At 40.2% G+C, this 72,089-nt stretch overlaps 3 protein-coding genes across 5 annotated transcripts; 1 reads left to right on the top strand and 2 right to left on the bottom strand.

Annotated features, from left to right (window-relative positions):
- Positions 1 to 32,546: 32,546 nt before the first annotated feature.
- On the bottom strand, positions 32,547 to 35,130 carry LOC132624818 (uncharacterized). Of its 2 annotated transcripts, none has more exons than XM_060339540.1 (4): positions 34,960 to 35,130; positions 33,962 to 34,453; positions 33,636 to 33,740; positions 32,547 to 33,556 (listed from the first exon to the last, which is right to left on the bottom strand). In XM_060339540.1, exons 2-4 carry the CDS (start codon positions 34,403 to 34,405, stop codon positions 32,669 to 32,671), a joined length of 1,437 nt encoding a protein of 478 aa, XP_060195523.1. In that variant the 5' UTR covers positions 34,406 to 34,453; positions 34,960 to 35,130; the 3' UTR covers positions 32,547 to 32,668. The 2 variants fall into 2 exon arrangements, with proteins under 2 accessions (XP_060195523.1, XP_060195522.1); XM_060339539.1 differs by having other exon boundaries at positions 34,970 to 35,130.
- Positions 35,131 to 62,091: 26,961 nt separating this feature from the next.
- On the top strand, positions 62,092 to 63,054 carry LOC132624134 (uncharacterized). Its single transcript, XM_060338959.1, has 2 exons — positions 62,092 to 62,253; positions 62,614 to 63,054. Exons 1-2 carry the CDS (start codon positions 62,092 to 62,094, stop codon positions 63,052 to 63,054), a joined length of 603 nt encoding a protein of 200 aa, XP_060194942.1.
- Positions 63,055 to 64,823: 1,769 nt separating this feature from the next.
- On the bottom strand, positions 64,824 to 70,821 carry LOC132622675 (uncharacterized). Of its 2 annotated transcripts, XM_060337326.1 has the most exons (10): positions 70,648 to 70,821; positions 69,954 to 70,241; positions 68,980 to 69,054; positions 68,822 to 68,893; positions 67,034 to 67,864; positions 66,445 to 66,904; positions 66,253 to 66,343; positions 66,036 to 66,159; positions 65,411 to 65,608; positions 64,824 to 65,321 (listed from the first exon to the last, which is right to left on the bottom strand). In XM_060337326.1, the coding sequence occupies exons 7-10, from the start codon at positions 66,306 to 66,308 to the stop codon at positions 65,088 to 65,090; spliced, it is 612 nt and encodes a 203-aa protein (XP_060193309.1). In that variant the 5' UTR covers positions 66,309 to 66,343; positions 66,445 to 66,904; positions 67,034 to 67,864; positions 68,822 to 68,893; positions 68,980 to 69,054; positions 69,954 to 70,241; positions 70,648 to 70,821; the 3' UTR covers positions 64,824 to 65,087. The 2 variants fall into 2 exon arrangements, with proteins under 2 accessions (XP_060193309.1, XP_060193308.1); XM_060337325.1 differs by having other exon boundaries at positions 69,954 to 70,821.
- Positions 70,822 to 72,089: the final 1,268 nt, after the last annotated feature.

The following is a 72,089-nucleotide window of genomic DNA, read 5'->3' as shown; positions in this document are numbered from 1 at the left end:
CCTGAAGATCGATACATTCCGAGAGACCTGGGAAATATAGGTCAGCCTAGTAAACCCCCCCTCCCCCCCCCCCCCCCCTCCCCCATTTTGAGATAGATAAGCGGATAAAGTTCATTTTCTAACTTCCTAAGGCATGCTATGAAATCGTATGTTCGACCTTTAAGGAAGATGAAGAGACCTGTTAAGGTGGCTTGAAGTTAATGTATCCAGATAGCCGTATGAATCTTGCAAGAATAGGAGAGCATCAAATTATTGGAATGTGGAAATTTCTTCGTGAAGAGATTTATGAAGACTCTATGAGAAGTTCTTACTACCCTTACAAATGGTTTCGGGGTGGTGAATTAAGAACAAAATAAATGTAAGCTTGATGAAGGTACTATGAAAGAACGCGGAAGTGAAAAAGATGAATGGGGAAGGAGAAGAAGATATGAAGTCCAAATATCCGCATTTATTTCCACCCCCATGAGAGTTCAAGATGAGACGTCATTGTCCTCAGGTAGGTAATACTTTCTTGATGTTTTTTTGGTCGTATGGGGCCAAATTTTCTTATTGTAGCCCAGTGAAGCGATGTTATTGTGGGTTGTCGTGACAGGATGGTAGTGCCATATTACAACGGAAACTCTGGCGAAATTTTTGTAGAATTCCCGAAAACTTAACATTCGAGGATGAATGTTCCCAAGGGGGGGAGAATTTTACACCTCGGACATTTCGTGATAATGTGATGTGAATAGACTAACGCAAGCCTAAGGAGAGCATGGAGTCCTTATGTCTTTAAGGAGAGTATTTAGTAGCTTTAAAGTGTATACAACAAGATTTTGAAGTTATATAAATCAGTGAAACTAAGTTCGTCGAAGGAAGTGAAGTATAAGTTGTGTTTGGAAAGATTTCGTAAACTATCGAGTTAAGGGTTGTTTAGTAATGTCTTGAGGAGAAGCTATAAGGCTCTTTAGATGGTTGATGAAGTGTTAGACAAGTGCTGAGAAGGTTCCGTAATGACTGGAATTCAAATGAATCGACGAGAATAATTTTGGGAAAATGGAGTTATACGACCACTTATACAGTCCATATAACTTTATACGATCCGTATAAGGGTCCGTATAACAGTTCTAGAGAAGGGTCATCCCTGGTGGTATTAAACGGTCACTTATACGGACCGTACAAAATTATACGGACCGTATAAGTGTCCGTATAATCTCGTCGGGCAGCATTATTGTTTTATATAAATAGAGGACCCTTGTTCATAATTCTCATTCCTCATCTTCTCCACACCTCTTGAGAGTTCTAGAATATTCCTCACACCATATCAACAAAAACCCAAGAGAAATCAAAGATTAAACACCAAGAATCAAGAGAATCAAATGTAGAGAATTTCACTAGGGTTTGTGGTAGGCAAGATTTCCTTTAGAATTGAAGTGGGGGTTTCTCTCAAATAAAGCATATGCATCCAAAGTTCATCCTTATGTGATTCAAGGTGAGTTTTACGTCCATTTTACGTTATTAAGAGTATTTGAGTGATTGAATGACTTGGATGAGAGAAGAAAGTAGAATATGAAGCTTAATATGGAGATAATGATATTTTGAGAGGTAAATTAACTTAAGTCATGATTCTTAGTGTGCTATTAGTATAATTTTGTTATGAATGGTACTAAGGGTGTTGAGGATGTACTATGTGAAAATGAATATGGCATTATGTTGTAGCTATGGTTATGGATGACTTTGAAGAGGAGTTTTGAGGATTGATCAATGCTTAATTTGAAGACGTTTATCGATTACGGTATTATGGGTGTTGTTATTGATATTTGGGAGTTGTTATTTATATGGAGGAAGTTGTCGAAACAAAGAAAATGCTGCCTAATTTTCATTAGCCTTTTTGTCGCTTTAGCTTAAACTTAAGCATGTTTCTAATGATCTAATTTTAGTACGAATCCTCTTGAATGTAGAGTTGTGAGCTTGGAAGGAGAACGTTTAGTCGTTAAGAAGACGTAAAGGTATGTAAGGCTAGTCCCCTTCTTTCAAAAGGCATGACTTCTATATTATGATTTCCTATACATGTTTCCATGATCTTCTTACATTCCAAAGTTGAGAGTTCATGATTCGTAAGAATTTCTCATGAGTTTGAGATAAGATATGTTCTATGATAATGATGATGATGATGATTCTATTTCTTAAGATTCCGAAGCTTATAAATTAATGCTAGTATGAGCTTGATGATCTTACTTAATGATTTCATTGATGTTATTCTTTGTTGTGATCTCACCTTGTGATATTAGTTCCTTCAATGTGAGATATAGCAACGACGATTATTTCATAATGTAATCGGAGGTTTCTGACCTTACGTCACTCCGATAGAGTTATAGCTTTTACTTGAGCTCTCATGCATGCTTTATGTTATGTATGTGTAAGATCATACCAGGCCTAGTTGGCCAGGCAGACACCACTACGGTAGGGGTAGTGGGCGGCTTATGATGATGATTACATCGGGCCTAGTTGGCCGGGCAGTCACCACTAGTGGGCGGCGTGAGACGATTACCCCGAACACGGGCTACTATTGCTATTTGATTCAGACATATTACTTATGTTTATGTATGTGCTATGATGTTGTTTTTAAAGTAAAAGTAGCATGCATGACTCCACCTTAAGAGGCAATCAGTTACAGGTTATCTTTCATCTTATGCTCTCTTATTTCTTTATTATGTTATTGTACATGCCTTACATACTCAGTACCTTGTTCGTGCTGACGTCCTTTCTTTTATAGACGCTGCTGCGTTCATGCCCGCAGGTAGACAGGGAGACGTTCCAGACACCTAGGCGCTCTCTCAGCACATATACAGGAGCACTCCACTACTCTGGAGTTGCCATTTATTGGTATATTCTTTTGTGTACATATTTGTGGCATGACGGGGTCCTGTCCCGTCCTTTTGATTTCAGCACTCCAGTTAGAGGCTCGTAGATACATATGTGTGGGTAGTAGATGTCTTTTGGTCTTCTTAGTGTATATCTTGTATATTATTTTGTAGTCCCATGGGCTTGTATATATACATATATATACATGTTGAGGAGTAATGGAAGATCATTTCATAGTAAGTATTGATGGTTGAGAGTTGTATTTATACGGGATGAGGCGGATGATGAATGAGAAGTGGTGCTCGGTAGACTAGCTTCGGGTACCCGTCGTGGCTCTCTAGTTGGGTCATGACATAAATACTAAAGTTTACGAAAATCGAAGTAACTTCAACCTATCAAAGAAAAACCACAAGGATAAAGCAAGTGTAAAGCTAAAACCACAAAGTATTCAATACATCACGGTCTACCTTTAGCTCCTTTGAATAACCATCCTTATATAGAATAATGTTAAGAAGTTGAGGATAACACAAGATTTTGTAATTTCACCCATTTGATGAGCCAACACTTTTGGGGAAGCAATGTTCTGAGTTGTTTGGTTGTAATTAGCCGCGGAGTTTCATGATGAGAGAGAAGACCAAGATGACACATTTGAAAACTTGACTGTATGTAACAAGCAATCAATAAACCACATTCAGCCTATAGTTGGAAAGGAAATGAACATACACTCACCTCTTCAGAAAATGAGTTTGCGAAAAATGAGCTTGAGCTTTGGGGAAATTTAAGGGAAGGAAGCCAAATCAAATTCTGCAAGAACATATGCAACTTCACCCTATCAAGGCAAAACCATAAGTAGGACAAAGCAGCAAGTGTGAAGCTAATTCAATTCATTCACTACACTATCTAGATCGAAAAAATAGGCTCAATCAGAAGCTGAAGAAATTTTGTAACAGGATCAAGATTTATAACTTGTTCCTTAAGATGACAAGTGCTGCTTCCTGCTAATCAAATTATTAAGTGATCATATGCAATGTTCGGAGCAGAAGCGAAGAAGTATTAGCCATACATAGCAGAGGACTTATAGAGCAATGTTCGGAGTTGTCTATCGCTCAAATACAGGAACTCGATGGAGAATTTGAGGTTCGAGTACTGATTCAGGAGTTTTGAACTCGAGAAGAACAGTTACTAAAAATAGAAATAGGATAGAGTAGAAGAGAGAGTAGAGATTAAAGAAGAAATGTAATGTTGTATATTGATGAATGATTCAACTGTACAATACAATCCATATATCTAATGAATAAAACTATGATTATCTTTAACTAAATAGTGTAATTGATAGCTAACGTTTAACTGGCTGCTTAACAACTCATCAACAAACTCTAACTAACTTTACTGACCTGTCACTAACTAACTAATATCTAGAACTTGACAACTAACTACTAATTCCTCTTCCTTTAGCTGTATTGAATTGTATCTTCCTTAGCTGACTTCTGAATATCCCTTTCAACTATAATTCTGATAACAATACGCCCATCCCAAAAGAGATCCCTGACCTCAAGGATCAAACTGAGGGAACCTAATCTTAAGAGCATTTTAAAACTCCCAAGTAGCTTCATCAGCAGGTAAACCATTCCACTGCACTAGGACCCGAAAAACAACCTTATTGCCTTTTTTGACCATTGTCCTCTGGAGAATAGCTGTAAGAGTAGGACAATTTAAGTGTTATCAGCCTTGTTCTTTTGACAAATGTCATATTTCAAACACAAAATTCCTGACATCAGACATGATGCTCTTCCAATAAAACAATGTTAATAGCCTCTTTAAGGTTGCTTCAACACCAGAATGACCACCATGAGCTGAAGAATGCCACATCCCAATAATCTCATTCCTCAAGGTCAATTTTTTACCCACAACTAGCTTACCCTTCCTTCTGAGTTGTTGCTGATGCCATGTATACTACTTATGAGAGTCTGCATTTATTTGTAACTACTGAATAAGACTCTTGAGTTCAGCAGCTGAATCCCAACTGGCCCTGATAGCTTGTAGGAAATCAATATTAGGAGTAGAGATCACCAAAGACATGATTTCAGCACCAGTTACCCTTGAGAGTGCATCATAACCTTGTTTTCCACCCCTTGCTTGTACTTGAAGTGGCGTGATTTTTACGCCACAATCGATACTTTTCGGCTATAAGTTTTACTTGTTGTTAAGCAAGTCAATGTGATTTTACGTGTTTGTTAGTGTTTTTCAGGTGAAGGAACAGATTTGGCAAGATCACAGTTGAAGTGCAGATCATGGTCGTAAATTGAAGTTTACGGACCGTATTCTACAATACGGGCCGTATTCCATGGTCGTGTTTAAGGATAACAGAACCAGAAAGTCAAACTGAGAAGATGGTGGTTTACGAGCTAGGTTTACGGACCGTATTCCAGTTTACGGTCCGTATTCCATCATGTATTTAGCATTCAAGCGTCTGGCAGAAAGTCTGAGATTAGCGAAGTGAAAGACGACCACGAAGTTTACGGATCGTAAACCCGTTTACGGTCCGTCTTTTGGAAGGTTGAGTTCCACACAGCTGAGAAGACGACGAGGGCGTAAACCATCTTTACGGTCCGTAAAGTGATTTACGGACCGTATTTCATCATGACGGGACTGAAGTGCAAAATCTGTAACTTATGTAATTTCAAAACCTATAAATAGTCATTGTAGGGTTTTAATATTCATCATTCAATATATTTTTGTCTCTTGACTTAGAACATAAAATTTTCTAGTTTTTTGAAGATTCAAACATCAATTCAAGTATTCTCAATTCCCTTTTCATTCCAAAGTAAGCACTTATGAATTTTTCAATTTCTTATTCCTTGTTCTTCGTCATGAGTAACTAAATTCCCTTACTAGGGTTGTGAACCTAATGATGGGTGTTTTGTGATTGGGTTGTGATTGATATACAAATAATGGATTATTAGGGTTTAGTTATTCTTCATTCTTCATTCATAATTAATGGTTGCAAACATTGATTAAAGCCATAAACCCTAAATTTATTTGGAAAAATAATTAGGGTTGGTAAGAATAATTAACAAGAAATCAAAGCTTTAAACTTTGTTTAATAAATTCACTTAGGAATAAGAGGAATTTACTTGGCACGATTAATCGTTCTTCATAATCACTTTCTTATATTTGGGAAAATCATACAAAGATATAATCTTTATTTATTGGGAAATAGTAAAGATTCACATAGAGATTAAATGCATTCATATAATGATCCATTACAAGTATATCAAGATCAATACCCATGATCATACACTCTATTTAACGGGGACACAACCTTAGTTTCTTTTACCATAAGTATTCATCAAAGCAATAATTTAGCAACTAGTCATAGAAAAACCAACTTTTACACAACTTATCGGATAAAGCTATTAGACCTAGAACTTAGCATCTACGATTTTAGTACCCTTTTCACACCATATTCCCTGTGGGATTCGACCCCAACCTCGTTGGGTTACTATATTTGACAACGTCCGCGTTATGCCATTAATAGGTGTAATTTGAGCATATCAAATTTTGGCGCCGTTGCCGGGGAATACGGTTTTGAAATTACTAAATAGTGTTTGCTTTGATTAAAGTCTTTTGCTTATTCCATCACACCTTGTTTGCTACTCTGTGTAAACCAGGTGATCATGAATCAAAATCAGCAGAATCAGCGTGCGGGTAATCAGGTGAATCGGTTGAATAATCAAACGGATGAATCTGATGATGAGAATATTTTTGCTGAACTGGTTCAAGAGGATGACTATGCATCTGCCATTGTTCAACCTCGAGTTGGAGCGGCTACTGTGAAAATTGACTCATCTCTTTATCAGCTGCTGAAACTTGAGGGGTACTTTCGGAACTCTACCGAGAATGACCCTCAACGTCATTTGCAAAATTTTGTGGATGTGTGTGCTAATCACGTCCAGAACAATGTTCCACAAGATGCTATTCAGTTGAGGCTATTCAAGTATTTCTTAGCTGGAGAGGCTAGAACATGGTTCGAGAAGCTGCCCCGAAATTCAATTACTTCATGGGCAGAGATGGTTACTGTGTTTCTTAAAAAGTGGTATCCCCCTAGTAAGAAGGCTGAGATTCGAGACAAGATATATGAATTCAAGCAGCGACCGGGGGAACAACTATATGAAGCCTGGGAGAGGTTCAAAGAATATCTACAGAAGATCCCAAATTATGGTTTTCCGAAAAATATATTGATGGAAAAGTTCTACCGAGGGTTAGATCCAGTGACACAGTCAGTGGCCAACAATGCGGCTGATGGGTGTTTTATGAACAATACCTTCCGACGAGTGACCATAATACTCAACAAGCTGACAACTCATAATCAGGCTTGGCACTCGAACAATGCTGATGTGGTACCATATGGTAGTGCTATGCTCCAGAATATAGTGAAGGAGAATCAGGATACCCAGCAAACATTGGCAGAACTTGCAACAAATATCTCCTTGCTGACGAAGAAGTTTGATGAGTCTCAAATCAAGAAGGTAAATGTTTGTGAGGAAGATGCAGTTTTGCCAAAAGGGATGTACCATGCTCCAGATGGTCAGTTCCCTGAAGGGCCACCTATGCAGGTTGAAGATGCTAACTATGTTAATAACTCTCAAGGGGGTTATCAGCGACAGAATTACCAAGGTGGCTATCAGAATCAGAATCAGAATCAATGGAGACCTCAGCAAGGTCAAGGTGCTTACAACAACTCTGGGAACTACAACAATAACTATGGTGGTGCGAACCAAGGGAGCTATAACAATAGCAACAATTTTGGGAACAAGAGTTCCAATCCATATATACCTCCAAAAGGGCAAACATCAGAGCAGGGTAGTTCGAAAGTTGAAGCAATGCTTGAGAAGATTCTGGCCAATCAATCAAAGTCTGAGAGGACTTTATCCGGGTTGACAGAAACAGTGGGCTCTCATACAGCGGCTATTCAGAAGCTTGAGTCGCAGATGAGGGATATTTCTAGAGAGCAGCACCCTCCGAAAAAGGGAGGACTTCCAAGTGACACCATCCCAAATCCGAAGAATGGGGGAGGCGGTTTAAACAATGTGTTTGCCATTACCACTAGAAGTGGTAAAACAATACAGGGAGCTGCTGAAGAGGTGATTGATCTTGAGCCGATAGATGATGAGAATGAGATGCAGTCTAACGCACCTATTATTGCTGATGAGATCCTTACTGACCAGAAGGTTGCTGATATTCCAGAGATAGTAAGAGAAGCTGATGACACTAGCAAGCAGGCTGTAAAAGGGGCTCTTCGCCCTTTGACACAGCTCTTCAAATCTAAACCTCCTTTTCCTCAGAGGTTGGTAAAGAAGAATGAAGATGCTAAGTTTGAGAAGTTTTATGATCAGCTAAAGCAGTTATCTCTAAATTTTCCCTTCTTAGAAGCTGTTAAGGAGATGCCCGGTTTTCCAAAGTATCTGAAGGAGTTGCTGACCAAGAAGAAGACGGTTCAACATGAAACCATGAGTTTGAATCACACTGTGAGTTCTATTATCTCAACCACAACTGTTCAGAAAAAGGGAGATCCTGGGGCGTTCACCATTCCTTGTTCTATTGGGTACCATGACTTTGCTCGTGCTTTGTGTGATAATGGGGCGAGTATAAATTTGATGCCCCTTGCTATATATAAGCAGTCAGGTTTGGGAATGCCAAGGCCGACTACGATGAGGTTGCAGATGGCTGATAGGTCTATCAAAAGACCTGTTGGGGTGGTTGATGATGTCATTGTGCGGGTTGGTGAGTTTTTGTTGCCCGCTGACTTTGTGATTCTTGACTGTGCTGTTGATCGAGACATTCCTATCATTCTGGGGAGGCATTTCCTTGCTACAGGGAGGGCTCTGATGGATTCTGAGAAAAATGAAATCAAGTTTCGAGTCAACAATGAAGAAGTGACTTTTCAAGCTAGCAAAGGGATGAAGTTACCAAGTGCTTATGAGAGCATTTCGGTAATTGATTCATTTGATATAGTTGATGATGCAGTGGAGTTCAAAATGGAAGAAGAGAGCTTGGGTGAGGCTTTGGCTGGCATTTTGATAAATTTCGATGGTGAAGACATGGAAGGCTATGAGGAGACAGTTAACTCACTTGTTGGGTTGGGCTCATACCCATACCACCCAAAGAAGCTGAGTCTTGATCTGGAAAATAGAACAACTCCTCCAGCAAATCCTTCAATCATTGAGCCACCTAAGTTGGAGCTTAAGCAGCTACCGTCACACCTGAAATATGAGTTCCTTGGTCCCGACGGCACATTACCGGTGATTGTTTCAGCTTCATTGACTGAGGAGCAGATTGTGCAGCTTTTGGAGGTATTGAGGGAGTATAGGCGTGCTATTGGTTGGACCATAGCAGATATTCGAGGTATCCCATCTGGGATCTGGGAGCACAAAATTCAGTTGGAGGAGGGCAGCAAACCAAGTGTAGAGCATCAGAGGCGACTAAATGAGAATATGCAAGAGGTCGTCAAGAAAGAAATCATCAAATGGCTAGATGCAGGCATGGTTTTCCCGATCGCTGATAGTAAATGGGTGAGCCCGGTCCAATGTGTTCCTAAGAAGGGCGGCATCACTGTTGTACCGAATGCTAAGAATGAGTTGATCCCGACCAGAACTGTCACCGGTTGGAGAGTTTGCATGGATTATCGCAAGCTCAACACAGCCACCAGCAAGGACCATTTCCCTATGCCCTTCATTGATCAGATGTTGGATAGACTAGCAGGGCGTTCTTATTATTTTTTCCTTGATGGTTACTTGGGTTACAATCAGATCAACATTGCTCTGGCAGATCAGGAGAAGACCACGTTCACTTGTCCTTATGGGACATTTGCATTCAGCCGGATGCCTTTTGGTTTGTGTAATGTACCAGCGACCTTTCAGAGGTGCATGATGTCAATCTTCTCCGACATGGTGGAGGATTTCTTGGAGGTGTTCATGGATGATTTTGCAGTGGTGGGTGACTCATTTGATGATTGTCTTGGCCATCTGGGTCAAGTGCTAAAAAGGTGTGAAGAGACTAATCTGGTGCTGAACTGGGAGAAATGTCATTTTATGGTGAAGGAAGGAATCGTCCTCGGTCACAAAATCTCTGAAAAGGGAATCCAGGTCGATCAAGCAAAAATTGATGTGATCTCCAAACTTCCTCCACCTATCTCAGTCAAAGGTGTCCGAAGTTTCTTGGGGCATGCTGGGTTCTACAGGCGCTTCATCAAAGATTTCTCTAAAGTTTCCAATCCTTTGTGCAAGCTTCTTGAAAAAGAGGCTAAATTTGTGTTTGATGAGAAGTGCCACAAGGCGTTTGAGGAGTTAAAAGTGCGTCTCACTATTGCTCCTATTATTGTTGCTCCTGACTGGTCCCTACCATTCGAACTGATGTTTGATGCTAGTGGTTTCGCAATAGGTGCTGTGCTTGGGCAGAGGCACAATAAAATTATGCACCCGATCTATTATGCTAGCAGAACGCTGAATGCTGCACAGATGAATTACACAGTGACGGAGCAAGAGTTGCTTGCCATTGTGTTTGCCTTCGCGAAATTTAGGGCCTACTTGTTGGGGTCCAAAGTTGTGGTTTATACTGATCATGCAGCCTTGAGATACCTCATGGCAAAGAAGGAAGCAAAGCCGCGACTGATCAGATGGGTGCTACTGCTGCAAGAGTTCTATTTTGAGGTAAAAGACCGAAAGGGCACTGAAAACCAGGTGGCTGACCATCTCTCTCGGCTTGAAGAAGCTGGGAGACCGTCTGATGAGCTTGATATAGATGATGTTTTTCCAGACGAGAGGGTGTTGGCGGTGTCAAATGAGGTTGCACCATGGTATGCTGATTTTGCCAATTATTTGGTAACAGGTATAGTTCCCGATGATATCAAAACTTACCAAAAGAAGAAATTCTTGCGGGATGCTCGGCAGTACTATTGGGACGAGCCTTATTTGTTCCGCACATGCGCTGATAACATCATTCGGCGTTGTGTTCCGGAAAGTGAAGTAATGGCAATTCTAAAGGCATGCCATGACTCTCCTGTTGGGGGTCATCATAGCGGAAACCGGACTGCAGCCAAGGTACTTGAGTGCGGCTATTACTGGCCGACTATTTTTCATGATGCTAATCTTTTGGTGCGGTCCTGTGATCAATGTCAAAGGCAAAGGAATATCGGCAGAAGGCAAGAGATGCCTATGAATTTTGTTATGGAGGTGGAAGTGTTCGATGTCTGGGGGGTCGACTTTATGGGACCTTTTGTGAGTTCTGGTGGAATGAAATACATCTTGGTAGCTGTGGATTATGTGTCAAAATGGGTTGAGGCGGTGGCTTTACCCAATAATGAGGCCAAAAGTGTTATGGGGTTCCTTAAGAAGAACATATTTACTCGTTTTGGGACTCCGAGGGCGATAATCAGCGATGGTGGATCCCACTTTTGCAATAAAGCGTTCGCGGGACTGATGGAAAAATATGGTGTAAAGCATAGGGTGGCAACGCCGTATCACCCTCAGACAAGTGGACAGGTTGAAGTGTCCAATAGGGAGATTAAAAGTATTCTAGCAAAGACAGTTAATGCCAATAGAACTGATTGGGCCCGCAAGCTCGATGACTCTCCATGGGCATACCGGACTGCTTTCAAGACTCCAATTGGGACTTCACCCTTCAAGCTTGTATTCGGAAAAGCTTGTCACTTGCCGGTTGAACTTGAACACAAAGCTATGTGGGCGCTGAAGAAGCTGAACATGGATTGGGAGGAAGCAACCAAGCTGCGGTTGTTTCAATTGAATGAGATGGATGAATTTCGGTACCAGGCATATGAGAGTGCAGCCCTTTATAAAGAAAGGATGAAGCAATACCATGACAAAAAGATTCTGAAGCGAGAGTTCTACAAGGGCGACTCTGTATTACTGTTTAACTCTCGGCTGAAGTTGCTACCAGGTAAGCTCAAATCCAGGTGGTCTGGTCCGTTTGAGGTGGTAGGTGCCTCACCCCATGGCGCGGTTGAATTGAAGTCCGGAGATGGTACTCGGACATTTAAGGTGAATGGGCAGAGATTGAAGCACTACCACGGAATGGTTTCGGAGGATAGGATTGTTGATCGCTACAGGTTGAAACACCTCGGCACGAACAATGATCTGGTGTACCAAGAGAAGGAGTGATTGGTCACCACCGTCGTGCCGCGACGTTAAATCAAGCGCTTCTTGGGAGGCAACCCAAGTGTAATGTTTATTCTTCTTTGTTGTTCTTCATACATATAGGGTAATGGTTGTTTTGGTGCAGGAATATGTGACAGAAAAATTCTGCTGAGATGCAGGTAAGTTCAGTTATCAGACACTATTCTGCACCATTGCAAAAGACGCCTGAAGTATACGGACCGTATTTCATAATACGGCTCGTACCACAGAGCGTATTTAACAATGCTGCAGAGCAGTGAGCACTGTAATGTAACATGCTGGTTTACGACCACGTAGGACGGACTGTATTTCACAATACGGTCCGTAAACCTGAACGTAAACTAACATGAGACAATATAGTGTACTGCCCACAATAACATCTCTAAATACGGGCCGTAAATCGATATACGGACCGTATTTAGAAATATAAAAAAAAAAAAAGTAACACAGGTTTAAATAACACGCAAATTAAACCAAAGGGTATATACACACCATCTCACCGCATCAACTTCCCTCCATTCTTTCACCTCACCTTCACGTCTCCCTCCATCTTCACGATTTCCCTTTCAATTTCTATTCCATCCCCACGTATACCCACCATTAAACCATCACCTTCCATCTTCCTAACCACCATAAATACGAAAACTCCACCAAAAACAAAGAAAAAATCAAAACCCAGCCCACCAAAAATTCCATCTCACCAAGAATTTGAAATCTCCCTCTGCCCTAGGTTTAATTTCGTGAGTGATTGCAGTGGTGCTCTACAAATCTGTGTTTCTAGTGGTCTGATCCATCATTGAAAGGTATGACTCATGCTCCGCATCCTTCTTTGTTATCTGTGAACTTGAACTTGGTGGTAAGTGATTGTTTAGACTGGGTTGGTGAAATTAAGTGCTTAATTCCCTTGGTTAATGATCTAGTGAGGGGATAAAGGTGTTCAATGTTTTTAATTCTCGTGGGTAACTGTTAATAACACCCAAATGGGTTGGAGGGCATTCCATACTTCAAAATTTGAAGTTTTTGGTCTGCCCACCAATGGCTTGACACTCGCGGGAATTATGAATATTGATAGAAAAATAGGCAAAGTCTGAGTAGCCTAAACCCCAACACAATGTGAAACCGAGATATGATATGAAATTGTGAAATCAAAATAGGTGTGTCTATGGTGCGAATTACGATTGCACATTACGGACCGTATTGCACTTTACGGTCCGTATTTAAGCATGTTAAGTGGACAGAATGACATCCTAAAGGAATCCTAGTTTACGATCTGACTTTACGGACCGTAAACCAGTTTACGGTCCGTATTTAGGATTTCACCAGGGGACAGAATGTTCTGCAGATGATTGCTCAATTTACGATCGCAGTTTACGGACCGTAAACCAGTTTACGGTCCGTCTTTTGTGTTTACGACCACAGACAGAACATGTATTCTGTGCACAGTCATATATTCTTATCTTTGGTTGATTGTTCAATAATAACTGATATGTGGTGTCTTTTGCAGGAATGGGTCAGAAAATAAAAGCAACGAGAGCGGGGGCCCACAGCACGGGCAAGAAACAGAGAGCGCGCTCGGATTCAAGGTTGATAGATGAACCTTCCACTTCGGAAGGGGAACAATCAGGATCCGAGTATGCCGAGGTTATATCGCCACCTAAAGTCCGGGGGGCCCCCACCCAAGACAAAATGGCAACCACATCAACCCTGCCCTCACCCATGACTCCATCAAAATCTGCGTTGGAAGCTTCCCAGTCTGAAGAGGGGGATTCTGACGCGAAAGCATCAAGCAGGGGGGCAGCCACCGAGACTACACCAGAGAGTGACTCAGCAGGGCCTAGTGAGGGCAGTGATCCTGTTGATGGTACGCCACCGAAGGGTCGTAAGCTGGTCGTCAGGACCAAACATTTAGATGATGAGAAGCTGCGGTTCTCGGTAAAGGGGTCAAAGGAGTTGTATGACCAAGGGATGGCCGGGGTCTGAGAATGGTGGGCAGCCGTCGAGGAAAATATTTGAAGAACGACGGTTGATCTTCGATGGTATTTCAGCACACCCACAGCTGGATGATACCATCAAAGGATACAAATTAGATACCTTCACTCATGAGCCGGGAGAATATGCTCCGCATATTGTGCGGGAGTTCTATGCATCCTATGGGGCCGTCTTGAGGTCGATGAAAAAGCCAAGTCTTGCCTGGCATCAGATCCCAATGCTGGAGAATGTGACGGTTTGGAACTCCTTGGTTAATATCTCCGCCAAAGCCATCAAAAGGGTCCTGTTTGGCGATGACTTTGTAGCTCCCACTGATCTGAGCCTGTTCTTAGACAAACGAGACAGGAAGGACAACAAATCCGTCAGGCAATAGACTGCAGCACTCATCACATCCGAGCCACATGAGCAGAAATGGACTAACGATGGGAAGGTTAAGATCGCTAAGAGCTGTTTGTCCACGGAGGCCAAATTTTGGTGGACTTTGCTGCGGTATCGGATCACTCCAACACAGGCAGATAATACCCTGTCCACCAATCAGGCAGTCACTATTGCATCCTTCATGTCGAGATACCCGATGGATATTGGGGAATTGATAGCGGAGGAGCTGCATGTCCGGGCACACAAGCCAAACCAGAACATGGTCTTTCCATGCCTTATCACGTCATTGTGTCGACGGGCAAGAATAATTCCGCTTTCAGAGTGGGACGGCACCATTACAGCCGCACATGTGGGGGATTGGAGAAAAAACAAGCCGGTAAGCAAAAAGGACCGGGAGGCAGATCAGTCCGGTGATGAGGACGACACTCAGTTAGAGTGGAGTCCGAGCCGTGCTTATGGGACTGATCCAGGAGGTTCCGAGTTTGGTGCTGCCGCTACTGGACCGGAGGCTCCCACGACAGGTGCTCCATCTACTGTCGGTACACAGGGTGATGCAGCCACACTAGCTGTTTCGGAGGCAAGGCCTCCACCACCACTTTCGGCCACACCGGATCCTCCTTCGGGGTCTGCCACTGCTGCTGCGACAGCCGAGCCTGTTGATCCAGAGGTGGGGTTGCTACACTTCAGCCCTGCTAACTACAGCCAAATCGCAATCAAAGCGGTGCGGACCGAAAGGCAAGTAGACAAAATCTTGCAACAATTCAGGCTGAAGGTGGCGAGGATAGTGCAGCAACTGGTCACTGAGGCAACCACAGAAATCCGTGCGGAGTTTGAGAAAAATCACGAGGTGTATCAGGCTCGACTAGACAGCTTTGAGGCGAGATTGTTGACTCGAGAGCAGACTGCACTCGGTGGGGAGTCTAGTTCTTTGAGGAGTGAGTTGGAGAAGCTAAAAAAGGAGCTTGACACACTCAAGATGCACGGGATGGTAGCCGCACCAGCACCAGCACCACGGGCCATTTTGCCTAGTACGTTTAAGGTGCTGGATTTGCTGGATTCTGAGGAGGAGACGGAGGATGCGGAACCATTCATTCGCGGTACTGGAAAGAGGGTCAGTGAGTCATCTGAGGACCCGGAGGAGTTGGCCAGAAGATTAAAAAAGACTGAAAAGAAGGATCTGCAGCAGGCGATCTTTCAGTCATTGGTTGAGCCGCAGCGCCAACCTGGAGAGTCCGCAAGTCAGCCGCCGGATGCAGCGGGCCAGCCATGAGATGTTCACAGCATTCAGGTACTTTCTCGCTCCCTTGTTCTTATATTTGAAGCACTGAGACAGTTCTTGATTTTTCGATGGGGGTGGGACTTATTGATAGTAGGGTAGTGTAAATATGTGTTTAGGAACCCCCTCGGCTTTTCTTTGCCAGATTTCTTTTCCTGATGGGGGTTTATTTTGTTGAAACTGGCATGTTTAGGATGTTGCTAGGTTGAGTAGAATAATTTTGACTTAGTCGGTGTTACTTTGTAACTGATGGCATGTGTGTGGTTTGTTGAAAATTTTGGACCCCTCAGAATTTTTGAAAAATGCATACTTAGAACACTTATTGTCTGACATGATTGATTCTTGATATGACATTGTAATTATTGGGGTATTGTGTGTGACGAATGGCTACCTAGGAGGCCACAAGTGTAAAAATGATTATCCTTATGCCGATGTGTGTGTGAGTTGTTAGTTTTATTCTGTTTACACATGTATAATCTAGAACTTGCCCGGTTAGTCTTGCTTGAAATCCAAAAGTTAGTTTGGTTGTGAGATGATCTTAGGCTTTCTTTGTTGAAATAGTCACTTTGCCTAAATAAGCCTTACCAAAAGTGTTAAATACCCCTAGTTTCCCTTTTGAGCCTTTTTGACCTTTTTCTTGGCTAGCCAATTATGAAACCTTACCCTTTGTGCAATTCATCCACCTTTGCACCCGTTTCCTCCTTGATGCTACTAGGTAGACGAGGCAAAAGCCTAAGTTAGGGGTAAATTAAATGTGAAGTAGAGGTTGAGAACAAAGGTTGGGAGATGGTGAAATTTTGTTAGTAGAGAGTCGATGTGGTAGTTGATACAATATAAAAAAAAATAAAAAAAAATAACAATATATATATATAAACCAGGAAATTGAAACACACAAAGAATTGCTAGTTGAATAGGAATAAAACCACATCGAGGTCAAAAACGTTAAAGGAAAGACGGGGCTGGAAAGAAAGGAGGCGAATCAGGGTAAAAGAGATGTTGTAGTGTCAAGGAGGGTGAGCCACTAATACCCAAAAAGTATCCTACCCGTCCCTAAGCCTACATTACAAGCCGAAACAAGTCCTAATGTGATCACAACCGAACGAGCCTAGGATGAGAACACTGAAAATAAGGGCAAGCTTATGGTATTTGCATATGTGAATATGAATTCTTTGTGAGTGTTGAGTGTCTTTCTCTTCTCATTCATTTTCGTCCCATTCTTGTCGTATATATGTGTGTTGGGACATTCTTTGGTCTATGTGAGGGCATAAGGATGAGAATTGAGCAAACTAAAGTGACTGCCGAAAGTAGTGTTTGTATGCATGATAATATGTTCGATAATGTAATGTCATGTTTGGAAGCGTCATGGTTAGTCATAACATTCTTAAAGTGTGTAATATTGCTGTACAATAGACAGTTGGGGTGGTCAGTTGAAAGAAAACATGCATGCTAGAAGTTCCGAGGCAAAACCGATGTAGACATTCTTATTCTGTGATATCTAGGTGTTAGATTGAGTCGTTGCGTGGTATGGCTTGCTTGAGGACAAGCAAATACTTTAAGTTGGGGGTGTTGATGTGGCGTAATTTTTACGCCACAATCGATACTTTTCGGCTATAATTTTTACTTGTTGTTAAGCAAGTCAATGTGATTTTACGTGTTTGTTAGTGTTTTTCAGGTGAAGGAACAGATTTGGCAAGATCACAGTTGAAGTGCAGATCATGGTCGTAAATTGAAGTTTACGGACCGTATTCCATGGTCATGTTTAAGGATAACAGAACCAGAAAGTCAAACTGAGAAGATGGTGGTTTACGAGCTAGGTTTACGGACCGTATTCCAGTTTACGGTCCGTATTCCATCACATATTTAGCATTCAAGCGTCTGGCAGAAAGTCTGAGATTAGCGAAGTGAAAGACGACCATGAAGTTTACGGACCGTAAACCAGTTTACGGTCCGTCTTTTGGAAGGTTGAGTTCCACACAGCTGAGAAGACGACAGTTACATCCGGCATTTTTGTATATTCGAAAAATTTCGAGATAACTTGACTTGTAATGAATAAGGCCATGTTTGGACCTTACTTGGTATGAATGTGTCGGTTAGGAATACGTTGGTGTGGAATTACGAAAGGAGGCCAAGGACAAAATTGGAATTTCGGAAACTTGTTTCATGAATTACAAAATGTAACCAATTGAACCCCCAAAAAAAAATAAGAGGAATAAGGCCCAACAAAGGGAAGGCCCAACCGGCCATGTACACTTAGCCCAAGCCCATGGGATTAATTTCCATGTGATGATATATTCATCCATATCCTAAGAACATTCAAGAGAAAACAAGAAAAAAAAACCAAGAGGAAAAAGAGAGAGGCAATTCGGCTAGAGGAGAGAAAGAAAGAAAGAAAAGAAAAAAAAATTCTAGCCCTTCAATCTTGGTCCAAAAATTGAAATTGTTGTGTATTCATACTAAGCTCAAGATTCTCTTCAAAGTGGCATAATTATTTTGGCAAGAAAGTAGCTTGGGTGACAAGTGAAGGAGTTGAGAAAGGTAAGAATTTTACCATTTTTATACCATGGGATATATGTATATATGTTGTAGTGTGTGGGAATGAATGAAAAAGCATGAAAGTCTTGTGAGTTGTGAATGTGTGTGTATGGCCGTATGTATGTATATGTTGAATGTCTATGGTGACTTGAAATTATGTTGAAATCTAGTTGTAGTTAATGTGGGAATTGTATTAGAAATGAAAGTTGAATGAATTAATGGAAGTTGGAGAATATAGTATGTGGCCGTATGGTGTGTGTTGATGTTGGAAGGTGAACTAAATTTTGTTAGTATGTTAATTGTGTTAATTGTGAAGTGAATGAAAGAGTAATGGTTTTTGTTGTTATGGAAAAATGATTATTAAGTTGTTGTAGGAAAAACATGCAAGTTTATTATAATTATGTAAATGCGGGAGTGAAAGTAGGAAGATGCAAATTATGGTTATCATTGATGGAGTTGGAAGGTAAGAATATGTTATGGATGTTTATGCTAAAAGATTGGAAGTTGTGGGCGAAATCTGCCCTTAGTGGGAAACTTGTATATTGCGTATATATTGTGTATATCTTGTGAAAATGGTATGATATGCCCCCGAAATATGTTGTAATGATCTTGATGAGTGTTGAATATGAAAATGGTAGGATTGGTTTGGAAGTGTAAGGTTGAAATGAAAGATGTTTCGTTATGCCGGAAAGATGGCTAGTAAAGCCATATCGTGTATTATGTTATGCTTGTTGTTGTTATTGATGTTGTTTCTGGGTTGCTGTGTTGATGAACCAAGCCGAGCTAAGTCTCGGGGATGTTATATATATAGGGGAAATGCTGCCGAAATTTCGGTAGGCAAGTATGTATTAAGTTTGGAGTCTTAAAGTTTGAAATTAACAATTGGTAAACTTGACCATTTCTAGATTTTGGACGAAATTGGAGTTGAAGCCAAGCGAGCGTAAGGCGCAATCGAGGTATGTAAAGCCTTCCCCTTTATTCTTAGGCATGTTCTGGATGTAATAGGCTCGGCCGCGAGCCTTAAGTACGACTCCGTTCCTCGGAATTCGAGATGGAAATCCGCTCCAATTCCTTCACTACAATTGAAACCATTTCCTTATAAAATGCCTTCAAAGTGAACTTTTGCACGAAACCTTCCCAAACGGAGTCGGAACACTTCCAAATGATTATGGATGACCTCATAAGGTCTATTATCAGTAATTTACATATGTCGCCCCGAGTTGGTCCGAGGGGGGCCCACAAGGCCCGATGCCTTCTGTATAACCTTAATTACTTTGGTTCTGTCCGATTTTCTTAGAAAATATCTAGACTATTATTTTGGTTATGAAATGACTATTTTTATGCAAATCTTACAAAATGATTTCTGGACATCTAAGAATCTGATCCTGATAATAATCTGTCGTGCCTTCCCAAGTAGGACATAGGTGCGTATTATGCATACTATCCGGATACTCTAACTTGACTCGCCGTATGGCACCCTTCAGTTTGATTGAGTCTGTATGTTGAGTCTGTATGCATGTGGTTTCTCATTAATCTGTTCGTGGTTGTCTCAATGCATTCCTTCACTGCGTCCCGGGCCAGGTTCTGTTATCGTGCACATTCCTCTGCATTGTTCACCGCGTCCCTCGGTGTGCGGGCCGGGATCTATTTATATCTATATGATATTATTATCTGTGTATGGGGATGGCGGCCAGGATGGCATATGATCTGATCTGATTCTGTCTGTCAACCGCGTCCCGTACTAAGAGGGCTGGGTTCTGTTACCGTGCCCCCAGACAGGGCCGGGATCTGTATGTATGTATGCATGTGCCATCAGCATTTATATAAGCACATGCCTCTGTATGATTCTGTATGACTCTGTATGATTCTGTATAACTCTGTATGACTCGGCATGCATAATTCTGTCCGTCCGTCTGGATTACGATTTTGTCTGTATGTCCGTATGGATTCTGATTCTGTTTGTCCGTATGGTTTACGATTCTATCTGTCTGTCTGAACCATGATTCTGTCCGTCTGTCGGGATTATGATTTCGTCCGTCCGTTTGACTTATGGTTCTGTCCGCTATATATATATATATATATATATATATATATGCTTCCGGTTCAGACTATGATTATGTTTGTTATGTTTCTGCTTTACATACTCGGTACATTTTTCGTACTGACCCCCGGTTCTTCGAGGGCTGCGTTACATGCCCGCAGGTACAGACGCACCTGGAGATACACCGCTAGTCTAGGGCTCAGATTCTGCTATTGTGAAGAGCTCCTTTAGTCCGGAGCAAATACTTTTGGTATATATCTTCTGTCATCTGTAGACTCTGTATGTATGGTATTATGGGGTACGGCAGGGCCCTGTCCCGTCATCTGATTCTGTATGTCTGTAGAGGCCTGTAGATAGATATGTGGGTTACGGGTTTCATCTGTTTAGGTAAGTACGAATGATTTTGTGACTCCGTCTGTATGTTAGCCTCATCGGCTTGTCTGTAAATTTCTGTATGTTCAGGTATGTATATGTTCGCGTGCGTCGCATCTGTATCGGCCTGATTCTGTACACATCTGTTTGAAAAAAAAAAAGGGATCATTATGGTATGAAATTCTGTTAAGTAGGTACGTATGGGTATCCAGTTAGGATACCAGTCGCGGCCCACGGGGTTGGGTCGTGACAGAAGTTGTATCAGAGCGGTTAGTCCTCGGTATGTCTACAGGCCGTGTCTAGTAGAGTCTTGTTTATCGGTGTGTTGTGCACCACATCTATAAACAGTAGACTACAGGACATCTAGGATGTTACCCTTCTTCGGATCTTAGATCGTGCGATAAAGTTGTATGGTTAGGATGTTTCCTACAAATTGTTGTATCTACAGCGAGGCTCCAGAAGAGCAGAAGTGTCAGTATTTGGGAAAAATGTTTCTGACCCTCTTCCTGCAGGTGATTGCGGATTGACAAAGAATGAAGAGGAGTGCTTCTGATGATGGGGATAGGGGTGCTAAGAAGGCCCCTAGGACGTTACCAGGACCGCGTAGGCAGATCCCCAGCTACTCGATTGAGACAGACCCTTCGGAGGATCCAGAGACAATTCCTCCCGAGTTTCTGATTCCCAGAGCAGAGGATCCCAGAGAAGATAGTTATGATACTGACCCCTCGGAGGACCCAGCGACGATACCTCCAGAGTTCCTTACCCCCAGGGAGGAGGATAGCCCCGATGCTGAGCCACTAGAGCATTCCTCTGGGACGCCGGAGGAGGAGGTCCCCGAGGACATGCCAGCAGCTCCTGTAGTGGAGCATTATGTTAGACAGGCTTCTCCGGAGAGTGTTACGCCCTACTCCAGTCCTTTGTCCTGGCCATCAGTGAACCAGGAATTGCCGGGCTACCTACACTCCTCCGATTCAGATGCAGGTAATAGCGGGGGCCAGGCGAGTGGGGGTCAGACAGATGATGATGATGAGAGACACAGTTCCCACGGCAGCTCCCCAGGTTAGACCCGAGATTGATCATTTATGAGTATGTAAGTTTCCTAGAATTTCCGATGTGTGTATGATATCTGAAAAATGTTATTCAATGATGACGACGGAAATTTAGAAAGGATTAGAGACCTAGTGACTAAAGGCAAGGGCGACTGAGATGTCCCCACCATCAGTGTGAATCTAGAAACCCCAGATGAAAGTGAACAGGAAAGTGCCTCCGATGACATTTGAGTTGGGCATGTGAGGTAAGTTTCGCCATTGTTAAAATTTTTATTTGAAGTTATCGGCCCTGTTGAGGCATGGTTGGTATTTCTGGTGTACAGGTTTAGGATAGCGAGAAATACAGAGGAACCTCTGCCCAAATATTTCCAGAAATATGGAGATAAATATGTAAATTAAGTACTAAAAGGTTCCGCGATACTTGTCGGAATCTAGTTTTCCTCTGTTGGTGGGTGGAGAGCACCTTACGATGATATTTTATCAGATTTCATCGACTAATTGGAGATGGGATTCGTGGGATGAAGATGTAAATCTGTGGGCTATCTAAAATCGTATGTATATGTGCATGAAAGTGAATATCGGAGGTTCAGAAAGGCAATATGGTAATTGTATGGCTTAGCCCGGGGTGGGACCCACTACGAGAATTTTCTGAAAATTTACTAAGACCCCGATCTGCCCTAAATTACGTGACAAAGGTCGTGCGGGGCAATCGATGAAATTATATTAGCCATAACGCGTCAAAACGCATGAAAGTTTCGAGGTTAAGCGTGCTAAGGCCAGGGCAATTCTGGGATGGGTGACCCCCCTGGGAAGTAGCGCAAAATTTTTCACAAGTGTAAGTATGATAGATATAAATGGAAAGTTGGGGCAACCTAAGGGAAAAGAAAATGTGTGGAGTAACTAGTGCCCTTACAGGAGTCGCGCAGATCGATGCGGACTAAATGGGCGAGAAGAAAAGAAAAAAAAAAAAAGCAAAGCGCAATACCGCTCGGAAATTGAGCGAAGTCGGATAACGATCGGAGACGTTCGCAAGTAAGATATTAGTAAATGTATGTGTATATGTATGTGTACGATTTTCGTCTGGTGCCCATGTGGATCAAGAGCCGAGTCCCGGCGATTAACGTTGTGATAGACGGAAGGTTTTACTAAACCGAATACATGAAACGAAGCGGAGGTAAGGACACGAGTGTTGTCAAAGGATAGAAAAAAAACCCCCGATTACATTATAACTTAGTCCGGTGCGACGATATCTAGAAAAGAAAATGAGTAGGGATAGTAGGAAAGATGAAGGATAAGAAACGTGAAGAAGCGGAGGCTTTGAAAAAGTCGATAAGCGACACGTAAGACGATTTGTATGACAACTTGACGAACAAGTTTATGAATGAGTGAACAGGTTTTGATGAAATAATCTGTGATACAATGGTCGGAATGAATAATGAGATATCGATAAAAAGGAAATTTTCATAAATCACCGGAGCCTCAATAGGAGTAATCCGATTCTAAACCAGATTCTATCTGTTATACGTCTGCACTTCTGATTCTGATAAGGCTCTGCCCATTACACCTCCGTACTTCTGGATCCGATTATGTTACTGTCTGATAAACCTCTGTACAATTAACTCTGGATATAAATCTGTCTGACACACCTCTGTATGTCTGACTCTGGATATGAATCCGTCTGATACATCTCTGTACGTCTGATTTTGATCACACGTCTGTCTGATACATCTCCGTATGTCTGATTCTGATTACGAATCCGTCTGATATATCTCTGTACGCCTGACTCTGATCTCGGATCTGTCTGATACACTCCCATACGTCTGATTCTGATTACGAATCTGTCCGCCATGGTTTAATACGTTTGCCTCTGACTACGAATCTGTTCGATATGCTCATGTGCGTCCGATCCCAGTTATGAATCTGTTTGGTGTGAAGTGTTTGGAATGAAGTGGGATTGTGATAACGTGGCAAAGACTCGAGGAGTGTAACAAGAAATGATATTGATTATGATGTCTGAAAAGCATTCCTTTGTTATTAGAATGTAGCTCATGACCCAGTGATTATGTGGGATGTGAGAAAATACGTTATGAATGCACTTGAATCAGTAATGTGAAAAATCACTCCCTCGTAATGGTAAAGGATCCGTATCGGAAAGTCAACAAAGGACAATTATAAATGAACCCTCCCGAAATAGTATGACGCCCCACGAAGTCGATTTAACATTCGAGGACGAATGTTTTAAAGGAGGGGAGGATGTTACATCCGGCATTTTTGTATATTCGAAAAATTTCGAGATACCTTGACTTGTAATGAATAAGGCCATGTTTGGACCTTACTTGGTATGAATGTGTCGGTTAGGAATACGTTGGTGTGGAATTACGAAAGGAGGCCAAGGACAAAATTGGAATTTCGGAAACTTGTTTCATGAATTACAAAATGTAACCAATTGAACCCAAAAAAAATAAGAGGAATAAGGCCCAACAAAGGGAAGGCCCAACCGGCCATGTACACTTAGCCCAAGCCCATGGGATTAATTTCCATGTGATGATATATTCATCCATATCCTAAGAACATTCAAGAGAAAACAAGAAAAAAAAAACCAAGAGGAAAAAGAGAGGCAATTCGGCTAGAGGAGAGAAAGAAAGAAAGAAAAGAAAAAAAAATTCTAGCCCTTCAATCTTGGTCCAAAAATTGAAATTGTTGTGTATTCATACTAAGCTCAAGATTCTCTTCAAAGTGGCATAATTATTTTGGCAAGAAAGTAGCTTGGGTGACAAGTGAAGGAGTTGAGAAAGGTAAGAATTTTACCATTTTTATACCATGGGATATATGTATATATGTTGTAGTGTGTGGGAATGAATGAAAAAGCATGAAAGTCTTGTGAGTTGTGAATGTGTGTGTATGGCCGTATGTATGTATATGTTGAATGTCTATGGTGACTTAAAATTATGTTGAAATCTAGTTGTAGTTAATGTGGGAATTGTAATAGAAATGAAAGTTGAATGAATTAATGGAAGTTGGAGAATATAGTATGTGGCCGTATGGTGTGTGTTGATGTTGGAAGGTGAACTAAATTTTGTTAGTATGTTAATTGTGTTAATTGTGAAGTGAATGAAAGAGTAATGGTTTTTGTTGTTATGGAAAAATGATTATTAAGTTGTTGTAGGATAAACATGCAAGTTTATTATAATTATGTAATTGCGGGAGTGAAAGTAGGAAGATGCAAATTATGGTTATCATTGATGGAGTTGGAAGGTAAGAATATGTTATGGATGTTTATGCTAAAAGATTGGAAGTTGTGGGCGAAATCTGCCCTTAGTAGGAAACCTGTATATTGCGTATATCTTGTGTATATCTTGTGAAAATGGTATGATATGCCCTCGAAATATGTTGTAATGATCTTGATGAGTGTTGAATATGAAAATGGTAGGATTGGTTTGGAAGTGTAAGGTTGAAATGAAAGATGTTTCGTTATGCCGGAAAGACGGCTAGTAAAGCCATATCGTGTATTATGTTATGCTAGTTGTTGTTATTGATGTTGTTTCTGGGTTGCTGTGTTGATGAACCAAGCCGAGCTAAGTCTCGGGGATGTTATATATATAGGCGAAATGCTGCCGAAATTTCGGTAGGCAAGTATGTATTAAGTTTGGAGTCTTAAAGTTTGAAATTAACAATTGGTAAACTTGACCATTTCTAGATTTTGGACGAAATTGGAATTGAAGCCAAGCGAGCGTAAGGCGCAATCGAGGTATGTAAAGCCTTCCCCTTTATTCTTAGGCATGTTCTGGATGTAATAGGCTCGGCCGCGAGCCTTAAGTACGACTCCGTTCCTCGGAATTCGAGATGGAAATCCGCTCCAATTCCTTCAGTACAATTGAAACCATTTCCTTATAAAATGCCTTCAAAGTGAACTTTTCCACGAAACCTTCCCAAACGGAGTCGGAACACTTCCAAATGATTATGGATGACCTCATAAGGTCTATTATCAGTAATTTACATATGTCGCCCCGAGTTGGTCCGAGGGGGGCCCACAAGGCCCGATGCCTTCTGTATAACCTTAATTACTTTGGTTCTGTCCGATTTTCTTAGAAAATATCTGGACTATTATTTTGGTTATGAAATGACTATTTTTATGCAAATCTTACAAAATGATTTCTGGACATCTGAGATTCTGATCCTGATAATAATCTGTCGTGCCTTCCCAAGTAGGACATAGGCGTGTATTATGCATACTATCCGGATACTCTGACTTGACTCGCCGTTTGGCACCCTTCAGTTTGATTGAGTCTGTATGTTGAGTCTGTATGTATGTGGTTTCTCATTAATCTGTTCGTGGCTATCTCAATGCATTCCTTCACTGCGTCCCGGGCCAGGTTCTGTTATCGTGCACATTCCTCTGCATTGTTCACCGCGTCCCTCGGTGTGCGGGCCGGGATCTGTTTATATCTATATGATATTATGATCTGTGTATGGGGATGGCGGCCAGGATGGCATATGATCTGATCTGATTCTGTCTGTCCACCGCGTCCCGTACTAAGAGGGCCGGGTTCTGTTATCGTGCCCCCAGACAGGGTCGGGATCTGTATGTATGTATGCATGTGCCATCAGCATTTATATAAGCACATGCGTCTGTATGATTCTGTATGACTCTGTATGATTCTGTATAACTCTGTATGACTCTGCATGCATAATTCTGTCCGTCCGTCTGGATTACGATTTTGTCTGTATGTCCGTATGGATTCTGATTCTGTATGTCCGTATGGTTTACGATTCTATCTGTCTGTCTGAACCATGATTCTGTCCGTCTGTCGGGATTATGATTCTGTCCGTCCGTTTGACTTATGGTTCTGTCCGCTATATATATATATATGCTTCCGGTTCAGACTATGATTATGTTTGTTATGTTTCTGCTTTACATACTCGGTACATTTTTCGTACTGACCCCCGGTTCTTCGAGGGCTGCGTTACATGCCCGCAGGTACAGACGCACCTGGAGATACACCGCCAGTCTAGGGCTCAGATTCTGCTATTGTGAAGAGCTCCTTTAGTCCGGAGCAAATACTTTTGGTATATATCTTCTGTCATCTGTAGACTCTGTATGTATGGTATTATGGGGTAAGGCGGGGCCCTGTCCCGTCATCTGATTCTGTATGTCTGTAGAGGCCTGTAGATAGATATGTGGGTTACGGGTTTCATCTGTTTAGGTAAGTACGAATGATTTTGTGACTCCGTCTGTATGTTAGCCTCATCGGCTTGTCTGTAAATTTTTGTATGTTCAGGTATGTATATGTTCGCGTGCGTCGCATCTGTATCGGCCTGATTCTGTACACATCTGTTTGAAAAAAAAAGGGATCATTATGGTACGAAATTCTGTTAAGTAGGTACGTATGGGTATCCAGTTAGGATACCAGTCGCGGCCCACGGGGTTGGGTCGTGACAACGACGAGGGTGTAAACCATCTTTACGGTCCGTAAACTGATTTACGGACCGTATTTCATCATGACGGGACTGAAGTGCAAAATCTGTAACTTATGTAATTCCAAAACCTATAAATAGTCATTGTAGGGTTTTAATATTCATCATTCAATATATTTTTGTCTCTTGACTTAGAACATAAAATTTTGTAGTTTTTTGAAGATTCAAACATCAATTCAAGTATTCTCAATTCCCTTTTCATTCCAAAGTAAGCACTTATGAATTCTTCAATTTCTTATTCCTTGTTCTTCGTCATGAGTAACTAAATTCCCTTACTAGGGTTGTGAACCTAATGATGGGTGTTTTGTGATTGGGTTGTGATTGATATACAAATAATGGATTATTAGGGTTTAGTTATTCTTCATTCTTCATTCATAATTAATGGTTGCAAACATTGATTAAAGCCATAAACCCTAAATTTATTTGGAAAAATAATTAGGGTTGGTAAGAATAATTAACAAGAAATCAAAGCTTTAAACTTTGTTTAATAAATTCACTTAGGAATAAGAGGAATTTACTTGGCACGATGAATCGTTCTTCATAATCACTTTCTTATATTTGGGAAAATCATAGAAAGATATAATCTTTATTTATTGGGAAATAGTAAAGATTCACATAGAGATTAAATGCATTCATATAATGATCCATTACAAGTATATCAAGATCAATACCCATGATCATACACTCTATCTAACGGGGACACAACCTTAGTTTCTTTTACCATAAGTATTCATCAAAGCAATAATTTAGCAACTAGTCATAGAAAAACCAACTTTTACACAACTTATCGGATAAAGCTATTAGACCTAGAACTTAGCATCTACGATTTTAGTACCCTTTTCACACCATATTCCCTGTGGGATTCGACCCCAACCTCGTTGGGTTACTATATTTGCAACGTCCGCGTTATGCCATTAATAGGTGTAATTTGAGCGTATCAGTACTCAATGATATAATCAAATGGCATTAACTTGGTAAGACAAGATAATTGAGAATTGGTATGCATCTTTTGTTCCATCAAAAACTTCAATGCTTTTTGGTCAATTCTGATGATGAGCTTTTGACTAAGCAAGTATTGAGACCACTTGGTTATAGCTTGTACAATAGATAGACATTGAAGCATGTCTTGGATATAAGACCTTGCTAATAAAGGCAACAGGATTCCCTTCTTGCATTAAGACAACACCAATTCCATATCCACTTGCATCAGTTTCTACAATAAACACCTTGTTTGCATCAGGCAGTGCCAAAACAAGAGATTGAGTAAGCATCATCTTAAGCTTGTCTAATGCAATAGTGGAAACATCTGACCACTTAAATTTGTCCTTCTTCGGCAAATCAGTTAAAGGTTACCTGATAACACCAAAACCATATGAATCTCCTGTAGTACCCAGCTAAGCCCAAGAAACCTCTTAGCTGCTTAATTGTGGTAGGAACTGGCCATTTCCTGATTGCTTCAATCTTATGAGGATTAGTAAAAACAACTTCTTGTGTAATAAAGTGACCCAAATACTCAATTCTCTTAACCCCAAAGAAACACCTACTCTCCTTAGCAAATATCTGATGTTTCTGCATTTCTTGAAACATACATCTAAGATGCCCCAAATGAACATCCATATATTGGCTATATATCAAGATATCATCACAGAAAACCAATACAAACTTCCTTAGAAAATCATGAAAAACAGTGTTCATAAGCCCTTAGAATATTGCAGGAGCATTTGAAAGTCCAAAAGGCATGACTAAATACTCAAAGTGTCCTGAATGTGTTCTAAAATCTGTTTTGGGAATATCTTGTACTGCCATTTTAAGTTGATGGTAACCAAACCTCAAGTCAATCTTAGAAAATATTTTGGAACCCCCTAATTCATCAAGTAAATCTTCCACAACAGGGATGGGGAATTTATTCTTGATAGTAAACTTATTGAGATCCCTATAATCAACACACATTCTCCAAGAACCATCCCTTTTTCCCACTAAAACAACAAGTGAAGCAAATGGGTTGCATCTAGGTTGGATAATGCCTTTATCCAACATTTGTTGCACCGCTTCTTCAATGATGTCCTTCTTACCATGAGGATACCTGTATGGTCTCTTATTTATTGATTCAGTACCATTCTTCAATACAATTCTATGGTCAAAAACACCTCTGGATAGAGATAGTTGCTTAGGTTCTTCAAATAACTGTTTAAACTTATGTAACAGATCGAACAATCTGACATCAGTAGTTGGATTTGCTTTAGTTTCTAAAGTGTACCACTGTATGTCACTACTCAAATATGGCACAACTTGTATCATGCATAGTTCAACTTGGTACCTGGAACTTTAGCCAACTTTCCAGCTCCTGGTGAAGTAACTTGATTTCCAGCTCCTGGTGAAGTAACTTGATTTCTAGCTCCCCTTAGACAATGCTTCCTACCTTTATACCAAAATTCCATGGTTAGTTTCTTGAAGTTCATCTTGATATCACCCAATGTTAATAACCACTAGACCCCGAAGACTAGACTGCAGGATCCTAAGGGTAAGAGCAAGAAATTTGTTGAAAACTTCACTCTTTGTAATAACCAAGAAATGGTACACATCTGATCCACGTTCATTGCATTACCATTAGCTGCAGATACTACATCTGGTAATGTGTGTTTGATCTTGCATCCCAACTTCATGACTACATTAGGATCAATAAGATTGTGAGAGCTTCCAGTGTCTATCAAAATGTGGAGTAGCTTCTTAGAATGATAGCCAGTTACTCTCACAGTTCTGTATCCAAGTGTCCCATTTAGAGCAAGTACTGAGATCTCCATTCGCTCTAAAGGATGGAGTGGTAATTGTAAATCTTGGTCTTCCACTTCTATTACTTCATCTTCTATAGGCTCCTCCAACACTGGTATATTTTCTTCCACTTCTAACGAATATAACTGTTTCAAGTTCTTGCACTTGTAACCAGGAACATATTTCTCATTACAGAAGTACATAGTCCTTTGGCCCTCTTCTCATTCATTTCCTCCACACTCAAAGTTCTTCTGTTAAACCATTTATATGGCATTGCATTACCAGTTGTAGGAGTTGGTAATAATGGTGGTTTGGATTGAAATCTCTGATTTGCATATCTTCTGTATATAGGCTGAACTTGAACTCCTGTACCACCAAGTTGGATAGCTGCAAGATAAGCTTCTTGCATCCTTGTAGTCTTGTAGACTTCAGACAGTGTCTTGGGATTGGTTAATTTCACAGCCATATTGAGTTCATGTTTTAAACCACCAAGAAAACAACTAATAGCATTTTCTTGAGACAAGGTGACTCTTGTCAAATGTTTCTCAAAAACAGCTTGATAATCCTTCACATTGCCAGTTTGTGTTATCTACTTAAGTTCCTCCATTGGATCATGATAATCAATCCCAAAATCTTTCCACCAAAGTCATGACATATTCAATCCATGAAGGAGGTTGCAAATACTGCCTGTATTTCGTGTAGGATGGATGCCATTGCATTGCCTCCCCTTCAAATTGCATTGATGCAATACCTATCCTTTCTTCCATAGGAATATTATCCACCTGGAAAAAAAAAATGTTCAATTCTGAATAACCAAGATCTAAGATCCTCACCAGAAAATCTTAAGAATTCCAGTCTTGACCATCTTGAAAATTGAGAGGTGTGATTTGTGAAACTGTTTTCACTTCTTTCCCTTTGTGACCTTTCATCAAATGGTCTTGCTCCTTCAAACTGCCTAGCACCTTCAAATTATCTCGAAGTTCCTTCAAATTGTCTCCCACCTTCAAATTGCCTTGCAGGTCCTTCAAATTGCCTTGCAATTTTTGGAATCTCCTCCCTTACCATAGGAGATTTGTCCCTCGAATTGACTACAGGATTTGCCAATTGTTTCTTCATTTCCAATACTACTTGATCCAGTTTCTTCAATGATGAAACTTCACGAGCCAAAGTGCTCATTTCTGTCAACACTTTCTGCATCATTTCACGAAGTTCGCCTACTTCACTTATGGAATTTTCATTTGCGCGAGTTGATTTCGTCATTTGATCCAAGGATTCGAATGCTATGATACCAATGTTACTCAAATGCAAGAATTCAATGGAGAATTCGAGGTTCGAGTACTGATTCAGGAGTTTTGAACTCGAGAAGAACAGTTACTAAAAATAGAAATAGGATCGAGTAGAAGAGAGAGTAGAGATTGAAGAAGAAATGTAATGTTGTATATTGATGAATAATTCCAGTGTACAATACTATATATATATATATATATATATATATATATATATATATCTAATGAATACAGCTGTGATTATCTTCAACTAACTAGTATAATTGACAGCTAATGTTTAACTGGCTGCTTGACAACTCATCAACAGACTCTAACTAACTATGCTGACCTGTCACTAACTAACTAACTTCTGGAACTTGACAACTAACTTCTAATTCCTCTTCCTTTAGCTGTGTATTGAATTGTATCTTCCTTAGCTGACTTCTAAATATCCCTTCCAACTATAAGTCTGACAACATTGCCTGGTCCCACTCGGAATCTCAATGTTTTTTGATGATTAAGGGATTATAGTCTGTCGTATGTATATAATCACTGGTACCACCTTCCCTGCTGTCAACACTGATAACATACTCAAACTGGAGACCTCATGTCTCCTTTTTTATGACAAGAAACAACTTTTCACATACCACAAAGAAAATGAAAGAATATTAAAGCTTCATAAACATGAAAAAAAAAGAGAAGCACTACTGAAGCAAAAATGACGAGTAGGAACAAAAAGAAAGAGATAAGATGACAATGGCTCATCATAAACCCATGCCCAAAACTTAACCTATTTAGGGATAATTAGGATAATCTTGAAGATTAATAGAGGTCCAATCAACAAGAAGATGAGAGCGGTGCTAGTGCACACACCACTGAATTTAAAGGACAATACTGTACAACACGTGATTTTAGTTTGTCATTTATTTAATGGGCACAATATTACAATTCACTAACCCAAAATAGTTGAAAAAGAAAGAAAAAAATAGCCAAATAGAGAAAACAAAAACATCTGAAATAACCAAGAATTGGTCTTCTCAATGTTAGCTAAATTCTTTGGCACTCAAGTCCCGGCAATGACGCCAATTGCCACAGTACAAACAATTATATGTAACCGCACAAGTAAATCTTCTACAAAAGCCATGTGAGAGATATTTCCCTTGATTTACCTGTTGTAGGCCCTCCTAAAGAGTTCAGTCAGTCAATCTTTGTGCTAATGCATTTCTATTTGTATCAGAAGAAATACTAACTCAATCAATCACCTGCTGCAATATTTTGTGGAAAAACTGAACCATGGTTCGAGAAATATTTCAGTCGATCATAATTTTTTTAGAATCAAAAACTCAGACTATACAAAACAAGAAGGATCATAAGAGCATGTGTCTTTCCAAACATTTAAAGCCTCTTTACAAACACCAAATTAACCTATTCAGCAAAACATTTGAAGACAAGATCAAACTCAGAAAAGAGGAGTTGCTGTATAAGAGTTAATGTGGCTTCATCCCTCCTAGATCATAGTCGTCCTGGGAACTTTCACTGTCATGAGAACCTTTACTGTCCTTCCCCTCAAGATCCTCTTCATCAGCCTCCTCATCGTCATCTTCAGTGTCCTTTACTATCTCACCACCAGCGTCATCTGCAGCGTCACGATCCTCTTCATCAGCATCATCGGCCTCCTCACCAGCATCATCTTCTATGTCCTTTACTACCTCATCCTCTGCCTCATGAAGATCTTTTTCTTCATCAGCTTCGTTGAAAAAAGTTAGAGGGTTCTCCCACAGCTCATCCTTGATTATTGCAGCAATTTCATCATCCTTCTGATTGACTTCACTACTGAACCACCTAAAGAAGCTATCCTCATCAAGGGGAGAAACTGCCCCATTGCCTTCCAACCATTGTATTGTGGAAGCAGTAACTTTTGTAGGTCGTCCTTCTTCAAGGAACGTGTAAGTCTTCGAGAGCAGTGTATTCCTAAAATGAGGATTTTGATTAAAGTAGAAGGTGATGGTATATCCGAACTTCACATCTGTAGAATGTTCCACTTCTAATGAACTCAAAAACTTGAGAACCTCTTGGTCCTTAGTGCTTATAAGTTCAGCAAGAACAGGGTGTCTCAAAAATGCCGTCAACCAAAAGTTAGGAATATCCTTAATGATATTGTTTCGCTTCTCATAGGCTGGCTTGCGGATCTTACTGTAATTTTGTGCTATCCTTAGCACTTCATCCCTTGCTTCTTCATTAATCTTCTCGAGCTTGTCTTGTATCTCTTGCAATTCTTCAATACTGAGAACTAGCTGCTTTCCATCAAAGTTGTTCTCCTCCTCCTCTGCTTTCTCTGCCATTTTCTGCTTCTTATTTCCTTTGTCAGTCCCTATCTGTTCCACAAAGCAAACCAGTAGGTCTTATAACTCTTTATTAATAAGACATACTAAACTTGAGATAATTGAAGGTCACCTTAACCAAATATATATGTTCATCCCTAATAAGTTGCATATGCTTCATCTCCACATCCCAAATCTTCTTCAATACTTCACGCTCTTCTTGTTCATAAACATACTCCTAAAAAACAAGTTCAATTAGTGCAAATAATGAAGTCATCCAACATAAGAAAAAGATCGAATTGTTGTTGTAACCAATCAGCACAATCATACAAAAGTGCAATGGTTCTGATTTTCACCTTCAAAGTTGCCATTTTGTGATGTTTCACATATTATTATTATGTGATGTAGCATTGGAACATTCCTCTTTGACTGCAAAATTAAAGAAAGGACTATCCTTACCTTCTCCAGAGCCTTGAGAACAAGCAATATGTAATCATTGCGGATATGCAAGCTCTTCTGGAGCAGTTCATATTGCAGAAGAGCCACCTCTTTTTTAACCCCTAGCAGTTGCACCATGGTGTTGAGAGCGATATTCACTTCTTCTTCCATGTACTTTATTACAGATTCACAATCCAGGCCATTGTAATTAGTGCTATCCAGTGATGTTGTTAACACATCTTGCTCCCGGAAAACTTCCAGCTCATCTTTCTCTTTGTTATCCCTGGTACACTCCGCTAATTCTTCAATAACCCTTCGTTTCTTTTTTTTGTTTTTCTTCAGGCGTTTCCTAGTAGGCAGTTCCGGATCTCTTCTCTTCAACTCATACCTTTGTGTTGTTTCTTCAAGATTAGAGCTGGACTGGCCTCCTCCATATGATTCCATTTTTGTGCCAGAGAAAGACATACTCGTCTAAACAAATTGAGGGAGAAAATCAATTGAATATATTGTCACCTGTAAAGAGGATGAGACACAAACATTAGATGCAACTTAACGGGAAGAAAAAGAATCTCGATTATGGTATAGAAGCCTTATGGTACTGCCCTCGTTTTACTTAGGCAATTGTTTAATAAATGACCTCTGATTTGTTTCTCTTAGCAAGTCAGACATTTATTCTTACATGATTAAAAATAGAATATAGATTTCCTTAAAAAAAAAAAAAAAAAAAACTCGTGATCAAAAAAAGCCTCTCTACTACATTCAAGTGGTGCATTGTGTTGGTCCAACATTGATAAGTCATAGCAACATCCACAAACGGGAGTCCCATGTCTCCTTTCTTTAACAAGAGACAACTTCTTGCAAACCCAAAAAATCTTCATTAACACACACAAAAAGACAAAAATGAAGAGGAAAGTTATCGTACAAGTAGAAACAGAAAAGAAATACATATAAGAGAAATTCCTAGTGCAAAAATCATCTTAAACCCAAGTGCAGATTACTAATTTAGAGAAATTTAGCACCTTCCATTACCGTTAAAGCAGCCCTTTTAACACACCATAATTTCAATAGTGCTTTCAAACTACAGCAACATCAGACAGGGTTAAACATATGCAGATGGAATTCTTGTCAATGTGACTAACAAGAGGGAGCAATGGTAATCAATTGAGGGAACTAAAGAGTTGTCACCTCTTTAAATGACTTGGAATCCGTAAAGACAGAGAAAGTAGAGATTTTTGGAAAAAAATAAATACTTTTGGGAGTATCAAAATTAAATTTTCAGAAGCTAAAAAAAAATAGTTTTTTGCTCAAAAGTACTTATTTGAAAAAAAATTTTGAGAAAAATATACTTAAAAACGCTTTTTAAAAGTTTGGTAAACACTAATTGTTGCTCAAAAGTATTCTTTTTATAAATTAATTGGTCAAACACAAATTGTTTTTCGCTAAAAATGTTTTTTTGAAAAGCACTTTAAAGAAAACACTTTTTCAAATAAGCTAATTTTAGAAATTTGGTCAAAGAGGGTATAAGTGTCCACTTACATAATAAAAAAAGAATTAACTTTATTTTTCTAGATTTACCCATATTTATTCAAGGCAATAAATTAGCAAGAAGCTTATTATTAAACATCTATTTTTTCTAGGAATTAGCGTTTTCTTAACGAGTGTGAAAAAGGCTTAGGGTGTGTTCAGTATGGAGCCAATTTTTCCATGTTCATTTCATTAAAAATTTTGAAAAACATTTTCTTTAGGAAAACAAGTTCCTCAAAAATGGGAAAATGACTTCCCTAAAAAAAAAGTAGGGAAAACAAGTCTATAAGTGCATTCCACCAACCACTCAACCCACCCCCAACCACTCCCACCACTCCACCCCTTCCCCCACCCCACCCCCACCCCTACGCCTACCCCACCCACCCACCCCTGCCCCATCTCCTCGCAAAAAAAATTAATTTTGTTTTGAAAAAAAAGTTTTAATTTTTTTTTGTTTGTTTTTTGCACCACCCCCACCCCATCCACCTCTACTGCCACCCCACCCCACCCACCCACGCTCCCCCCCACTGCCAAAAAATTAATTTTATTTTGAAAAAAAAAGTTTTGAATTTTTTTGTTCGTTGTTTTTTGCACCACCCCTGCCACCCCCACCCAAAAATAATTTTGTTTTGAAAAAAAAGTTTTAATTTTTTTTTCACCACCCTACCCCACGCCCACCCCGCCCACCCCTGCCCCCACCCCACTCCCCTCCCAAAAAAATTGATTTTGTTTTAAAATAAAAAAAAATGAATTTTGTTTTTTGTTTTTTGCACCACCCCCACCCAAAATTAATTTTGTTTTGAAAAAAAAAATTGAATTTCTTTTTGTTGGTTTTTTGCCCCATCCCCACCCCCTTTTCCCGACACCCACCACCCCTTCCAAAAACAATTAAGGGTGGGGGTGGGTGGTTGTGGGGTTTGGTATGTTATGGGTCCACACTGGGGGAAGGGGGGGGGGGGGGGGGAGGTGATGGTTTAGAAAATCCAAAAAAAATTAAATACTTCAAAAAAAAAAAAATTGGGGGTGGGGGTGGGGGTGGGGTGGAGTTGTGGGGCTTGGGTGGGTATTTCCCAGAAAATGTTTTTTACCAACCAAACGAACATGAGAAAATAAGTAAGAAAGTCACGTATTTTCCGCTACCCAAACGAACATGAGAAAATAAGTAGAAATTCACTTATTTTCCAAGAACATATTTTCCACATTTTCCTTCATACCGAACACACCCTTAGTGAACACTTATTTTGTTCCGGAGGGAGTGCTATTTTTCTTAATCTTGTTGGATTCGATAATCTAAGGAACTGTTGCCAGAGATTAAGTAGCAACAGTGAGAAGTAATCCGCGCGAATAATAAATTTGCAATTGAAATCGCTATGAATTTACTAACATGGAATAGAAAACATAAGAGTTTTCATGTATATGCACATAAATTATTTATTATATAATTTAATAAATCACAAATATAGGTAATTCGTGGAATTAATCGAAGTGCGTGCAAGCTGGACCGGACATTAAGTTGATTATCAAAAATATATAAAAAAATATCCATTAATTGTAGATCTAAATAGAATTGTATACGGTAAAAACCGGATAAGCGTTAAACCGGTGAGACGAGGAACCGAGGGGAGAGAGGCACAGGGACGTGCACGGAGGCTTTCGTTTTGAACCGGAGGAACGCCTAGACCAGAACCAAGGTAGGGCATCATTTGGTCCGGTTTTCTCCATGGCCGGGTTGGACGTGGCCGTTAGTCCGGATGATTGAGGTCGTTGGTCCGGAAGATCCGTTGCGCATCTGCCACGCGTCGATAACGTCCTGCCATGCTCAACTGCTAACCGTACGGGTGTCAGATCGTACGACCAACCTAACCCAACCTAATGCAACTCAGAACTTTTTCTTTATTCTATTATTTTTTATGTTGTATGAATCCCATGGGGCAACACTATGAACAAGGGGCATTGTCCTCCTTTTAGGGGGTTGATTCCTTTTTATCAAGCATTCTTGTAAAAGCAAAATATATATGAAATTACTCACATACATCAGATTCGTTCTATATTTGTTGTGTTCATTCCATATATTTCTTAGATCAAACAACACTTATTTGCTAATTGATACGCGAGTTTAGAGAAAGTCATTGGTCATCAACTGCTCCTCGTATCATAGTCACATATTTCTTTTCTCCAACACATAAACTCGAGATAAAGTCACATATCCTATACCTCACCAACAAAATTAATTGACTATCCAAATTCGGGGTAAACAGTTTGGCGCCCACCGTGGGGCTAGGATAATAGTGGTGTTTTATCTTGATCTCTACCTTACCCGTCTAGATCAAAAACATCTTTTGTTCGTGTCTGAAAAAACGGACTAAATGGCTGACAGCGGGCAATCTGGTCACGTTAACAACAACGAAATCGTGGCCGAAAACGAAGGAAGCGGTCCACGAGGACCACCAAACCCTATTGATCCTAACCCCGTTAATTCGAGGGAGGGCCTCAACCGTCAAAACACCGTGGACTAGGAGAATGTCGCCTTACCGGCCACTGATCCTCTAAATACCCACAATTCTGTTACTCTGTCCCGGGCCCAGGACCGAAAAGAACCGGGTACACCTGACGATAATATTGACTTACGTTTAATTTTTGAAATGTTACAGGAGCAGAGAACGGCGATTGCCGAACAGGGAATCACAATAGCCCGGTTGCAAAACGGAGAGGATATAACTACCCCGAAAAAAATGAGCGGTGTTGCTGAACCCAGAAGGGAGGAGGTACGTGTCATTGAGAGCAATGGATTCGGAGCTGGATCCTCCACCGAGGTCCTAAAAATGCTGAAAATTTTGACAAAACGGGTAGACTAGACCGAGAAGAGGGTCGAAACATACAACTCTCGGGTGGATCAAATCCCGGCGGCTCCGCCTTTGCTGAAAGGGCCAGATTCGAAGAGGTACATCCAAAGGCCTTTTCCTCCGAGCGCGGCCCCGAAATTAATCCCGAAGAGGTTTAAAATGCCGGATATCCAGAAATATGACGGCACGATGGACCCGCACGAGCACGTGACCTCATACACATGCGCCATAAAGGGCAACGATATGGAGGAGGACGAAATTGAATCGGTATTGCTGAAAAAGTTCGGGGAAACTCTGTCAAAAGGAGCATTGACATGGTATTACCATCTACCCGAGCACTCGATCACCTCTTTCGAAATGCTCGCCGATGCCTTCATCAAAGTTCACGCCGGTGCCAAAAAAGTGCAGGCCCGTAAAGCCGACATTTTCCGTATAACCTAAAGGGACGACGAGTTGCTACGAGAATTCGTGAACCGATTCCAAAGGGAGCAGATGGAACTCCCCCCGGTTCTTGAAGAATGGGCTGCACAAGCTTTCACAAAGGGGCTCAATGTTCAAAGTTCAACAGCTTCGTTCAAATTAAAAGAAAGCTTGCTGGAGTACGAGGCTGTGACATGGGCTAATGTCCATAACCGGTACGAGTCAAAAATTCGGGTGGAGGACGATCAATTCGAGCTCCCCCCGGGGACAATAAATGTGAACAAGAGTTTTGAGAGACCAAGGAAGGGTTATGAAACGAGGGCCGAATCAACGAAGGAAAGGTATCGACCATACTCCCATTCGGAGAAGCAAAGTTTTAGGTCGGAAAAGTCGAGAGTGAGCCCAAGCCTTTTCTCCGATCGGGGTAGTAAACGGGTCGAGCGCCCATCGAACAGCCGGGGTCTCTCATTCAGGAGCGATGCCGGAAGCTCTGCCGTCAACAAGGACTTACCAAAGATATCGGAGTATAACTTCAACGTCAGTACCTCGGGCCTAATTTCTGCCATTGGTCGTGTTCCGGACGAAAGATGGCCAAGACCTCTAAGGTCGGATCCAAGCCAACGGGACCCGAGCATGGTGTGTGAATACCATGGAACCCATGGTCACAGAACCGAGGATTGTCGCCAGTTAAGAGAGGAGGTAGCCCAGTTACTGAAGAATGGTCATCTTCGAGAGCTGCTAAGTGAACGGGCCAAAAGTCACTACAAGGAAAGGGAGGCCCATCGTAGGGCCGAGCCAGAATAACCCCAACATGCAATCAACATGATAGTTGGGGGCACCAATGAACCTCGAGGGCCCGTAATGAAACGAATCAAGGTCTCTATTGTTCGCGAGAAGCGCAACCGGGATTATTTACCCGAGGGCTCTATCTCTTTCAGCAACGAGGACGCGGAGGGCATCATTCAATCGCACAATGATGCATTGGTAATCTCTGTACTAATCTTTAAAACTAAGGTTAAACGTATTTTGATTGACCCAGGTAGCTCGGCCAACATCATCCGGTGGAGGGTGGTCGAATAGCTAGGGCTGCTCGATCAGATCGTACCGGCAGCCCGGGTACTCAGCGGGTTCAACATGGCAAGTGAAACCACAAAGGGGGAGATCTCATTGCCTGTGAACGTCGATGGCACCATTCAATAAGCGGTGTTCTACGTGATCGAAGGGGACATGAAGTATAACGCATTACTGGGCAGACCCTGGATACATAGCATGAGGGCCGTGCCCTCAACACTGCATCAGCTGCTGAAGTTCCCCACCCCGGAAGGGATAAAAATCATCCGAGGTGAACAGCCCGCTGCAAGGGAGATGTTCGCAGTAGAGGAAGCAACACCTTGGCCCAAAGAATCGGCTCAGAAGGAAAAATATGTAACCGGAGGAGAGGGCACCAAATAGCAATCAAAGCACACCGGGTCGGATCCGGGGCATGAAGATGATGATTTCGAGGTACCCAGATCGTTCATCATGCTGGACGACTCGGATGCAACCAAGTCAACTGTAGAAGAGCTGGAGTAGATCATCCTGTTCGAGTACCTACCGGACAAAAAGGTATACCTGGGCACGGGGCTTACCCTGGAGCTCAGGAACAAGCTAATTGAATTTCCTCGAGCTAACGCAGATTGCTTCGCATGGTCCCACATAGATATGACAGGTATATCACCGGAAGTAGCCACTCACAAGCTCAGCTTGGACGGGAAGTTTTCCCCGGTGAAGCAGAAAAGAAGGCCCATGGCAGAAGCAAAACACGTCTTCGTAAAAGACGAGGTAACAAAGCTTTTAAAAATAGGTTCTATCCGGGAGGTAAAGTACCCGGATTGGCTTGCTAACGTGGTAGTGGTGCCCAAGAAAGGTAATAAATTTCGAATGTGTGTTGATTACAAGGATTTAAACAAAGCATGCCCGAAGGATTCATTTCCGTTGCCTCACATCGACAGAATGATCAATGCGACGGCCGGGCATGAGATGTTAAGTTTTCTCGATGCTTACTCCGGGTATAACCAAATTCGGATGCACCCGGGGGATCAAGAGAAAACGTCCTTCATCACCCGGTATGGGACTTACTGTTATAATGTAATGCCTTTTGGCCTAAAAAATGCCGGTGCAACTTACCAACGCCTAGTTAATGGGATGTTCGAAGAACAAATAGGAAAAACAATAGAAGTTTATATTGACGATATGGTTGTTAAGTCCCTGGAAACAGAGGACCATTTGAAGCATTTGCAGGAAACCTTCGATGTGCTCCGCAGGTATAACATGAAGCTTAACCCGGAAAAATGCGCCTTCGGTGTCCGGTCCGGCAAATTCTTGGGTTTCATGGTGTCAAACCGGGTATTGAAATCAACCTGGACAAGATCAAGGCCATCGAGGATATCGAAGTGGTGAATAACGTCAAAGGCGTACAGAGGCTCACCAGAAGGATAACGGCGTTAAGTCGCTTCATATCAAGATCCTCGGACAAGAGCCACCGTTTCTTCTCCTTACTAAGGAAGAAGAACGACTTCGCTTGGACACCGGAGTGCCAAAAAGCTTTACAAGAATTGAAGAGGTACTTGTCTAGCCCCCCGCTGCTGCACACACCGAAGGCGGACGAGCCGCTTTTTCTCTACCTTGCTGTCTCCGAAGTAGCGGTAAGTGGCGTTTTGGTCCGAGAAGAATCAGGTACTCAATTCCCTATCTATTACGTGAGTAGAACTTTGGGGGATGCGGAGACCCGTTATCCCCATTGGGAAAAATTGGCATTGACGTTAGTAAGTGCTTCCAGAAAGCTCAAGCCCTACTTCCAATGCCATCCAATATGTGTAGTAACTACTTACCCTCTGAAAAACATCATGCATAAACCGGAATTATCGGGTAGATTAACTAAATGGGCTGTAGAAATTAGTGGGTATGATATCGAGTACAAACCCTGAACGGCCATCAAGTCCCAGATCTTGGCCGACTTCGTGGCAGATTTTGCCCCGGCTATGGTCCCCGAGGTCGAGAAAGAGCTTCTGCTGACCTCGGGAAAGGCCTCAGGCATTTGGTCTCTACACACGGACGGGGCCTCGAACCTCAAAGGTTCCGGGCTAGGAATCGTCCTTAGAACTCCGGTCGGGGAAGCCATTCGACAGTCAATTAGAACTGCTAAATGGACTAACAATGAAGCCGAGTATGAGGCTATGATTACAGGTTTGGAATTGGCCCGAAGCATGGGGGCCGAGATAATCGAGGAAAAGTGTGATTCACTTTTGGTCGCAAACCAGGTGAACGGTGTCTTCGAGGTCAAGGGCGAACGGATGCAGAGATACCTTGAAAAAACCCAGGTGATACTACATCGATTCAAAAAATGGACCATGTAGCACATACCGAGGGAGCAGAACAGCGAGGCCGATGCATTAGCAAACTTGGGATCCTCGGTCGAAGGGGAAGAAATCAACCCCGGGGCAACGGTGCACTTGTTAAACACGGCAATAGAAAACGGACACGCCAAAATAAACACCATGGGTTTGACTTGGGATTGGCGCAACAAGTACACCAACTACTTGCATGACGGGAAGCTCCCAAATGACCCAAAAGAATCACGGTCATTGAGGACCAAAGCGGCGCATTTTTGCTTGGTAGACGGCCAGTTATATCGGCTGTCTTTCTTTGGACCCCTGGCTAAGTGTTTGGGTCCCAGAGAGACGGAGTATGTGATGAGAGAGGTGCACGAAGGAACCTTGGCAATCATTCCGGTGCCGATGCTCTGGTCCGAATGATCATCAGGGCCGGTTATTATTGCAACTGGATGGAAGAGGAGTCGAAGAATTTTGTTCGTAAATGCGACGGGTGTCAGAGGCATGCTCCGATGATTCATCAGCCCGGGGAGTTGTTGCATTCGGTAGTGTCACCCTGGCCCTTCATGAAGTGGGGGATGGACATCGTCGGTCCGTTACCATGGGTACCAGGTAAAGCCCGTTTTACTTTTTTTATGACTGATTATTTCTCCAAATGGGTTAAAGCGCAGGCCTTTGAAAAAATCAGAGAAAAGGAGGTCATTGACTTCATATGGGATCACATCATCCGTCGCCTCGGCATCCCCGCCGAGATAGCTTGTGATAACGGGCCCCAGTTCGTGGGTGGCAAAGTCAACAGATTCCTCGAAGGGTTGAAGATCAAGAAAATTATATCAACTCTGTATCACCCGTGTGCAAACGGATAGGCTGAATCCACGAACAAGACAATAATCCAAAACCTGAGGAAGAGACTTGACACATCAAAGCATCATTGGAGAGAAATATTACCGGAGGTGTTGTAGGCTTACAGAACCACATCGAAATCGAGCACTGGGGAGACTCCTTTCTCGTTGGTCTACGGGGCTGAAGCTCTTATCCCCGTGGAAGTTGGTGAACCGATCCTCCGGTTCCGCTACACGACCGAGGAGTCAAACGAGGAGGCCATGGCCGTAAGACTCGACCTCACGGATGAGCTTCGCGAAAACACGTTGGTCCGTATCGCAGCCCAGAAACAAAGGGTGGAAAGGTACTACAATCGGAGAGCCAATTTTCGTCATTTTCAAGTTGGGGACTTGGTGCTCCGAAAAGTAACCTTGAACACCAAGAATTCCAACGAGGGTAAATTGGGTCCGAACTGGGAAGGACCTTACAAGATAACCGAGGTAACGGGTAAAGGATCATACTAGCTGGAGTCCATGGACGGGCAGCGGCTGCGCAATAACTGGAATGTGGCTCATCTGAAAAGATACTACTGCTGAGGTAATAATACCCCATGTTTCTCTATTTTGACCTTTCTTTTTTGCAGGAAACCGAGTACCAGACAAAGAAGAGAATCAAAATCTGAAAACACGTGTTACACTCTTTTCCTTAGTACGGTTTTGTCCCAAAATGGGTTTTTCGACAAGGTTTTTAATGAGGCAACAAGTACAACGTGTTACTTGACAAATATAAAGGACAAACGTCCGGAATCTCGGGGTCACACCCAATGAGTGGGGACTTAATAGCACTCACCCGATCTTGTAGCTCGGCCAAGATCTAGGGGACTATCACACCGACTCCGGGGGTCGCCCTCGACAAATAACACCGGGCCAAAAATGTTAGGTTCCGATGTAAGGACCAAACGATCAAAATGAATCGTGTTCACCGAGTGTTTGCTACGGCAAAAGCAAGGTCGGACCTTCTGCTATAGGTTTCGATGTAAGGACCAAACGATAAAAATGAATCGTGTCCGTTAAGTACTTGCTACGGCAAAAGCAGAAGGAAACAAAATTCTCATGTATACAAACACTTTACAATGCAAAATTATCGAAAGTTCGGATGGCAATATCTCGGTTATCTTCCTGTTAAAAGACTTTACCTCGGTGATAACCGCCGTATTTCAGCACTAATTCATTCACACACCCTATACCGGGCACTATGGTCGAAATTCGACAAAAGCGAAAAGGTCATAGCAAACCAAGCCAAAATCGTAAAAAAATCGACTAAGGCAACGAGGTCACAACGATCCGAGCCAAAATTTTCTAACCTCCCTAAACGGGGACTGTTACGTCAAAATTCAGCCAAGGCTGAGATTCGGGTGCCGAAAAATACCGGCCCTAAGGAAATGCCTATCGTGGTTCGGGGGTGTCTGAATTCACAAAGCACTAGGTAAGTCCTACGGGCACAATGAACTAATAACTACGAGTTAGCTTGTCCTTAAAACGGACCAACGATTCGGGCAAAAATAACAGCGAACATTTAAACGAAGAAACAAGAGAGATGCATTTTTCATTTATACAAGGGGTGTTTTTACATCAAAAAACCAAAGTCCTACAAAGGCAAAAAATAAAAGCCAAGTACAAGCCATAATCTACCCGGAATGGCTGGAGCCAGAGCGTTCGGACACTGTCCGCTCAGAGTCATCGGAGTCAGAACCAAGAGCATCCTTAGCCTCTCCCTCGACCCTCTTAGCCTCGACAATAAGGGTCGGAAGATCAGTAAAGCCATGCTCGGCTTGCTCGAGAGTGATCCTCCGAGATTTCCATTTCTCGTACTCAGCAACAATAGTAGCCTGAGCCTCGGCGGCTTCCACGCTCTTCCAAGCTTCGTCCAAATCAGCCTCGGCCTGGGATAACTTCGCCGCTAGAGCATCCGAGCCTCTCCAAGAACATTCTGCATTTGGATGGCCGATTGAAGCTCGGCTTGGAGAGTGTCATTTGCATCGGCCATTCCCTTAAGCTCGTTCTTCAGATCATCACACATCCGGGCCCTGCTCTCCGCTTTCTCTTCGAACACCCTTGCACGCTCTTGATACCGGGCACTCTCAGATTCGAGCAGCCGATTCCTCTCGGCCAAGCTCGCAGCGTCCGACTTCACCAAATCCAACTCCTCCCGGAGTTGGGAGAAGGTGGTTTCAAGCTCGCCAAGCCTCGAGGAAATTCGAGCATTATCTTGGCTAAGGCCGATCTTCTCAGCTTCGAGGCTCCAATTGTATTCGGCCATCGCGGCTAGTTCACTCCCCAGCTGACGATTCTCGGCCTTCGCTGCGTCAAGATCGGGCCAAAGATTGGAAAAAGCGACTGCTCGGTTCAACTCCTCCTCCTTCTCCCGAAGAAGGTGCACATATTTCTCCGTTTCCTGGCCCTGGGCATCTAGTTGGCCCTTAAGATCATCCATCTCTTGTTGGGCGCGGACGAAGGCTTCGTTGACAAGCACCACACTCTGCAAAATAAAGCAAGTTAAAAACTTGAAACAAGGTTAAAATTCTCAGTAATGATGTGCAGATATGGTTAAAAAACTTACCCGGTTGCCCGCATGCATACCCTCGTTAATGAGGCATTGCCAAGAGACCCCGGTCATCTTCCGCTTGTCCGAATCTGAGACAAGAGGCCTCAGATAGCTCTCCATGCCCACCGGGCGAGAAAGGAAATTGCAGTCCTCGGGGACGGTGACCACGACCGATTTTGTTCTCCTCGGATCCACGCTTGGGGCCGGAAAAATACGCACCAAGATGTCCCTGGCCCCAGATTTGGAGGACCGGCTGGCCGACCTCGTGGCCCGAGGGATAGGGAGATGCCCGAATCCCATAGCTTCACCGGTAGCGGGAGGGGTGCCCGAGAACATATCGTTAAAATCATCAGGCCTCGGAGCCGGAATGGAGGAACTTGGAGCAGCCTCAGTATCTTCAGCAAAGCTCGGGGGCTCCGTAGCTGCAGCAGGCTCGTGCTCGGGCGCATGATCGGCGTCAATGGGGACTTCGATCTTCGGGGCCTGCTCGGACCTTTGGCCGACTTCAGCAGCGGCCGCCTCCCCGGGCCTTCTTGTCCTTTGCAGGGGAGCTTCCTCGGAAGAAGTTTCACCTGAAATGTCGACGAAGTCAATCGACCTTAGAGGAACCAGGGAAAGAATTTCTTCCGCACCTGTGTGAGAAACCGGAACCAAAAGTCCTTCACCAGCAAAAGGAAGGGGTGGAACGGCGACAGCCTCCTCCGGGATAGGCGCCACGGGAGCATCGGCATCGACTCTCCGAACAATGATGTCGGCCTCTGTTTCATCCCGTAAGGTCCGAGTGACGCTCCTCGCCCTCTTCTTCGATTGTTGCCCTTTATTCGAGGGCCTTTTCCTTTTGGCGGCAGCAGCAGCGGCAAGGGCACGAGACGTACCCGCCGAGTCAAACTCGGGTGCCAATGTTGTGGGTTCGGCTGCCGACTCTGGTCTGGGATCCACCGAGCCCTTGGGCAAACCTGAAAATCAAAGACGCGGTTAGTGCGGGTAGCGGAGGATGCAATAAATACGGATAAAAGCAAGCATTACCGTGGTTCTGGGCGACCCATCGGCCACGTGACAGGTGACCCCACGTCCGGTTATCGTGAACATGTTGGCTGAGAAGTGCAGTGACCCATTCGCTCAGGTTCCGGACAACCGGAGGAATATACCCATTGGCTGATATGAATAAGAAAAACGGTGAGAAAGTGGGGTCAAAATTTGACGAAACGTAAAAAAGCAATCACTTAAAGGTTCAGACTTACGCTTGTTGTTCCACTTCTCTGAGAAAGGCATGTAATCAGCCGGAATGATGTCCTCGGTCCTCACCCGGACATATCGCTCCAGCTAGCCCCTATCTCTGTCTTCGTCCATTTTTGAGAAAAATGGATTCCGACTGCGCTTGGCGAGTTTTATTACGCCACCTCGGAACAGCCTCGGGGAGTATAGGCGTATCAGGTGGGCCAGCGCGAACTCCTTCCTGGCATTATTGGCCAACAACCGGAGGCATGCTACGACCCTCCAAACGATCGGACCAACTTGTGCCAAGGTCACGTCGTAGGTCCGGCACATGTCCAAGATGACCGGATCTGCCGGAGGATCGAGCTTGAGAGTGAAGGGATAAGTATAGACATACAAAAAGCCTTCCCAATGGTCGGTGACTGACTCATCGTGCCCGAGGGCGAAAACTCGGACCGGGCGATTGTCCCATCCGCAGTCAGACTGGACAAGGTCAAGTCTATCCTCGGTAATGGAGGAGGGGTATCGTCTCACATCCTACCCTCTATCGGATACGGAGAAAGGTTTTTCGACCTCTATGTCTTTGTTGACATTGGTTTTGGCTGGTATAATGTCCGAGGCTGTAGGCTCGGAGGAGCTCTTTGCTTTGGCCGGAGATGCAGGCTCGGTTCCTTGGGATGAAACCGAGGGAATATCATGGGAGGTGGTTTCAGATATTTTTGAAATATGAAAAGAAGAAGTTGATTGGATTCGGAAAGGAAGGTGAAAGAGTAAAGGGAGCAGCCAAAGAGTTCAAGAGTGGCAAAAGCAACAAAAAAAAAGGAAGCAACACTCAAACAAGAAGCAGCAGCACACGAGAATGATTGGTGAAGGAATTGGTAAAGGTCGTTCTTTTTTTGCGTAAATATAAGCAGCAAATCAACAGGTAATATGAGAAGTGAAAAGCTTCAGAAGAGAGGAGAGGAGTATGAGAGTTCGAAAATGTTTGGATGAAGAGGTGAAAGAGCCTTATATAGGCATGCGACTGTGCCGGTTACGGTTCCCCAGCCAACCGAAGAGCGCCACGTGTCCCCATAATTAATGAGGAGTGACTTGAAACTACGTGCGTGCGGCGATTGTAAGATCGGGCCATCCGGGGGAAGACACGTGGCCGATAAAGGGGGAGCGTGACGCAACCGTTCCCGCTAAAAGGAAGGAATGACTACGGTCGAATGGAATCACCGGTTTCTAGGTTCATCCACTTCCTGCTACTCCGATAAAACCTCAGTCCGAAAAGTGTGGGGACTATCTGTATACGGTAAAAACCGGATAAGCGTTAAACTGGTGAGACGAGGAACCGAGGGGAGAGAGGCACAGGGACGTGCACAGAGGCTTTCGTTTTGAACCGGAGGAACGCCTAGACCGGAACCAAGGTAGGGCATCATTTGGTCCGGTTTTCTCCATGGCCGGGTTGGACGTGGCCGTTAGTCCGGATGATTGAGGTCGTTGGTCCGGGAGATCCGTTGCGCGTGTGCCACGCGTCGATAACGTCCTGCCATGCTCAACTGCTAAACGTACGGGTGTCAGATCGTACAGCCAACCTAATCCAACTCAGAACGTTTTCTTTATTCTATTATTTTTTATGTTGTATGAAGCCCATGGGGCAACACTATAAATAAGGGGCATTGTCCTCCTTTTAGGGGGTTGGCTCCTTCTTATCAAGCATTCTTGTAAAAGCAAAATATATATGAAATTACTCACATACATCAGATTCGTTCTATATTTGTTGGGTTTATTCAATATATTTCTTAGATAAAACAACACTTATTTGCTAATTGATACGTGAGTTTAGAGCAAGTCATTGGTCATCAACTGCTCCTCGTAGCATAGTCACATATTTCTTTTCTCCAACACATAAACTCGAGATAAAGTCACATATCCTATATCTCACCAACAAAATTAATTGATTATCCAAATTCGGGGTAAACAAGAACTACATTTTTCAGCAGCATACTTTAAAAAGAGAAGAAAGAAAAAGAATACGTGTGCGTTTGCCCGACAAATACGTGTTTGGGTATATATTGTTATATTTATTTCATTAGATAGTATAACTTTCTTTTTACAAAATTTTCTTATATTCAAATAGCTTGTATATGTATAGAAAATGAAAAGTAAAGAAATTTTAAACTGAAAGAACACAAATCATGCATAGTTTTGACCATGGTTACGGTTCGCTTTTACGTGTGTTAAGACATAAAAGTTACTATGATGTTCTTGGTGCTCTATTTGGATTTTATATTTTTAGAGTCTCCACCTAATTTATTCAAAAGGAAAATTAGGAAAAATTGGATTTAAAGAGTTTTTTCAAACCGAGAAAAAAGTCTTTCGGACCAAAGTTCGAGGTAAGGGTTCTGCTGATCCCCTAGGGAAGGTTTTAAGCACCCTAGTATTAAGGATCCGTATAATACGATTGACCTACGAGCTTCACTGTAAGGTTTATTTATTTGTTTATGTGTTAAAGTTCTTTCCGTGAAAATATAGCATTTATATCATCATCTCCAAAAAATTTGGCAAAAATTTCCCTTATAAATAAGGGGGGTTTGGTTTAAAAATCCGCGGCAGTGTTCAAGCCACTTCGTTTCCGGACTAGGACACACCCGGGATCGCTCCCGAGTAGAGTCACTACTATTCTAGTCCTAACGAAATGTGTTTATTAATTACGATTTTTATACTTATGAAAATATGGGATATACTCCCGTTTTGATATATATATATATATATATATATATATATATATATATATATATATATATATACTAGTTATGGAAGGCCCGTGCCAAACTCAAAATATAAAAATATAATCTTTTATTAAATAAGTATAACCTGCTATTTCTTCTGTCCCAATTTATGTGATACACATTTCTTTTTAGTCTGTACCAAAAAGGATTATACATTTCTATATTTAGAAATAATCTAACTTAAAACTTCCTCTTTTACCCTTAATGAAATTATTTACAGGTACATAAATATGTATGACTTGTTTTAGGCCACAAGCTTCAAAAGTCCTTCTCTTCTTTCTTAAACCCCGTGCCTAATCAAACTATATCACATAAATTGAGACGGAGGGAGTACATTTTTCTACCGGATAACTAATTTAATGTATTTGCAGGTTAATGATATCTTATTCATAAGTTTTATAATTATTAAAGTTTCTTCATCACACAATTAGATGATTTTTAACAAAAACTTTATTTATGAGGAAGAAAGTTAAGTAGAAAAATTAACAAATCTCAAAGGGACACAAGTGATTCGATATCTAAGATGATAAAGTAGGATAATTAAAACTTGCAAAAATCATAAATCGAAAAATATTTTCATATTTTTGTGAATTTGTGAGCGTGTGATTTTATTTATAGATAAAAACAAATCTGTTTTGATTTTATTAAATTATGCACTCATTATTTTGTGTTAAGGGTTTATGCTGGTTAAATGAGATATTTAACCTTAGTTTTAGATTAAATCATTTTTAAAAGTATACCTGAAAATCATTTTAGTACAAATATTTTTAAACACATGAGCTCGGTAAAGTATAAATATAATGTAACAGAAATGCTTCCATGTAAGTAAACAAATTTTCAGAAATTCGTAAATTCAATAATGCAAGTATAAAGTAAAAGAAATGCCTACATGTAAGAATCTACAACCGACGAACCAATAACAGGAGGAAAACAAATTGGAGGATAATAAGCAACAAATGAAAAAGGAAAAACGAGAGAGCGACAAGAAGTAAGAATATCTAGCAAAGAAATGGTTGTTTTTTTTAGGATAATATATAAGATCAATACAAGAAAGTGAAAGAAGAAATAAGGTAGGTGTTCGACAGCTTTTAAAAAGTAGATCTAGTAGCTCAGTAGTTTGACTACTTGAACTTTCACATTGTTGGTGAGGGTTTGAATCCCATGTTGTAATCCCCTCCCGTATTACCCCTTCCCCTACCTCTATGTAATAATTTTTTTTTAAAAAAGAAGAAGTAAATTTGACTTTTTTTTAAAAAAAAAAAATGGACCTAGAAGTAATTAATTGAAAAGTTCAACATTAATTTGAAAATTTTTGTGAGGACTACAAAAGCCCTCGATTCTCCCTTATATATAGTAGTAATATATAAGTCCATTTTATTAAGCCCATTTTCAGTGAAGTCCAATATGTCCATAACATATTCCACATAACTAGATATGTTCAACCTTGAACCAGGCCCAAAATCCATTTTTTTAGGTAAAGTTTCTCAAATGACTACGTTATTGTAGCTTCCTACCATTTGTAGCTACCCTTTTAAATTTTAACGTTTGTAGCTGAGTTTTGGAAAAACTGTGTATGTTTTCGCGTGTATTTGTTGCCAGCAAATACATGAGGATGCGGTTAAAAAAAAAAGGCTTCATGATTTTAGCCTGTAACGGTGGTGCTATTAAATTAGATATTAATATATTTTTTACCTTCTTTTCCACAAAACCAGCTATAATATTCCCTTTCCTTACATGTTTCTCTTCTTCCATGCATTCTTCAACATTCAAACGTAAAAATTCAAATTTCAAATTAAATCTTCAATAGCTCTGAAGATACATTAACAAAACACACGATCAATCATCAGGTAATTCATGCAAATACACAGTTTTGATTTCACAGAACTTGTCTATGACAGTTTTGATTTCACAGAACTCATCTATTCAAGTTGTATTTATGTGATTTCAATTTTTTCCTTGGATCATAATGTCGAAGTTGTTTTATTCTTCTGATTTTTTTTTATTTGTATCTTTATAATCGATATTCGAAAATAATGATGTAATAACACTGTAAGCGTATTAATGAACGAATAATGCTGTTGAAAATTACGGTTGAAAGTATTTTAATGTACATGAATGGTTAGGAATAAAAAAAAAATCTAGTTCATATCTTTTATTTTTCTGAATCTAAATGGTATAGTATAATGAATGATCAGCTAAACTATGTACTTCTGAAGTGTAATTCAACATGTGTATGTTGTATTTGAATTATTAATGAGCTGTAAATCTAATTTGTATAAATTGTTCAAATTTGAGCATGAATGTTTGTTCGAACTGATTTTTCTTAATTTTTTAAGCATATATATCACAGGTTTTATGTTGACACAGTGATTCAAGGAATTTTTTTAATAAAATGGCCAATATTTCATCGTTGATTAGACACTCTGGTATTTGGAATGACGAGAATAAATACGCCAATTACAAAATCGATGCTGTGACTTTCAAGGAGTATTCGACGTATGAGGAATTGTTACAAAGCATTACCAATGTACCAATTATGTATCATTACAACTGATAGAATGTAACGACCGGTTTGGTCCTTATAGTCTTTTTGGCACTTTTGCCATTTCTGAGCGTTTATTGACTCATTTTGACCCGAGGTTGACTTTTGGGCAAACAGACTTTTTTTGGAGTTTCGTCAACTCCGAGAGGTCCGGATGATTGTTTAGAACTTGTACATATGATTGGTTTGATTCCCAATGCATTTTGGTGCATTTCGAGACTTTGGATGGGAAATGGGAAGTAAGCATCGGTGGTTGACTCGGTCAACGGGACCTCCATTGAAACTTTCGAGACCATGATGCGTTCGTAGTGTATTTTTGTATGATTTTAGGTGGTCGGCGTATGAGCCGATGGCCTCGGGAATAACCCAGAAATTCGATGGAAGACTTAGAAAAATTGGGCATTTCTGGTGTTTGGGTAAATTGGCTTCATCGCTGCAGCGGTGTCTCCAATGCCGCAGTAGCACCATTGTAGCGGCAATACCCTCGCGTGGCGGTCACGGGCAGGGAAATTTGATTAAATGTGTCTTAAAATAAGACCTAGTCCTCATTATGTCAGAATTCGATATTGGAGCTTGGGGAGGCTGTTCTTGAGGATAAATTGAGGAATTTCTTGGAGGTAAAGCTTTGTCTAATAAATTTCTTCTCTTTAATCATTATCATCTTAGAATCATCCTTTCCCTTTTCAATTCCTTAGAAGCAGAATTTGAAGAAGGGTTTTGAGAGGCTTCTCCCTAGGGTTATAATTGATAAAAGTGATGATGCTAATACTAAAATGTGACGAATCTAAGCTTAGTAACCCCATATCTTCCACTTTTAATGTTGAATTTCAGATTTGGGGAATTAGGGTTCATACCCAATTTGGGGGTTTTGATAGAAATCAGATTTGGGGATAGTTCTTGAGCTAAATCAACAATAAATGATTGGGTTATGATTACTTAGGATTCAATTTGGTGTTTTACCCGTGAATTTCCCGTTTCACCTTGTGGGCTAGTTTTCCCAATTTCTAGGGTTAAATTCGACCTAATTGATATCATATCAATATCAGTATCATTATTCATGATTTCTAATTTAAAATTTGATTATGCTTAGACTTCTTTGGTTCTGAGCTTCAGAGGAAGGGCAAGGCGATAGATTGACTTGTTGGTGTTGTAGTACAGCAGTCCAGGTAGGTTATGATTTACCTTTGGTGAGACTTAGGATAGTGAATCACATATTTAGATTATGATGTCGGAGACATCATGTGAGCCTTCGGGTGTGAAGTTGGGGTGGATATTGCCTTAGGTTGAGCCCTAATGTGTGCTGGGACTAGCCACCCCGTTATATGTGTTTAATTGTTTAATGGTGTTGGCTTGATGCCATGTGTAGTTGGTAGATAGCGAATGTCGCTTGTTGTCCTGATTGGGGATAGGATTGGCATACCCTCGTTGGTATTTGTACTATGATACATTGTTGGCGTACCCACTGTTGGTACATGAGTTATTGATATATGTTGGCATACCCACTGTTGGTATTATAATGTGATATATTATTGGCGTACCCCGTTGAGGTACTTGTGATATTGAGCTTACTTTTTATGATTGACATAAGCACTGCACGCATTCTCTCATATTATCATGCATGGCCGATATCTGGTGATGATCTGGTATCGTTGATTGAGCGAAACTGATATTTGATAAACTCTTTTACTTGAGTGAGTGTGAAAAAGACCGATGTCCGAAGATCCATTTCGAAATCATTGTTTATATGAAACTGATACTTGCTAAACTCCTTTACATGAGTGATTGTGAGGAGGCCGATGTCCGAGGTTCAATTCCAGAATCGTTGATTTGTGAAACTGATATTTGACAACTCTTTTGAGTGATTGTGAGGAGGCTGATGTCCGATGGTTATATTCGGGCATCGTTGTGCATGGCCGTTTCTGATGTTATCCCGGATTCAATTGTAGTGCATGGGCTCCGCGGGTTCCCCAGAGTGGTGCCGGTGAGACTCCCCTGTGAGCAATTAGCCAGAGTCGCGTCTGTCTGTTTGGCAAAGATCCAGGACGGGTGGCACTCAGACTTCGCGAGTCACACTGGGTTGTGCTGCCGAGACGTCGATATTTCTGTCTGGAGTACATGTGTACATCTCATTTGCGTAGCATGGCATGACATCACATTCATACCATTATTGCACTGCATTGTATTATGACTTGAGTGAGATGTCGTGATGACTGTATTGTGGTGGATTGTGTTGTTGATTCTATGGTGTTGATTGTTCCAGGAATTGATATACTCAGACTTATTATATTGGGTTAGATACTTACATAGGTGTTGACGGATACTCAGTTACGATTATATTATTTTATGCTTGATTGTTCCACTTGTTTATCTGCATTATTCTCTAAATTGTGTTAACTATGCTTAGTCGGCCTATGATGCCTTCCAGTACAGTTGTTTGTACTGACCTGCACTTGTTGCATTCTTTTATGAATGCAAAGTATCAGGCCAGATCTACTTCTCTGACTCGTGGCTGATCGACTCCTCAGCTTCTACTTGAGTTTTCTAGGGTGAGCATGGCGTCCTTCTGACCTCGAAGACTCTTCTATTGTTTATGTCTTACTTTCCTTTCAAGACATGATTTGAGACACTTTATGTATTATTATTCAGACTAGAGTTATTCGGATTTAGATGCTCTTGTATGACCAGACCAGATACTGGGGCGGATTCATTTACTATGCTCTTGTATGACCAGACCAGATACTGGGGCGGATTCATTTACTTCCACACTTTTCTATATTATACTATATTGTGAGACTTACGTCATTTACTTCTTCCGCTTTTCATTATATTTATTGATTGTGAACGTTGAGTTAAGGGTTCGCCTACCGAGGGGGGAATGGTAGGTGCCTGTATGAACACCGCACCCAAACCCATAACAACGGTTCAATTGGTATCTGATGTAACGACCCGTTTGGTCGTTATAGTCCTTTTGACACTTTCGCCATTTCCGAGCATTTATTGACTCATTTTAACCTGAGGTTCACTTTTGGGCAAACAGACCTTTTCTGGAGTTTCGTCAACTCTGAGATGTCCGGATGATTGTTTAGAACTTGTAGTATGATTGTTTCGGTTCCCAAAGCATTTTGGTGCATTTCGGGACTTTGGTTGGGAAATGGGAAGTAAGCATCGGTGGTTGACTGGGTCAACGGGACCTCCGTTGAAAATTTCGAGACCACGAGTGCGTTCGTAACATATTTTTGTATGAGTTTAGGTGGTCGGGTATGAGCAGATGGCCTCGGGATAACTCGAAAATTCGATGGAAGACTTAAAAAAGTTGGGCATTTCTGGTGTCTGGTGCCGCCAGCCGCCCCAGCGGTACCGCTATGGCAGTGTAGTGGCCACTGGGGCGGTCATAAGTAAATTGGCTTCACCGCTGTAGCGGTGTCTCCAACGCCGCAGCGTCGCCGCTGTAGCGGCAATACCCTTGCCATGGTGGTCACGGGCAGGGAAATTTCATTAAATGTGTCTTAAAATAAGACCTAGTCCCTCATTATGTCATAACTCGATATTGGAGCTTGGGGAGGCTATTCCTGAGGATAAATTGAGGAATTTCTTGGAGGTAAAGCTTTGTCTAATCACTTACTTCTCTTTAATCATTATCATCTTAGAATCATCCCTTCCCTTTTCAATCCCTTAGAAGTAGAATTTGAAGAAGGGGTTTGGGAGACTTCTCCCTAGGGTTATAATTGATAAAAGTGATGATGATAATACTAAAATGTGACGAATCTAAGCTTAGTAACCCCATATTGTTACACCCCGAAAAATTTCGCGCTACCAAGAATTGTAGACGACTTGGTACGAGCTCGGAGAAGAGTAAAGTCATACGAGGATTAGGATGAAGATTATATGATTTGATTATAAAAATATATATATATATATATGTATGACATTTGGAGACCATATGGGGTGAATCAGTTCAGACGATACTGGACGAAAAACCTTTGTTATTGTAAGCTAAGTGGGGCCACACGCTGGGGATTTATAAAGGACATATGAAACATTATATGAGTAGTACATGGGAAGTTGAGCAAGTCTTAAGAAGGACCCTTAAGCCGAAAATGGGCATAAGCCCTTCAAAGGGATGATTTAAGGAAATGCTTTCGGACGATCTGAATTGAAGAGGCCAAAACGTCGTTATAAGTGTGGAATTTGGAAAAACACCAAAGATGAAAGTTGTAGATAATTGAAATAGCTTTCCAATTATAGGTCGTGGGCCCTCATACGAAATCGGCTGTCTGGGAAAAAAAATTACCCTGCGCGAACGCGCTAGAAGGTGGCGAACGCGCAGGGCAGGACCTTGTAACTCAGCGCGAACGCGCCACGTGGCAGCACGATCGCGCTGAGCAAATTTTAAGTCGGTTCATGCAGAACCTGGACCGTTATATAAAGGGGTTGGCCCCTTATTTTTTCAGACCAAACACATCCAAACTCCCATTAATATTCCAGAGATTTCCCCAACCTTCCAAACATCAACCTTTAAGCCAAAACTAGGTAAAATTCCCAAATTCTGGTCCAAACGGCGTATAGTTGCGACTACAAAATTGTATAGCGACGAGTTATGGCTTAAGCGCACGATGGAGAAGTGAAGATACGGCAATATTATCGAGAGAAAGGTATGAATCTCCTGCTATTAATGTTAATCTTGGTTTATTTGCGGAGAAGGAACTGTTAAATTGATATAAAATGATTCTGTGGTGGAAATGTGGGACAAATACCATATGGGATGTTTAGGAAGTATTTTGGTATTGGAAATATTATGGTTAATGTTGGTATTGTTGTTGTTGTTGTTGGTTGCTGAGTTGGAATTTCGGGCTAGGCATATAAACAGAGGAGATGCTGCCGAAATTTCGACAGATTTTAGAAAGACTTATTTAAAGGTTTAGAATAAGTATATAACAACGAGACTAATTATAGTATGAATGGTCTTATATGTTGACTTGCGGGATTGGACGGATAAGCGTAGGTAGTTGGAGGCTGAACAGGTATGTTAAGGCTCGTCCCTTTCTTTCAAAGGCATGATTCCGATGGTACGATTTCATAAATGTTTCCATAACCTCATTGTTTTCAAAATTTAGAAGCTTATGACTCCAAGGCATGGTTTCTTTCCCGATAACCCATAAATGTTTTCTTTCCCGATAACCCATAAATGTTTTCCAAAATGCCCGTATTTTCCAAACCAAAGATATATGATTCTGTGAGCTCTTATGATAACAGCGATGAACATGTTTTTTACGATGATAATGATGATGTTAAAAATGATAATATTTTCTACAATGATTATGGTGATGATGCTTTTATAGTTAAAAGTCTCAAGTTATGAGATCGATGCTTTTATGAGATTATTGAGCTATTTTCTTGACTTTCTCAATTTCATTCATTGTTGTTGGTCTCACCTTATACCAATTGTTCCTTCAAGGTGAGATAGAGAGATGATGATTATTCTATAATATAATCGGAGGTTACCGACCTTACGTCACTCCGATAGAAGCTTCCTTTGGGCTCTCATGCATGTTGCTTATATTATATATGTATATGATATATGTATATGTATATGGGGGATATGGAAAAAGGGCGAGGCGCTATAGACGCATGGCCACCTAATCAGTTGGTATAATATGTATGATATCATCCCGGACGCGAGATGCCCGGACACGGGATATATGGTTAAATGGATCGGGCCGACGTTCCTCGGCACTATCATATGTTCTATTTTATGTATACATGTATAAGAAATGTTTTTTTCAAAGAAAGCTAAGCATGCATGGTATCCGCCCTAAGAGGCATCCTGATGTACAAGTTATTCCCCTACCTCATGTTATGTTCCATATGTCTTATTACATTACTATTCATGCCCTACATACTCGGTACATTACTCGTACTGACGTCTCTTCTTGTGGACGCTGCGTTCATGCCTGCAGGATCAGGTAGCCAGCCGGACGATCCACATCAGTAGGACCTCCCCTCAGCGGCAGTCAGTACGCTCCATTGATCCGGAGCTACAGCCCTTTTGGTATGCTATCCTGTTATGTACATATATGGGTATGGCAGGGCCTTGTCCTGTCCTTTCTACAGTCTGTTTTTTTCCATATAGGTCTGTAGATAGTGATGTGTAGTCGTGATGTTATGCAGCCTCGTCGGCGCTTGTTTGTTGTACAATATATATATGTATAGTGGCCAAATCGGTTTGCATTGTTACTCTCAGTATTTATGCTTATGTGTATGTGTTGGCTGTGAGTTCTCGATATTGTGTCTCTTGTGTTAATTGTTCGGGAGACAGTATAGCTCAGTTACAGATTGTGTATGGGCCCAGGATAGTCAGTGAGAAGTAAATGCAAGCATAGGAGTGCTTGGCCAGCAGTGGTCGGGTACTCGTCACGGCTCATCGGTTTGGGTCGTGACACAAATCTTCCACTTTTAATGTTGAATTTCAGATTTGGGGAATTAGGGTTCATATCCAATTTGGGGATTTTTCTAGAAATTAGATTTGGGGATAGTCCTTGAGCTAAATCAACAATAAATGATTGGGTTATGATTACCTAGGATTCAACTTGGTATTTTACCCGTGAATTTCTCGTTTCACCTTGTGGGCTCTTTTCCCTAATTTCTAGGGTTATATTGGACCTAATTGATATCATAGCAATATTAGTATCATTATTCATAATTTCTAATTTAGAATTCGATTATGCTTAGACTACTTTAGTTCTGAGCTTCAGAGCAAAGGCAAGGCGATAGAGTGACCTGTTGGTGTTGCAATTTAGCAGTCCAGGTAGGTTATGGTTTACCTTTGGTGAGACTTAGTGTAGTGAATCACATATTTAGATTATGATGTCGGAGAAAGCATGTGAACCTTCAGATTTGAAGTTGGGATGGATATTGCCTTAGGTTGGGCCCTGATGTGTGCTGGGACTAGCCACCCCGTTATATGTGTTTGATTGTTTAATGGTGTTGGCTTGATGCCATGCGTAGTTGGTAGATAGCGAATGTCGCTTGTTGTCCTGATTAGGGATTGGATTGGCATATCCTTGTTGGTATTTGTACTATGATACATTATTGGCGTACCCACTGTTGGTACTTGAGTTATTGCTATATGTTGGCATACCCACTGTTGGTATTGTGATGTGATATATTGTTGGTGTAACCCGTTGAGGTACTTGTGATATTGAGCTTAGTTGTTGATGATTGACATATGCACTGCACGCATTCTCTCATATTATCATGCATGGCCGATATCCGGTGATGATCCGGTATCGTTGATTGAGCGAAACCGATATTTGATATACTTTTTTACTTGAGTGATTGTGAAAAAGGTCGCTGTCCAAAGATCCATTTCGGAATCGTTGTTTATATGAAACTGATACTTGCTAAACTCTTTTACTTGAGTGATTGTGAGGAGGACGATGTCCGATGGTTATATTCAGGCATCGTTGTGCATAGTCGTTTCCGATGTTATCCCAGATTCGATTGTAGTGCATAGGCTCCGCGGGTCCCCTGAGTGGTGCCGGTGAGACTCCCCCTATGAGCAATTAGCCAGGGTCACGTCTGTCTGTTTGGCAAAGATCCGGGATGGGTGGTACTTAAACTTCGCAAGTCACACTGGGTTGTGCTGCCGAGACGTCGATATTTCCTTCCGGAGTACATGTTCACATCTCATTTGCATAGCATGGCTTGACATCACATTCATACCATTATTGCACTAAATTGCATTATAACTTGAGTGAGATGTCTTGATTACACTATTGTGGTGGATTGTGTTGTTGATTCTATGGTATTGATTGTTCCAGGAATTGATATACTCAGACTTATTATGTTGGGGTTAGATACTTACATAGGTGTTGATTGATATTCAGTCACGATTATATTGTTTCATGCTTGATTGTTCTACTTGTTTATCTGCGTTATTCTTTGAATTGTGTTATCTATGCTTAGTTGGCCTATAATGCCTACCAGTACTGTTGTTTGTATTGACCTGCACTTGCTGTATTCTTTTATGAATGCAGAGTATAAGGCCGGATCTACTTCTCTGACTCGTGGTTGATCGACTCCTCAACTTCTACTTGAGTTTTCTAGGGTGAGCATGGCGTCCGCTGACCTCGAAGACTCTTCTATTGTTTATGTCTTACTTTCCTTTCAAGACATGATTTGAGACACTTTATGTATTATTATTCAGACCAGAGTTATTCGGATTTAGATGCTCTTGTATGACTAGACTAGATACTGGGGTGGATTCATTTACTTCCGCACTTTTCTATGTTATACTATATTGTGAGACTTATGTCATTTACTTCTTTCGCTTTTCATTATATTTATTGATTGTGAACGTTGAGTTAAGGGTTCGCCTATCGAGGTGGGAATGGTAGGTACCCGCATGACCTAGGCTAAAATGGGTTGTGACATAGAAGCATGGAGATATGTATATAGGGTGAGAGTTGTGTTGAAGGTGAATTTGCAAATCGAATACATGAATCAAACGAATGTAATGAAACAGTTGGTTCCCGTGATTTGGCATCATCAAGTTGTGGAAAGGTTGATGTGTTATTCAAAAACAACAAGGGTATGGTTATTGATGACAATAACCAAAAAGTAGTTGTTGTCGGTCAAGTATACAAGGATAAAGATACATTAAAAGCTGTGATGGAGAATTATGCAATTACAAACAGGTTCAATTACCGTACAGAAAGGTGTAATGCAGTAAGGTGTTGGAATATGCATTTGTGTATGTATTTATAACTGTGTGTGTTTATGTATTTAAACCGTGGCAGTGCATGTTTTTTTTAATTTGTACAAGTTGAAGTATTTTTTCAGCATGTGTATGTTTGGTATGAAGTAAAGTCAAACTGATTTTTATGAATTTATAGTTATAAACAATGTATTTGGCATGGTTTGCATTTGAGTAACTTGTTTACATATTCATTTGTCCTTTGTAATAAGTACAACAATAAATACATAGATGTATTTATGTGTATTGATGTATTTTACACTAATGTGTTTTTTATTGATGTTTTTTTTATGTAGCTACACACTTGTGTGCGTATCAGGAGAGTCTGGTTGGAAATTCAGGGTGTCAAGTGTAGGTAAGTTAGGAATCTTTAGAGTTAGAGAGTTTCATTACAAACATACATGCCCGTTAAAGGAAATGGTTTATTCCCAATGCCAAGCTACAAGTCGGTTGATAAGTGGGATTGTCAAACCCGAAATAGCAAACCATAAGAGGAAATATATGCCTAAAGATATTATGGAGGATGTCAAAAATGATTTTAGCATGGATGTTTCATACATGGTTGCTTGGCGGGCCGAAGAAAAGACGATGAAAAATTTAATGGGTGACCAGGCTGAATCTTATAAAAGATTACTTGGATATCTATACATCATGGATAAGACTTAACCGGGTTCACATATCAGAATGCGTAAAACCCGCGACAACGAATTTCTATATGTTTTTATAGCACTGTATGCATTTATCAAAAGCTTTGATTATTGTCGGGCAATTGTGGTAGTTGACGGAAGCCACTTAAAAGCAACATAAAATGGAACATTTGTCTCAGCAAGCACATTAGATAGTGCAGATATGTCAAAAATACATATTAATTTGTTACCTTAATATGTGTTTTTTCTGTTTTAGACAAATACATAATGTATTTTATGCATTTTTTTTGTAACTGTATGTCCAGGCAACATACTTCCCGTAGCATATGGTGTGATTGATTCTGAGAATGAGAGATCCTGGACGTAGTTTTTCGAGCGTTTCAGAGAAACATATGGAATTATAGAGAACATGTGTATCGTATCTGATAGGCATGAAAGTATAAACAAGGCTGTTTGTAGAATTTATCCAGAAGTTGCGCATTATGCATGTATATGGCATCTGTGGGGTAATGTATGGAAAACAAATACAAGAAGAGCCATGATGTGTTGAGTCCTGTTTTTTATTCTATGGCAAAGGCATACACGCAGGATGAATTTGATGAGTTGATGGGGAAAGGTTCAAAAGGTAGATATGCGCGTGACAGAGTATTTGGAATCAGCTGGTAGAGACAACTGGGCTAGATTGTATGCATCTGTTAACCGAGGGTGGACAATGACTTGTAACATAGCAGAGTGCATTAACCGACATCTTCTAGCAGCTAGAGAACTGCCTATATATGACTTTCTCGAAGAAGTTAGAAGGATGTTTGGGAGATAGAATTACAATAACCGGAGAAATGGAACATACACGTTCACTACACTCGGTAAAAAGTTTCAGGAGATGCTATCAATCAACGAGTATATGTCTACGAATGACTGTATGTTTCATTTTAATGCTTGTTATAATGTATTTGACAAACTTGTACTTGTACTAATCTGAGGTGTTATTTCACATTATATCAATGTGTATTTGGTACCACTGAATAGTTAGTTTAAATGTAAGTTAATATATGCTTCTATAAAAATCGATATGTATTTCATTAATCGTATGTTTATTTATTTTAAAATTCTGATTAGTTCAATAACAAAATACATGTAATATTTATTTTTTCAGGTAGAACCGTCAACCGAATTCGTGTACACAGTACATGATGGAGGAAGGCGTTTCATTCTTAATTTGAATAACAAAACTTGCAGTTGTCATATGTTTCAACTAGATGAAATTCTCTGCCTGCATGCATGGGCTGTCATTAAGAAGAAAAATCTAGTTGCTGATGATTATTGCTCTGATTTGTTCAAACCGGAGACGGTGTTGAAGACATATGATGTACCTGTGGATCCTCTACCCGACGAGCGTGAATGGAACATTCCCAAATTCATCTTGGAGGATGTGGTTTTGCCACCAAGATACAAGAGACCGCCTGGTAGGCCAAAGAAGAGGCGTGATAAGCCTTCAAGTGAATTGCTCGCTGGAAAGAATAGACATGCTTGCAGTACTTGTGGACAACTTGGACACAACAAATGTTCATGTAGTTTTGAGCCTCGAAGGAAGTGAATAGATTTTTCTTGTGTTCCTATCCATTTAACTTTCTTAGGGAAATTCATTGGTTATTTAAGTATTTGAACACTTGTGTCAAAAACTTCTATTGACAAATGTTGTCGTATTACTGAAGTTCATGCTATGAAATGTATGTCCTATTCAATCTGATCTTAATTGCATTTTTTCCGATACATATGGTGTTTTTATCAACTTCAAAATACTGTGTAGTTGGTAAAAGAACATACATATTATCTCCGTAAACTGGTAAAGTTTTTTTTTTTATTGGAATTATTTTGGATTGGAGGCTAGTAGTTGTTCTGGTCATGTCAAATACACCATATATATTGGTTAGCCTTCGGAAAATTGTATAAACTGTAATAGAACATAAATATTTTTTTTGATCCTAGTGTGTGAAATTACACGGTAATGTTCATGTATTTGAACACCAAAAAAAGGCAAATATTCCGGTAAAAATGGTGTTATCTATCAGCTTCATAACACTGCATATGTGGTAAAAAAAAACATACGTATTATTTCTGAAACTGATGAAGTTTTTTTTTTTTTTCAATTTTTTTGATTGAAATCATATAGTTGTGTTGGTCATGTCAAATACACAAGATATGTTTATTAAACTTCAACAAAAATGAATAAACTGTAATAAAACATACATATTTTGTGAACCTGGTGACTGAAATTCCAAGGTAATGATCATGTATTTGTTGATTCAAGTTGTCACAGTTTACTGTATTTTATCCAACTTCAGATTCTTTTGATAAAATATGGAACTAGGTATTTCAAACATATGGAACATAACCTTTGAGATCTGCCACATTCAAGCATAAATATGTTTGCTACTTATGTGCTACCAGCAGGTTGATGTGGCAGAATTTCAACATAGACAACCTCAAGGATATCGATCTGTCCCTTATCCGCATATGCTGGGTCTTTCACCAAATCTATGATTTTTTGATTTACATAGAATCCATTCAGATGTAGGAAATGTGGCAGAAGTGTAGCAAGCTTTTTTATTTCATTCCTAACAATTGCGTTGTGCCCGACTGCTTGATACGAGTTGTAAACATACATACGCCTGTCCATTTCAAAAAAAAAAAATCAGCGATAAATGCTGAATGAAACTCTAATGATAAAATAATTAATTCATCAACAAAAATACCTGTCCTTGAATGAAAGGACTTCTAATAACCAATGATTTTCTTCTTTCATATACACTGGTATTAGCACATTGTCAACCGTATGCCACAGGACATTGGCAATAAGCCTGTGGCCCTTAACATACTCACACAATAGTTGCTCTTCATTGGCCACGTTGGTCTTGGTTTCAACATTGTGATATGTGTGGTGGACCACAACAATTTTCTGCTTGAATAGACAATCAACAGTGGTGAATCTGTAATTGTTCCTTTTATCATACTTTCCTTTCTTCCGAAAGTAGTAGAAAATGACGTCAATGTGCTGAACTGGTCAAAAATACATCAATTAGAGCACATTCAAATACATAAAAACATTTTTTATAAAACTGTGAATTTCATTCCTGATAAAATTCACCTCATCATTCCAAAGCTGGCCATCCATCATTAAAAGGTAAAACTAGTTTTTATCATCGACAGTTGTGATGCCAAAATTGAATTTGACTCCATGATAAAAAACTGCCATCTTTTTTTAATAGTCTTCGTAATTCTTTCTGCGGCAACAAAATAAACAAATACATCAAGTTATTCACAATAACCATGTTGAATTACTGTATGTAATACTGGAATCAAAATATACTTGCTATCATGCCTCACAAGCAGACCATTACGAAGCCAATTACGATATTCATCAACAATTTGTACATCAAGTGGACCAGTAATGGGATCTTGCTGGAATGGATATTTTTCATCAAACACAGGAACATGATTCGTTCCCGAACTACTACGTGTGTATTTTATATTTAAACATTAACAGTTGCGTATTAAAAAACAATCAAGTAAAATAGAAACTTGAATAAATACATATCAAAATCTGTCACAAATGGTGAAGACTTGTATTTAATGGGGCGTGTAGCTCAAGGGACTGATGGATGCAAAATGATTTCTTTCCCTGGGTTTGGCTCGGGTAATAATTATCAGGCAACAACACTGAGATAAAGGTTGTGCGTTACAAACTGCTGCCTGGGGTTCCTCTAAGACAGTCGAGCTGGTGTTTTGCCCGGTCTTTTCCTCTTGAACTTGTTCATTAGCCATTTCTGATTCTGCTATATTTGCTAGCACCTGTGCGATCACCTACTTAAAAATACAAAAAGAAACGTTATTCAGGCACTTGTATTTTACATATAAAAAAATGGCTGAATCAGAATAAGGTTATTTCGAACCTCGGAATTATTTGAATCATCAAAATGTTTTTTCTCTTCCATAGTATATTTCCCTGTTTGATCAGCCGGACGTTCAACTGAAGTCTTGGGTTCTCCTGAAAGATCACCTTCTTCCACAATCTCTTCAGTTGAAACTTTCACCCTATCGCCGCTCTCATTGCCAATACCAACTTGAATATCCAGTGCAAGACCCTTTTCCTTAAAATTATTTAAAAAGCAGCCCAAAAGTATATAAAATACATGAATCAAATAGATAAAAAAATAAATAAGAAAAACACAGTAACATAAATTTGAGAAAAATCTACTAAATACAACAAATAGATTCAGAGGATTTAATGCCACTATCATGTTGTCAAAATTTGTTGAAGATGTCAAAACAATCTACTGAAAACTATTTGTTGAAGATGTCCAAAAGCTGTACACAAATACATAACAAACAGTACACCGTCATGTTGTCAAAAAATAGTACACAAATACATGATACTACTATTTCATATCAATATCAAATACATAATTTATCAAAGTCCAGTAGACACAAAATTTGCATCATACCTAAGTTATATTTTTTTTTAAAAATAACATATAAAATGAGTAAAAAATGGTAAATACATCACAAAATGTGTACCTTTGTTGAATGTACATCAACTGTATCAGTCTCCATGCGAATACCATCCTCATGGTCTATGTAATCATCAGCTGCTTGATGTATGGTGCCATCAGGTAAAGGAACATGAGTTCCGCTGTCATCACTGTAAAATACAATGATGTATTTGTTAGATACATATGCTTCATACTTATACTGAAGGCAATCATTTCAATATGTATTTATTAATTTTTTTTACCTTTGCTGAATCTTGATTCCCTTTGACATGTTCCAAAACCTTTTCGAAGTTTTCATCAATAACTTTGCGAATTGAGCTCAGTAAAAACATTCTTGAATTTAGCAAGCACCCAAATGGTAAACACAACAAATTCATTAAAAATCCTTATTTGTGGTAGTTAGATAAATATCAAAATAAAATAATAAAACTTACTTCCTGCTTAAATTGATTAAGTTCCTCCCTCAAACTTTTGACGTCATCTGATTTGCTGGTAGATATGTCGTCAACCGGAGCATGGTGGACACTTGGAGTAGCTTTTTCTTTATCCTTTGATTGAAGAGGCTTATCTGCCACCGAAGCAGATTTTTTAGAGGATTGTCCAACTTTAGCATGGGTATCCATTTTTGGGATTGGGGTTGGTGACTTCTGCACAAGCAATGGTGCCGTTGACATCTTCCTAGGCTTCTTGTGCAGTGGAGATTTTGATGCATCCTTCTTTTGAGTTTTTTTGGCAGCAGCAACATGGGGTGGTGTTGTGCTAAGTTTCGCATATTCATCTTCCTCTTGGTGTATTTGAGGTGGTGGTGCAGATCTGTTGATCAAGTATGGATTGCAGACCAAGCTTCTCAACCTCTGACATGGTAAGAACAATATCTTTAAAGTTAAGAATGTCCTGCAAATACAAATATTGTGAACTGTCAGTTTATACCCTCTCTGTATTTGACAAATACACAGCAAATAAATAAACAAAATACAAATGAAATACTAGTTGATAGGCATGTATTTAATGTAAGTATTTTACCTTAGATACTCCGTCCTTAAACATGCCCGTCATCAAGTAGTTAACTAATGGCTTTGGGTTCACTGTTTTTCAGTTGAACAATCTTGGGATTCGGCTTGCAGTTTTAACCGCTAAATTAGAGTCAATAGTAGATCAACACTCATATATCCACACTTGCATAGCAAAAGGAAAACCCCGTAAACAGTAAAACTGTTTTGGCCTGTCCATCTTGTGGTGAATACTCTTAATCAAATCATCAAATGCTTCCTTACCCCATGTATAGTCTTTGTACCGTCCACTCTCTACCAAGTCAAAATGATGTCTTGGGACTGTGACGCTCCTTTTTTCACTGGAAAGTATGTAATTATGAATGAAATAAAGGATCGCAATCTTTACAGTATCTTCATCTGCGTTATCACCAACACTCCAATCCTTGTCTTCAAAGCACTTATTTAAAGTCATCTTTAAAACACTATTACCAGAACCACCGAAATATTCTTCCAACAGTCTGTTGCGACCCTCGTCAAAAACAATTTCCTCACCATAACACTTCAAACCAGTAATTAATGCAAACTCAAAAAGACCGAATGTCAATTCCGTCCCATTAATATCGATAACAAACGCATCACTATTGCTACGCTTCAACTCCCTAACCATAAAACACCTAAACAACTGACCCTGAACCTCAGTGTCAACTTGCATCTGCATATATTTTCCAAAAAAAGTTTTGGAAAAAAGCTAGAATTGTCTATCGGTAAGTTTCTCCTGCAACTCATCTTTAATGGTATGGTTCATATATGAAGCATAACGTATCGGTTGAGTGGGGGAATGTTTAACTAGGAATTTGGAGGCCTGAAAGTTTGAATATAATGGCAACACATGAGAATCAAAATATATAATCAAAACATGTGTACTAAAATGCAGCAAACAAAATCCATAAAAAATATCAACTCAGTTGTACAACACATTTGGATCTAATTTTCTAATTTGTTCAAAATCACATTTAGATGACACATACACATACCTATTTTTTAAAAAAAATACATAAATCTATGATTTATTCAAAAAATACACAAATGTGTGAAGTTACAAATACATGATACATATTACATAATTTTATAACAAAATACATTTATTAAAGATGTTTAGCTGACAAAGGTGCACAAATACTCATTTTATCTGACACATACACATACCTATTTTGAAAAATACATAAAACTGTGATTAATTCAAAAAATACACAAATGTGTGAAATTACAAATACATGATACATAGTTGATAATTTGATAACAAATACGGTTACTAAAATGTTTGTCAAATACGAAACTTATTCAGATTTTAATATTGAACATGAAACAACAAATACATACGAATGCTACCCATCTATTAATGAACTATTCAAATAAATAAATACATTCAAATATACTTACAGATGTGATCAAATACATAAATCATAAATTTAACCTAATTTGAGCAACATCTAAAATACAATTTTTGTATATATATCAAAAAATATCTGCTTGTTCACGGTTAATTGTTGTTCTACGGGATTTGTCTCTACAACATTTTTCCCTTTGCTACTAGAAGTAACATCAGAGGTTTTTATCCTCTTTGTGGCAGTATCAGAATTAATTTTGTTCTCTAAATTAACAATTGAAGGATTTCTAAGTTTGATAGGATCATGGATTTTCTTAGATCTCCTTTTAGCAGCCAATTTCTCAGCAGAAGCTGCATCAACATCATGTTGTTGCTGAGAAATACTCAAATCAAAAGAAGGGGAATCTAAATTTTGAAGAGTAGGGGGTATACCTCTCGTAACCCTACTAGATATGCTTTCATCCGCCATTACTTGATATTTTTCGCTACTCAAATTGGGAAATCCTGAGAATTAAAAGTGAAAAAGCTTGAAAATAGTCAAAAATATTGAGTTAAAGTGAACAAAATACACAAAAATAATGAAAACTTACACAAATACACCACCACCCACAAATCTCGGCGCAATGAATTTTGGTAGAATCATGCTTGATGGTAATGGAAAGATTCTGAGGAGAAAAAACGACTAAAATTTATGAAAAGGGAGAGAGAGAAACATAATGTATATTACGTGAGTTTCAAAATGGGGATTTGGGATAGTGGTTACCGTTATTTACGGTGTATTTGTGAACTGATAAATGCAATCCATAATAGGTAAGTTAGAAAAGTAATTAGCTATTATTATTAATTAAAAATAATGGTAGTTATTAACATTAAATAGGTACTAAAAGTAGCTATAACAAGTAAATTTTTCTTTTTTCTAATCCGGTCGAACTTGGCCCATCACGTGTCACAACATATTCAGCCCAAGGAACTGGTTTTCGAAAGTCATTCCTCACGCACAGCTCATTTTTAGTTTCAGTCCAAAGATAGAGTCCCATTTTTAGCCCAAATTCCTCAAGTTCAATAAATCCAAAACATGCCTTATTTTCTCAAAGAAGAGCAGCCCAGACGTTCTTTTTTTTTTTTCCAAATGGTTTGGTCCAAGTTAAGGCAGACTTCCAGCTCCAAAACGAATCATCCATCAAAAAGCACTTTTTTCTTTGTATCAATGGACTGTTACTCAGTTGGAGAGACCATTTAAATTTCAAAGCTATCAGCCAATTTTATGTCGCGAAATTTAATTTTAAAAAAATGCTTTTACATCGCTGAAATAATCCATTTAACCCAGTTTCAAGGCTATTTTAACAAATCTTCACCGCTTTTATGTCCCAAAATGGTTCAAAAGCCAAGTAAGCAAAACATTTTTTTTTATAAAGCTGAGATTTTGTTAGAAAAAGGATTTGCGCCCATTTAAAATAATGAGGGTTTCACTAATAGTAGAGGTTTAATTTTACAACAAAAAAAATTACATCAACATGATCAAGCAAGAGAGAGCAAATAAACTTAGTTAATGGGCTACCCGCACCTATTAACACTATTTTCACCCATAGTTGGGTCTTCCCAGTTTTTACCCATGTTGGGCCTTCGCAAAAGAACCCAGCTTCCCTTGCAAACAGCCAATTTCCACTCTGGCAGAAGCAAGATTGGGCCTCAGCCCAATCCTTGTATTTGTAGAGAAGTGACTCAGAAATGAAAAGAGGGAATTCCTTTCTAAGGCACAGCCTCGAAGAGATAGAACTTGGAAATCTACTTCAAACGCTCCCAGCGAACAAGAACACTCAAGAGAAGATTTTATATATAAATAACTTTAAACCTGCCGAGAATTTTAAAAGGGTTTCAAGTCGAAGTTCAAAAAACCAGTGATATTCTTAGTATTATGCAAACTAAAGAAATTTTTTCCGATCATATTTTCTGAAAAATATAAGACCCTATTTATAGAACCCCTTAAACCCTTAAAATCTCAAATCACCCGATGAGGTCCTCCAAGTTGGGGATTTTCCTCACACTTTTTGGTGTTGAAGGGTCAAGATTGGGTCAACTATACATCAAGGGTCATGATTCGATCAACTAAACCCAAATCTGAAAAGTTCATCGCGAACCAATAAGATCTCAAAATTCAAAATCTCAAACAAACAAGAACCATTAAAGGATTGGAGTGTTAGACCATTGAATACATAATAAAAATACCAAAAAATAAGTAAATTAGCCTGTTAACACACCGTTTGGTCGATTCGTGGTGGTAACGGGTGAAAGCATTGAATGCTTTACCCGTTGAGGCCATACAAGACTGTAAAAAGCAAAAGGCGTCTGCAACTTTGCCAAAAATGGCCTCGATGACGATGAGAGAGAAGAGAACCAATGAGGCGGCTAGGGTTTTGAAACGGAAAGGGAAAGGGAAGAGTGTAAGACGCGTTTGGCATTTGAAATAAAGAATGGGGCCTTTAGCCCCTTCATTTACTTCACGCACTGGGCCGGGTCAGGTCTTTGTTGGGCTGGACTAGGCCCCTCTGAAAAGGGCAGCCCACATTTTCATATACATACATATAATATATCATATCATATCATATATATATATATATATATCGTACGTAAATATTCTCTCTATATATGTGTGTGTGTGTGTGTGTGTAGTATATATGTATATAGATATATTACATGTATATATATTAATGCAGCAAACAAGAAAAGGAAAAGAATTAACGGGTAACAAAAAAAAAGACAATTTAAGAGATTGATTTGCTATTAAATTGAAATTAATCAACCAAAAACGTGGCTAAAAAAATAAATTTAAGGGATGAGCCTTAATTAAGTTGAAGCATGAATTTGCTATTTCCAATTGCATCCCTATTTTGGCTAGTTAATTGATTGTTTCAATTGTAGCCGTAATCAACATGTTATAAGAACATTTAACATAACCATAATTAGTTACCCAAACCAATTGTGATTTAAAAAAATTATCAATATGACTTGATTATGCAGAAAATAAAACATGAAGGGAAAAAGATAATTTATTTTGATTAATCCACCTCCTTGAAAATAGAGTGAAATGCCTAATAATTTGATAATTTGACAATTTAAACTATTAAGTAAAAAATTGTCGTAAACTACTTTCTCTTGGTTAATTTTGCAAAACATCATAATTGTAAAATACTTAGATTAATTTAAGCTATTATAGAAATTACTTTATCAAGCAAAATATTACCTAAATAATTTTATAAAATTATTTTGACTTATAAAAATACAGATTTCACTCTGTTTGATATTCAAGGACTCTGGGTAATCAAAACAAATTATGAGAGGTCAAAAATTATGTGTCAACAATTGCCCCTTCGGTGTTCGGGGATGGCGGGACCATCCCTGAGCAACGAAATTTGACTAACCCTGATTTTTGACTAACTCAAGTCACATTACCTCTCATTTTTATGCAATTTTCAAAATACATGGCCGATCCCTGGTTTCGGGGTTTCTTACATATCTCAAGTTGCATGAAAATTCAGGCTACTTGTAGTTCGACTCAATCATGACTTCTAAATGCATTTAAAATAAATTCTCAGATATTCCGGCTGTCAAGATGGGAAGTTCGGTGTGATTGGTAAGAGTGTGACTGACTCTCTAGCATTAAATCCGCCTACATATCCTTGTTCTTGGGAATCAAGTCACT

The sequence above is a fragment of the Lycium barbarum genome, chromosome 12 (genome assembly GCF_019175385.1).
Source record: "Lycium barbarum isolate Lr01 chromosome 12, ASM1917538v2, whole genome shotgun sequence".
NCBI lineage: Eukaryota > Viridiplantae > Streptophyta > Magnoliopsida > Solanales > Solanaceae > Lycium > Lycium barbarum.
This window is presented reverse-complemented; position numbering and strand designations above follow the sequence as displayed.

Excerpts from the sequence above, each read along its gene's own strand:
- LOC132622675 (XM_060337325.1), bottom strand. The coding sequence starts at position 66,308 with ATGAAAACTTCGAAAAGGTTTTGGAACATGTCAAAGGGAATCAAGATT. Across the intron at positions 66,160-66,252 it reads GGAATCAAGATTCAGCAAAG|TGATGACAGCGGAACTCATG; the intron begins GTAAAAAAAATT and ends TGTATTTTACAG. Across the intron at positions 65,322-65,410 it reads ATGATTCAAATAATTCCGAG|GTGATCGCACAGGTGCTAGC; the intron begins GTTCGAAATAAC and ends ATTTTTAAGTAG.
- LOC132624818 (XM_060339540.1), bottom strand. The coding sequence starts at position 34,405 with ATGTCTTTCTCTGGCACAAAAATGGAATCATATGGAGGAGGCCAGTCC. Across the intron at positions 33,741-33,961 it reads TTCTCAAGGCTCTGGAGAAG|GAGTATGTTTATGAACAAGA; the intron begins GTAAGGATAGTC and ends CTTGTTTTTTAG. Across the intron at positions 33,557-33,635 it reads AACATATATATTTGGTTAAG|ATAGGGACTGACAAAGGAAA; the intron begins GTGACCTTCAAT and ends TTTGTGGAACAG.
- LOC132624134 (XM_060338959.1), top strand. The coding sequence starts at position 62,092 with ATGCGCGTGACAGAGTATTTGGAATCAGCTGGTAGAGACAACTGGGCT. Across the intron at positions 62,254-62,613 it reads TATATGACTTTCTCGAAGAA|GTAGAACCGTCAACCGAATT; the intron begins GTTAGAAGGATG and ends TTATTTTTTCAG.